The sequence below is a fragment of the Vanellus vanellus genome (genome assembly GCF_965231255.1).
Source record: "Vanellus vanellus genome assembly, chromosome: 18".
Taxonomy (NCBI): domain Eukaryota; kingdom Metazoa; phylum Chordata; class Aves; order Charadriiformes; family Charadriidae; genus Vanellus; species Vanellus vanellus.
This window is the reverse complement of record NC_138923.1, coordinates 7694249-7754787: the sequence shown is the minus strand read 5'-3', so window position 1 is coordinate 7754787 and position 60539 is coordinate 7694249. Positions and strand designations below refer to the sequence as shown.

The 60539-nt window shown below is 46.7% G+C and overlaps 1 protein-coding gene across 1 annotated transcript; it reads right to left on the bottom strand.

Annotated features, from left to right (window-relative positions):
• Nucleotides 1–2843: 2843 nt before the first annotated feature.
• PRRC2B (proline rich coiled-coil 2B) lies at nt 2844–47342 on the bottom strand. The gene is made up of 33 exons (XM_082492839.1): nt 47276–47342; nt 38671–38723; nt 35492–35659; nt 34340–34517; nt 34063–34165; nt 32972–33044; nt 30055–30198; nt 29155–29396; nt 28242–28357; nt 27644–27786; nt 26944–27034; nt 26334–26526; nt 25632–25947; nt 24797–24987; nt 22054–22261; nt 21084–21303; nt 18366–20429; nt 16624–16823; nt 15644–15789; nt 15015–15156; nt 14303–14385; nt 13414–13602; nt 13080–13274; nt 12558–12644; nt 11467–11571; nt 10649–10841; nt 9285–9382; nt 8507–8634; nt 7168–7408; nt 5527–5703; nt 4762–4853; nt 4058–4178; nt 2844–3606 (listed from the first exon to the last, which is right to left on the bottom strand). Exons 3-33 carry the CDS (start codon nt 35604–35606, stop codon nt 3466–3468), a joined length of 6735 nt encoding a protein of 2244 aa, XP_082348965.1. The 5' UTR covers nt 35607–35659; nt 38671–38723; nt 47276–47342; the 3' UTR covers nt 2844–3465.
• Between the last annotated feature and the right edge of the window lie 13197 nt (nt 47343–60539).

Sequence of the window (60539 nt, the reverse complement as noted above, 5' to 3'; positions counted from 1 at the left end):
AGCTAAAAGCAGGCTGAACTGGAAAGCAGCACTGAATGCAGCTGCTAGGCCATGAATCACTGTGTATAAGAACTGATTACACGTGTGCTTCAGACCTTCAGCTGAACAAAAAGCAGCAAAGTCAGCCTCTGAATATTTCTGCTTCACCCATTGTTGCTGAAAATATGGATTCCACCTCTCCCTCCCACTGCACCTTTCTTAGCAGAAGGAGCCTGCAATTTGGTACCTGATTTCCAGCCAAAGCAAAAGCAACTCGCAAAAGAATAAATCATTAAGACCCAACTGTTCAATAGTGGAGACGGCAAGCAGAATTATCCCCCTATAAACCATATCCACGTTCTATACATCTCCGTTCTCCTCTTCCCCAAGCTGAATTGGTATCAGCATATCAGCACCCCTGGCATTTCTGCACCTTGAGGATCAGAGAGATCATCTTTTGAGTCAAGAGCACCACAAACTGCACTAACCTTGTACCAGCTTTAAACAAACAAACAAAAATATATGCCAGAGAAGAACATTGCACCTAGGAAATTTGGGCTCTAAAACTGCTTTCCATCACACAAAACTCCTTTAAGTGAAAGAGAGCCTTGCCAACTACAGCTGACAGTCACGCAAAGGTGAGGAATGGAATGAAGCTCACATGCATTTCTTGGCCTTTCCTGCACAGAATAATTCAGACATAATATATAAATAGAGCAGTGAAACAATTACTTTTTCACCTAGACCTACAACATCAAATACGTATAAATAAATTCTAGTGTTTTATTCTGTTCGGGGAAGGAATGGAGGGGTTAAAAGAGAAAGAAGGGTGACCTTTTTCAACAGGAAGTATTGTAGTTCTGATGGCATTTACACCAGAGGGACTGCAATAACTTGTAGCTAGCAATAACCCAGTTTCTCCCAACACATTTGACCATTTTAAAGTCATATAGGTGGGAGGAAAGAGGTTAGTGTCTTTGTAAAGCTTAAGTAGTGTGTCTAGAGTAGGAAAGAGATGAGAAGGGGGGGGGGGGATCGGATAAGTCTCTTTAGCCATTACAGTTAGATTCTGGGCTGATACTAGCTAGGGCCAGCTGGGCAGAAGGATAATTTAAAAAAAGAAAAACCAGACAATTCTGTTGTTCATGATATTCCAAGGAAAAAAAAAAAACCAAAACAAAAAACAAAAAAAAAACCACAAAACAGAAAGGGGGGTGGGATGACTTACTGGTGGAGCATCTTTGGAAAATGCTGGGAGCAAGACTAGCAGATGAGGATGGAGGACTGGAAGATGTCTGAAGGCTGGGGAAGTATTTGTTGCTAAATCTCAAACCCTGTACTTTAAGGAGGACACTAGAGAGATGCTGGCACACTCTGCTCTGAAGTTAAAAATCCATAAAACATGAGGAAAAAAAGAGCTTTTATTTTTCTTAAAGTACCATCCTACCCCTTTCCCTTTGGGTTCTCTGCCATGGTCAATGGGGACACCTGTGGAGAGGGGACATTACTATGTCTAAGTTAGTTTAGGTTTCTAAGCTCTTTAAAGCTACTGTATAAAATTCTTATTTATACCTAGCTTAAAACTTCAAATGCATCCCTAGAAAGTTATGAAGGATCTTTCCTAGAAAAGGGGGGTGGGGGAAGCAAACGAAGAAACAGGAACACCTTTCAGATCCCTTCCCAAATACATTCTTTGTTCAAAATATCTTCTTTGGAACCACCAACAAATGACTTGCTGCCACCTAGCAGAGGCAGAGGGCACAGCCAGTTAGCAAGCTATCATCTCCTGCAGAAATGAAGTTTTCTTTCCCTCACTTCAGAGTGACCAGCCTACTTTACATTTTGAAAGAGCTAAACAACACAAACCAAGTTAGCTGAAAGCAGCTGAGTTTACTTTAGACTACTGTCAGCTGAAGGACTCCAAGCACTTTCAGGAACTTCTAAGTCCATCCTAAAATCTATACACACAGACACACGCACACACACATAAACCAAAACCAAACAACCAAAGAAATAAAAACCCAACCCCCTCCCACTGGGACCTTCCTTTCATAGATCAACAAATATTGGTAAGAAAGTGTAAGGTGATGACACTGTATACACACTATATGCAACTGCATCAAAAGTAAAGAACCCTTTGCTGTTCATCTGGGGAAGGAGAGTAAAAGGATGATTCCACACTGCCTCCGTAACCATGCGCTTCCAACACAAAAAAAGGAGGTTCCAAGTGTGTGAAAATGGCTGCTTTGCAAAGGGGCTCCCTTACTGATGCGTTTCTATGCAAATTTTACAAAAGGCCATGAGTTAGAGGAACAGAAAGCAAGATCTAGGGAAAAAGGAGAAGAGCAAAGCTTCGGAGTGCAATCCCAAGGGATGAACACAATATAGAACAAGTCTCAGGAGACACAAAGAATTAGAGCGGCCAAGGTAGGGAGCATAAGAGAGCATCACAACTACAAAAAGTAGTCCGTACAGACCCGTTGGCTCTAGCCAACTCTTCTGACCCATGCACAGTAAAGAGATTTTTTTTCTTAACAGATTTTACATGTTGTAAATCTATGATGTACATTTTGTTGTGTGTTTGGCAGTCACTAAAAAATCCCAAACCCACAAACAAAACCAAAACCTAGATCCAGATGAGCTTGCAACAGAAATTTGGTGGGTTTTTTTCCTTAAAACGAAAATGCCACATTTTGTTGTGCACAAGGCACCCCAAAGCTACAATTAAAAGTGGTGCAAGTTTCAAGATTAATGCACTGATCTACTATATACCTTTAGTACATATTTACTTCTAATGCAAGCACAGTTTCTAGCTTAAAACAAAACTGAAAAATTAATGAATGCCATAACTGTCCTGTTTTTTAAAATCAAATAATCTGTAAGGCTAAATCATCTGGAGAAAAATATACCCAAACTCACTCAATTTAGAAGTTATGATTCTCAACATAGCACAGAACCATATATAAAACTAAGCAGAGTTTTGTCAGAACATAATTTTAGCTGAAGGGAATTCTCTTCTGGAAGCAGAAAGAAGGGGGCATGAAATAAGAGAACATATAAAAGTTCTGCTATAAACAAAGATATAGCTTTTTTGTAAAAACCTCAGCTGCCTTTAAAATGAAAAACCTCAAACTAACCCCTCTCCCCTAGTTGCCACTCTGCTGAGACAGAAATAGGGAAGGAGAAGGATGGGCTTTGCCAAGTGAGCAATCACAGCTAACTGTGGATGGGGCATGGGGGGGGAAAAATAAAATGGCTCGAGCCACTTAAAAGTCACATGGTTGGTTTGTTTTAAAGCAAGCAGGTCAATGTCATATCCACTGTTTCAAGCTGCTTTGTTGGGAGAGGGGCTTGGATGATGTCACTGTAGTCAGTCAATATGGGGCAGGGAGTAGATCCGGCGAGATTTTCAGGAGATCCAGTGGGCTCCAGTCTAAGCTGCAGTGCCTCTCAGGCAGCAGGACCAGCTGGGCATCAAAGGTGCTCCTAGGCCTTGCTTTCCTCCACTTTGACTGCCTGAGGTTTGATCGCTCCTGTGCGCACTGGTTTCATCTGGTTTGTGGAGGCTGTTTCTTGCAGCTTTACTGCTCCCAGGTTGGCTTTATTTTCATCCACCCGCTGCTTTGCCTTTTGATATACAGAAACAAAGCATTAGCTAGCACAGAAACCTCAAGCTAGATACAAAAAACAAACTGTGACCTTCATTCATGCAAGACATCAAATTTGCTCCAAAACCCAGGTATTTCTTCTATTCTATCACCCTAAAACACCTCATGTGTAAGGATCTCAAATGATCTCACAAGTCCAGCAATGCAAATAACCCATAAAAACTCAACAACAAACAACATGGACACTACAAAACAGGTAATCCCCTAATTTTTCCTGACTTTCAAATCACACAGCATTACTCTTGGACTCAGTATAACACCCACCCACTCCCCCTGCAGGGAAAATAACAGCTCCCACATACAGATTCAGTACACAGCCTTTCTGTTACTCCTCTTAAGTCCAAGGCACAAGTGTGACAGTGTAGAAAAGCAGATACTGTTGGGTCAAACAAAGTACTGATCTACACTACCTGTTGTACATAGTGTCCTTGCACAGAGCCCATACTAACTGCTGGTCCAGCCGGCTTCCCGCTTGGGCTGGCAGAGCTAGGCCTGGAAATCGAAGAGTCGACAATATTCATGGAGTAAATTCTACAATGGAATGAGAACCTTATTCATGTGTGAAAGAAAAAAAAAAAAGACAGCAGAAAGCAGCAGTAGACACAGCACGAGTCTGCTGTGCAAATCAGTGAGCTCCCAAGCCCAGAAGACAACACATGGATTGGTTAGGAGAAAAAAAAAAAAAAAAAAGTAATTGCATGTCCCAAAAGGCTCAATGACCTGAAGGTTTGGTACATCTAGACATTAGCCCCTCTCATCTTGAGAGGACCATGCTGGAAACTAAAATGTTTATTCAGTGATCCTCAAATTTTCTACCTTAACAAGGAACACACAAAAGCACACACCAATTCCAATTTCTCTTTCAGACTCAGTAAATAACTTTATGCACTTCCCATAAGCACAAAGGGCCAAGTCAGGTACACGCTGGCCCACACCCAAAAATGAAAGGCATGATCATGGATTTTGATACAAGTATTTGACTACCGTAAGCACATTCTACATGTGAAAACCCAAGCGTATCTTGTACAGGGACGATGCATGCACCATGTCACTGCAAAAGGGAACATTACTTCCCCACTCTGACTACAGAGGCCAAGTTCTGTAAATGTTTTACCTGTACGTATGTGGTGCTGGTACAGACCCTCCAGAGGACATATTCTGTTTACCATCGGAGAAATGAAACCCTTTCATTTCCATTTGGGAGGACTACAGAGGAAGATGAGTGAGACAGAGTATCACCGTTGCATTCACAAACCACTCATTACTTCAAATAAACAATTAAGCCAAATCTTTGCCCTTCTACCCATTGTGCCCATTAAAAGAAGAAACATTTTTCAGGTGAAGGGAGGCTTGTAAGTGAAATAACCTGCTTATATTAAACCAACAAGCCAGCAGCACAAGCAAATACAGAACCTGGAAGCTAACTGCTGTGCTCTCTCCCCTATAATAGACAAATTTATGATACGAATCCATCAAACCAGACATGACATTAATATACCTACTCAAATGTACAAGCTTCACAACAGTGTGAAATATCTGGGCAGTATTCCAACTGTGTCTGGAGCTCACCACCCCTCAAGCATTCTGGGGAAACCTGTGTAAACATGTAATAAGACTGGAGACTCCAAACTGGATCAAGGCAGGATGTGGCTCCCTGGAAACAGAATGATGACCAGCAGCAAAACCTGAAAAACTGCTGGCCTGTGCTTTGGAGATGAGGGGAAAAGGGCTCCTTCAATTTAACACCAGTCCTTGGCTTTGGTATTTAAGGATCCCAAACAAGCCAGTCTCCCCTTTAACAAGCAAGATCAAGGGGTGAAACTTCAATGCAGTAGGGGTTAATAAATGCCAAGACAAGCATGCGGGAGTTAATCCTTACCTCCCTGCTGGTAGCAAGAACAGAAGGCTGGGATCCAGGAGGGAGGATTCTTCGGGGAGCTCCTACAGGCAGGTTTTGCCCCTGAGGGAGCTGGATGGACTGTGGTAGAATTAGGGGCTGCTGGCCAGAGCCGTAGCGGGGCAGAGGAAGCTGGGAGCCAGGCACAGGCATTGTTAGCTGTGTGATAAGGACATGTAGTTACTTAACGGCAGTAAGAGTCTTGTGTTTGACACACTGTCTCCTAATATGCTGAAAGCACAGCACTGCTAAAAGGAAGCTCACAAACAACACAGTCTGGCACAGAATAAATGCAAATCAGTGTAACAGAGGGACTTTCATACTGAAATGCATGTTCTGGTAGTGCTGCCAACACCCTATCAGCTGGGCTTTCCACATGGCATCAAATTAACATAACTGCACTCCGACATAGGCAAGGAGGAAAGCACTAGAACCTTCATCCAGTTCTCCAGTCTTCCTCATGGTCACTGCATGAGTGTGTTTTCTCTTGATATGATGGCAACGTCAGACAGCTCAATGTCAGGTGTTTAGTTTGCAGCTTTCATACCCAAACCAGAAAGTCTGCTACACATGCATGCCAAAGCATTCTGGGGGCTGGACCTCCACAGTAAGCGATGCTGACCTCAGCAATATGTTCTGCAGTGAGCTTCAAACTGATGATGGTAGCAATTAAGAGTAATTTAAAAAAAACGCAGCTCAGGACTCAAGAGCCTCCTGTTCCCCCCAATTCATCTAGCAGTTCTCACAATTGCTGTCTTTGGGAGGTTCTATGACACCACTTTGTAATAAATAAAAAAAAAATAAATCTAAGGCTGACACAAGAGACCAAGTTAATAGCTTATGATGGATAAAGCATTTCTTCAGATATTTCCTTTACCTCTCTATTTTCCTCAGCTAAGTTACTTTCAGGATTAACTATTTTTAAATCAGTCACAATGTAAAAATCCCACTTTAAACAAAAAACCAAAAACTTAACATGTTGCACAAAATAAATGTAAGATGAGTTTAATAAAAGTATCAAATTTCTCCAGAGAATCAGAACATGTGTCCACAAATACAGCTACGCTCACAGTAGGACTCAATGTCTTTATCTGAACCATGCTTTACAAAAACGTTTTCACACAATGGAATTCTTGTTAAGATGATCAGCAGAAGTTGCAAATAAGATCTGGATAATAAATGAATTGAGAAGACAGATGAGCTTTTAATAAAAGGTCCTAGTTACCCTGGAAGCTGAGTTCAATCTGGAAACAATTGTGATTCGGCTCTCAGAAGAGGTACTTTTAAGACAACTATTGCATCGTTGCCTCCTATGCATGAAGCATTGCAAGGTTTGATCTGCGTGAAACATCTATGTTGAGGGCAAGGACTTCCAAGTTACAAAGTGACATCTCAGCAGGGACAGACATGTAATTAGCAAGAATCTCATTAAATAAGGTGCTGCTTGTTTGAAACAATGGTTCACAGAACAGAGCCTCTTGGGGAATTCTTTTCCTCTTTACAGACAGCCTAGTTCACACAAACACATGACTTGGCACAAACACTAGTTTCAACCCAGTCTCAGAAACAAGTGGCTGTGAAAAAGCCTGGACAAGGGAGTGGCTTGCAAGCCCTGCTCCTAACCTGTGTAAGCTGAGAGTCCATCATCTGGGAAGCTCCCATACCAGCCGCCTGGTTTATCTGGCCTTCATAAACCAGCGTCTGACTTCCATTCATGGGCTGATAGGGGGACCCAGACTGGGTTTTCACCACCTCCAAGGGCTGCATGCCTGGGAAGGCAGAATATGGAGGCTTCAGAGCAGTGCCTCCTGTCAGGACCATGGTGCTGGGCTGAGACAGACTGGGGTGCATATACACCTGAGACCTGGAGAAGAAAAACAGACTCAAGTCATTATGCAGGAAACCTTTGGCAACTATACATGCGCACACACTCTGCCAAGCCATATCTGGCCTGCCATCAGCAAGCAGTTCTCTGACTCTACTAAATCGACAGCTTAGAAATAAGCTGTGATGCCACATTCCATTTTAGCTATAAGGGTTTTTACTTCCACTTTTCATCCCTTACAGCCATGTCTTTGCGTTGCAGGAATATTCAACAGAATGACATTGTGTCCTATCCAAAATTTATGTATCAATAACCTGCACAATAAGCTCTGGTTTAATAGTAAGGGAGGATTCAGGTTACCAGAACTCTGCAGTTTTGCAAACAGGAAAGAATCAGAAGTTACAGATTCAAATAGCTCTAGCAAAATAAGGGTTTTTTTTAAACCTCAATGTCTAGGTTTTTGTGGCCTTGAAGGACTATTCTGATCATTTGCTCTCATCTCATGCAGGAAAGGGGGAGTACAGAGTATGACTCCCACAGTCAGCCCAATTCTGAAATGGATGTCTCATTCCTTCGAGTCTAGTAAGCAGTTCCTGTAGCCAAGTACTGTTGCTGTTACACTTGCGTTTGATTTCCTAATTTGAATCTTAGATTTTTTTCTCCAAAGTGCAGGTATTTATTCTGTTCTTGTCTTCTGTTTTGTATCTAATAAAAAGCATTATTTAATTTGCTACGCAGATACTCAGCTCTGATCAAGCTCTCTCTTTGTCTTCTCCCCAGTAGTAAGCCAAATAGAGTAAGCTGTAAGCTCTGGGTTTCTCACTAAGGAGTTTGCTTGCCAGCCCACAAACCTCTTCTACAACAAGATTTACCTCACCATTTGAAAGGGTAGGTAGAACAACTGAATGTAATTTTCCAGGGATGGTCTTTGCCATTGTCCTACAAAGAAACATGCTACAGAGAGCCTTATGTGCCCGGTATCTGTGCTCTCCACCCTGGCAACGTTACTAGGGGAAGGAAGCAGGATGTCAGCAAAGGGGGAAGAGAAGACAAGTGTGGAGTATCTGATCAATGTACATGGCCTTCAGGAACAGAAGAGTTCAAACCACAAGGAAATTAAAAACTGGAAGCAGTTACCTGAAGGGCTGTATGGAGCTGTACATCTCCTGGGATTGGGAAACAGGCAGACCACCCCTCAGCCCAAGCTGAGCTTGGGCCTGTAAGGATGTGTGGAGGGAAATGGGAATCTGTTGAGCAGCAGCAGCCTGCAGAAGAAATTAAGATGACTGAGAGGTACAAGAAGAGCCAGAAACTCTCCCAGGCTGTTAAAAATCCATCAGCTTCCTCCATGAATCAATCTGCCATAATTACCTATACCACGCCTTTACCAAGCCCCTGCATCATTCCACAGAACAGCAACACACTGTCAGGGGAAGATACTGCATAGGCACCCAAGAGGGAAGACCAGTGCCTGCAAGAGGCATCTCAAGGACACATGAAGGGACCAACGTGCTACACACACAGAACAGGCACTGAAAATCCCAGCTCTCACTTGCCTGCACTCTTACCGTGAAAGGGCTCTCCCCAACCCTATTTTCTAAGGCTAGTGAGATTGCTCATTGGTATTGACTGGCTGCGGAATTTACTGAGTCACTTTACCTCACACAGATGCCTCAGCATCTGCTTCAGTTAAACCCAGTCCAAAGGCACTGATACAAAAGGGGAAAACCCCCTCAACTCCCTCCCTTCAATTTCACTAACCTGTGACACCCACTGGGAAGCAGCATTCAAGGAACCTAAAGGGAGCCACATCTAAGCTCCTTTGGGCTATCAGAGAGATAAATGACTCCTCACTTCCTAAATGCCAGCCTGAAGGGTCCTTGAGAAACCACTAGCTAATTGTATTTTCCCTTACCTGTTGGTAGCTTTGCTGCTGAGGTATTGTCTGAGGGACCAGGCGAGGCTGACTTGCAAACACATGACCATCCAGATACAGGGGTGGAATATGGTTACCTAAACATCAGAGAAGGCAGGCTGTAAATTCAAGCTACAGGAAGATACAGGCACAGTACACCGCAAAGACCTGCAGGTCAAGACTATTTCCTACCTCTCAGCAACCATTTCAGCAAGTCAACACATAGTACCCATTCAGAAGAGCCTGTAAAGCTCTTAAGTCCACATACCAAAGCCAGCAGCCCACTTACAGTAGCAGACTTGCAGAGAATTAATCGTACCTTTCTGTAAGAGGCTAAATGTAAACCTAGGTTTCCCACCTCCACAAAAAAAGTCAGAGACACTAACAGTTCAGGAATTGATGAGCTGCACTCTGAACTGTTCCTAAACGCCAGAAACCTGCTCTGCAATTATCTTGTCTTTGCAGCTAGGAGGGACAGAAAGAGCAAACATGGTGTTTGAGACCTTAACTCGAGATCTAAATGCTAAAGATCTAATTAGAAACTGCTGTGCCATTTTTGTGGTTCTGTGCAGATCTGAACCACAGGATTTACAAGCAAAATTAGGAGGGGCATGGGGAAGGGTATCACCTGACTTGGAACAACCTGTTTTCCAGGTGGAACCTAGTAAGAGTTACTACAGTGGCCAACTCACTATCACTTCTGCCCAACGTATTCCACTCCATCCTTGAATTGAAGAATGGGAAGGATAGTGCATGCATGAGAGGTCCTTTGGGATCCAGGAGTCAGAGAATCCAAGTACATTTCCTTCTTCCAGATGCTCTCTGTAATTATACATGCTATCTACCATGACTGAGCTTAAGCTTTCCCTCTAACTCAAACATAGTGACCCCCTCCCATCTCCTGGGGTTTTGCAAACTGTAAGCAAGTTGTTATGTACAAAGAGCAGAAGGTGCTTAGAACTTGTGACTTAAATAGCAAAATGAGCAGAGGAATGGCTGATATTGATATTGGGACTGTTGAAGTCTCTCAGCCATAGGTTTCTTCACTTCCCTTCTATTCTATTGAACACACAGTGAAGGGTAAACAGGATCTACTGAGATATCAGAGAGACTTGCTGCTACGCAGGGAAAGTAATTCTTGTGCTAAGTTTATACCAGTCACAGTCAAGTAGCATTCTCTAAAGTGAGGAGACGGTCCCTCTTTCTCTCTTGCCTCAGTTGTTGTTAAGAATTTGTTAAATACCAGCTAGACAGTTACTTTACATGGAAGCTCTTCTCACCATGCTCTTGTCTACTAGAACCTGAGGATGATTCCTAGATACCAACCAGACAATGCAAATACTGCTGCCACAGTTTGCAGGTACCTGGAATAGATGCAGAAGGTGCTACGGACGCCACAGGCATAGGAGGCATAGAAACTCCACCAAAAGAGCTGTAGCTGACACCGTTGGAAGCTCCAACACTGGAAGGAGGCTGGATGCCTGAGCCTGCGCCTCCTGGGGAGTTCTGTTCTGGTAAACTAGGAGAGTTTTCCCAAGCTTTACGAGCAGACTCCATCTATGGAAATGAAGGACAATAACTACAGACAGTTCAAATGGGGAGGAACATACTGAAGCCTAGAGTTGCTCATCTATGACCTATTGGTTCAAATTCCATCTAGTCTAGCCAAAGCAGGAAACTTGCAGGTCTCAGGTCAAGGGGTTTCACACCAATTTCCAATAGGCAAGCATCCTTCACTCAGTCCCCCTTGGTATTTGCTGAGCTTTTTGGGTTTGAGGTGGCAGTGTTTTTTGGTTTGGTTTATTTTGGATTTTTCTGTTGTTGTTTGTATATTTGGGTTTTTTTTGTTTGCTCTGGGGGTTTTTTGCCCCCTTTTCTTTTTCTTCTTTAAACCATCAGGCACCTAGGATCCCTGACCAGCCATCTTACTCAGCTACTGAAATAGTAGGAAAGCTCTGCTGCACTTGTTCTACAATTGGTGAGCACTTCAGCATCCAGGACTGTTGAAACACACACCTTCCACACATGATAAATAGATATATGCACAACTTTTACAGAAGCCAATTAAAGATTTAGCAGTACTTAACAAAACCCTCTGTGAAAGATCTCTCCATCCTCACTACTCTGGCCATGGAGACATGGCACCCACACCTAGGACAAACACACATGCCAGCTTGCTTACCTTAAGAGTAAGGTCTGCAGTGGGGAAGGACATTGGGTTCAGGCCAATGCACCGCTGGAGGTGATGATCTCTTCGTAGAATGGGAATGGACTGTGTTAACCCTGCCTGAGGGGAGATTTGTAAGTGGTGAATACTTTATAAACTCTTCTGAGAATGTCATGAGCTACCAAGGCTGACAGATCCTCAGCTGGCAGCTCTAGCAACTACACCCCAAAGGATTCAATCCTCGGTGGTACTGCAGGAGTTAAGGCCCACATTCAACAGTGATCCGTTCTGCTGTTGGAATAAATGATGCTTCAGTGATGTGCAATGACACCCTCTATATCAAGTTACACCAGCTTCCACTTAACCATCAATTTGACCCAGTAACTTCAATTTGCAGAAGAGTTCCCCCGCCTGTCCCATATTTGGAACTTACCTAAATTTCAGGCAAAACCTGTTTCCGAAAGAGCACTTCTGAAAAGAAACACCCTCTAACACAAAACACCAAAATCAAACAGCCTACAAGCTCAAAGACATTTCAAAAGCAGCTTTGTGAGTTTCTCACATAGCTGTCCATAGCTGAGCTACAAGCTGGGCTTTCAGTGTGCTCACTCTTTCACATATAATAATGAAATACCCAGATGGATGGAATAAACTATGAAACCTCCAAAAGGACCCAACTTATAAAAGTTACAGATCTCTGCCTTGCTGTGGCAGATGAGACCTTCCAAGGAAGCTGGCAGTCCAGGCCTAAGAACACCACTATCCGCATCATGCCCATTACCAGCACTCTTTTGTATCTCCTAGGAGGACAATGGTGATCTCAGATCTGCAATACCTCTTGCTATACGCAGGTCACTGAATGATAATGGAGTTGCTCCCTATGTCACTGCTGAGCTAGTGATGCTCATTTTATCAAGGTACCTTGAGGGCACAGATTTCCATTATGGATTTTAGTCACATGTGCTGCCTAAGCATTAAGTGTGAAGTCAACTGCAAAGAAATATGCTTGCTCCCTTTGGTAGTATCTGAGGTTTAACTAAGGGAACATTTCCAATGAATCAATGCCAAAAAAAAAAAAAAAAAAGAGAGAAAAAAAAAATACTTACATTACTGGCCAAAGCATCCTGCAACTTGGTGACAGGGTTAGCTGCAGTGCCAGAGGCAGAACCAGGTGGCAAGCTGAAGTCAGAGTCCTGAAAAATCAAAACATACAAAATTCAAATCCAAGTCCAAGGGCCACCCGTCTGCTTCTCATGGTTAATGACTTTAGCCTGATTCATGACACTAGAAACTAAAGACTGTCCTCCAGTAAGCCTTGCTGGAAGAGAACAAAAAGACACTTCTCATCACTCAGCAGCAGGCAACCCCCAGAGGCACACAAAGACGTAGATGACCATAATTTTGTCCCTCACCTCTGTTACCACCCCAGCTGGTCCTTGGGACAATATTTCCAAGAAGATATTATGTGTTTGCCAAAACATCTTAAGAACCTGGTTTGTGTCAGTAACGAAATCTGAGTCAAATCTACAGCTGGAAGCTTGCTCTAAATAATCCTTCTGCCTCAAACCACCTTTCATATCTCAACAAGCTCAAACCACCAAGAAGATAAAATTAAATTCAATCCTCACTTTAGGATTTACTCCAAATTCAATGGGTGGCACAGGAAGTACGGAATCCACGTGAATTTCCACCCCATTAACAGGGGGAATATTCCCTTCCAGCCGTTCCGTTCCCTCCGAACCCTTTCTGTTTTTCAGGGAGCGTTCGTTGCCGATTGGTCCAGGCTTGTGTTCCTTGTTCTGTCCTGAGCCTTGATCTGAATCCTTAACAGGAAAGCAGAGAGGCTGAGACACAAAGACTGAATAACTCAATCTCAAGCCTTAAAAATGCTATCAAGAACAACACAACCACTTCACAAGGTCTCTCACTATGTGCTCTGGCTTGGCTGCAAATCCAGATTACCTTTTTATCAGATTGCTTCTGCACTTGCTCCTTCTGGCAGTCAGGCTTTGGGTCCACCAGGCCAGCCCCATTCATCTCCTCTGGTTTGAGGGTGCCATATGGAGAACTGCGCTGAGAGGAGGTAGCGGAGGATTCCCGAGACTCCGCGCTCAAGTCAATGCCACTATCCCCCTGGCTGCCTTTAAAACCCTGCTATGCAAAGCACGAAATGTGTTAAAGCCCCGGACTCCGACCCAGCTCCACAAAGGAGGAAAAAAATCCCAGAAAACAGCAAGACCATGTCCCCTTTTCAAACCACATTCTTGGTTAACTGCAAAGGAGTTGGGCCTGACCTGCAGCATCCCTTGGCTGCTGCTTCAGCTCTACACAACCTTGAGACAGGTTAACCAATGCACCAACCAGACAATGGCTTTAGAATAAGGAAAGAGTGTCCCACACAGCAACTAGGCTGAGATTGCCAGCCTCATTTCACTTGCGACCCAAACCAGATTTGAACTCCGGTCTCCAGAGGTGAAGCATTCAGGAACCTTCTCTGCCCTCTCTGCATTAAGGCTATAGCTACACACTGCTCACAGGCATGAGGCACACAATCATGACCTATGGGATTCCGCCATCCTCAACCACACTCTACGTCCAGTTAGGAGCATAATCCTGGAATAGCTCTACCAGTTACTCCAGATTTATACCCACATGTAACACCAAGCAGCGCTTGGCTGTCTAGGCCAAGATTTGAGCAGCATCAAGCTAAAAATCAGAACTGCAAAGAGTTTAAAATTGCACAAGCAGAGCTGAGAGTTGCTAAGCACAGATGGAGCAATGAGAAGCATAAGCCACCTACGTTAATATTTTATACACACAATACCTGAATGGCACATTGGGTGCCACTTACCTCAGTAGTGCTAGATTCAGTACCATTAAAGGTATTTACAGGCTTGCTCCAAGAATCACTGCCAGGCGACTGAACAGAAAGAGCTGGAAGGGAACAGAGAGTAGGGTTCATCTGCTTGAAAAACAACTGTGAGCACACCTTGTACATCATGCACATTACACTACTAACTTTCCATTTCTAGACACAAGATAGGATATTTTCACTGCCTCAGAAAGCTAGTGTTGCCCAATCAGCTGAGATATGATACAGCACTGAGAATACAGGGTATGGAGAGCAAGGATAGAGAACAGGGAAGAAATTTCTTGGGGAACGCGAAAACAATAGGAGAAAGAAAGGGCAGAGATAGAAACAAGGGAGGCACTAGCTATTCAGTGCTAGAGGATGAGAAAACAGAGGAAGGCAAAATAAGAAAATGGTTGAAGTATATCTAGCCCAACAGGCTAGAAAATTCCATATAGTGGGATCTTGATATTATACAAAGACTCAAGAAATAGATTAGGAGACTGACATGGTCAACAACAGGAGGAGGACGGTTGAACAGTACAACTTTGAACAGATGCTACTCCAGATGTCTGCTAGCTCCCCTCCCACTTCCAGCATCAGACAAGAGAAGGTTGTTGTCTCTTAAGCACAGACGCCCTGTCCTTCCTGCACACACCAGAGGATTTCCTAGCTTTGTGAAACACGTTGGAAGAAACAGACCCCAACTTACCTGGGCTGTTGCTCTCCCAGATCTCTGTGCCCAGGCTGTTTCCAGACACTGTTACATCACTTTGCTCCAAGCACAAACTGTTCTGCTTCTTAGCAAATCGAGGAGGAATGCGAGACTGAAGGACACGGGCCTTAGCTGGCGCCTGAGAGAGAAAAGGCACAGGCTCTAAGACCTGTCACTACAATGGGCTTACACAGCCTGCTCCTGGCAAGTTCGAACCCTGGATTTCTAAACGCTGTAATGTAAAAAGTCCCTACTCATGCAACAGGAGCAGAGGTCCTCCTCCACTGCTCACTGCTGCCCAATATCCCACCAACTACAGTCAGCATTTGGCTTAGTGAGCCAAGTCGCTTTGGATGAGGATCACTTTAGAAAACCCGCCTTAACTCACCAGTAACAATTATGCTAGAAAACAAGAACAGTCAGAAATCTAACCATCCATCTTTTTCAGACCGATGGCCCCTGCCCATCAAAGCCAAAATATGTTTCCTGGGCTTAATACAGGATTTGTCCTACTTTGGCCAACTGCATGTTTTTCTGCTCATCCAAACACTTTTTGGGGCCCTGTTCCTCTGACTGCAGTCCAAACAGCTTATCACATTAAGCTTTTTCTGCCCCCTACTCCTCACCTGAGCAGCCTGCTCCTTCTTCCTGCGCTCCTCTTCCAGCAAACGACGCTGCTTTTTAGTAAGAACCTCAATGAAGCCTTCACCTGCCATAGAACCTACTTCATTCTCTTCTGCTGTGTTCGACACCCGATTATCAATGATGGTACCTGAACAAAGCATATATGGGGAAGAAATTGTGCACGTGTGAAAGCATATAACGCTTTATAATTGCACTAATTTAAAGAGTGCATTCCAAATAGGACCCAGGCTACAGGCAAACCAGTTCAGCCAGCAGCTCTGCAGCTATGCTTTGAAAACTAAGCCATGGTAGTCTGTTGACATCTACCAGTCACTTTATCCTGCAGGGCTTTGCTCTCTTCTGCCTCAAGATGAGCACACTTCAGCTGGGAGAGCTTGTGAATGTTAGCCGTGTGGTAACTTGGGTAACTTTAGGTGTAGTATCAGTTGAAACAAAGGTCACACCTTTCCAAATATAGCAAGGACAAAGCAGGCACAGGCACTTTTGAAAACACACATCACTTCTGGATGTAAAACCTCAGGTCTACGAATGGCAAAAAGCTGAGTCATGCCCTGATGCCAGTGGTTTCAGAGATACTCATTTCTTGCCTCCTTGCCATGAGCTCAGACTCAAATTCCCCGCTCTGTACGCTCTTTTAACTTCCTTCACAGTACATAAGGTATTTTGAGCTTGAAATTTAACACCTTAGAAATATGGAAAAGCCTCATTTCTCCCTAAAACCAAAGCTTCTATAGAAGAAACATTAGAGAGACTGTCAGATCTGGCTGAAAGTTTGGGTTTAAAATTTAAAACCATCTTTGTGTTCCATGTTTTCCCTATTTAGATACACTTTTGTTTGTGTAAATAAATGGAAAGTAATATAAGCTGATATTTAACATTACACTGGATTCAATCAGCCTGGCTTGAAGTCACCACAATGTATTATCCCTTTCAGGAAATAACTTAATTTTAAGCCACTCACTTCCATAACTCAGTTCAAACTGTGACAGGGCCTCTCCCTTCTCGCTTGCTCTTTGCACAGTGGATTTGGGCTCCTTCTCTGTCTTTTTACCTGGCCCCTCAGCACTCTCTGAGTTGGCATGGGAAGCCCTATCCAAGCTGTAAATGGAGTGGCTACTCCCACCACTGGTGTTGCCAAGACCCCCTCCTTCTTCTGGAGATCTACAAGGAAAGAAGGAACAGGAATTAGATTTGTCACTAGAAGATGAGTAAAAGTAGCAAGAAAAAAACATATGTGCTATATTTTCTTTGCCAGGTTTCTAATCACATCTCATCCTTCCCCAGCCTTTGCTCAACTGAAGCAGACATTAAATTCTGAGCACGCAGACCATTACAAGGGTGTTACTGGGGAAGTGGGATGGAAACAGAACAATACCTGTACTCATAAGTCATCCAACATGCTGCCTCTGCAACAACCTAATACCCCAGCTTGTCCCCACGGGAAGGGCTCTGTGCTTCTGTACAGTGTCTCCTACCCTCCTGAGACACTGCTCTAACAGCTCCCCTGGTGCTCTTTGCAATTAACACAAATTTCTTGGCAAGGACCAGGTGAGGGAAAGGGAGATGGGGAGAGGCTGACAACATTGAGAAAAAAAAAATAATAGTTTTTCCATTTTGCTTCCCCCCAGATGTATTCACCTCTTTGATCACCATCCACACATCATTCCCCAGCATTCAACTCACAAAAGAGACACATGGGGGAGGAAAGTTTCCCCTTTTGCTTACTTTCCCTTTCTACCTGCAAGCGTCTTTCCAGACAACCAGCTCTCCTCTTATTTCCATATAAACTAGTATTAGTTATTACATCCAGGAACTGGGGGACATGGGTCATAAGAGGACAGAAAAAAAAAGAACAAGTTGCCTATTTATCAGTGCTTTAAACCCAATACAATGTAGCTGCACAACACCCTTTTTCTCCTTTTCCTGTTAAAGGAAGAGAGTAACAAGCAAGTTGTCAAACTAGCCCAGGACCAAGGCCCACCTAACCCAGTGTTCTGTTGATCATCAGATTTTTCACAAGACCCTCGCAACGAAATACTTAATCCCTAGTGTCAGAGTTGTCTTAAAATACTCTCAGGAGGAACTCCTCCCACCAGGCTCGGAACACACAGTGCTGCTTGCCATTCATCACTGGTCTCCACTAAGGTCTAAGAAAATATTTGCTCAGGCAAAGCTAGAACTGGCAATGTCACACACTTGTGCTCGTGCCACAATCACACTACTGGGAATCCAGGTTAGCGATGCTCAAACTACACAGCTCACAGCAACTCATCCCAGGAAAACCCAACCCTCACTTCTGTGCTCTGCTACGCTTCACTGGGGACCCATGACATGAGGGAACAACGCAACAGGTTTGGTGTTAGGGACCAGTATCTCCTTCATTATCTTTCACGCCTCTACTGAGAGGCAGTCAAGAGTAGAGAGCTGTCTTAGCACGAAACTGAGGTAAAGAAGCACAGCACATGTCATGCTCACAGTGTCTCAGCAACTTGCATAAACCTGAATTCCCAGCACTGAAGCAAAGGCATCAATTGGTTATAAAACAGACAATCTTGAAACCCTTGGATGTCATGAAGTTCGATAAACGGTGCTGCACTAGATAAAAAAAACCACAGCGAACAGCTCCTCACCCACAGTCCAGCCCTTCTCCGATCCTCCAATATCTGCATATCAGATGAGATGTACATCAGAATGCAACTTTACCTTTTGCTTTTCATTAGTGTCCCATTCTGCTGGCTCTCATATCTGGAAGCTGTTCCTACACCACTTCTGACAGACTGCTCCACAAATCCTGCTGGCTCGGCTTTGCGGCTCTGCCTGTCAACGATGGGCCTTTGGCTTGAGAAGCTCCTCTTCGCTAGCTCCCTCTTCTCCCCCAGGCTTCCACTCCCGAGGCCACCCTCTAGCTGGCCTTCGCTCTCCGAAACTCCATCTCGCCTCTCCCGCCGCTCGCTGAAGTCGCTGCTTTCAGATGCTGTCTCCCATTCCTCATTGGCATGGTCCGATGAGTTCTGGTAGGACAGCTCAGGAGACCGTCTGCCTGAGATGGTGCTCTTCTCTGCAGTGGTCAGCTTGGGTCTTCCAGGCCACTGGCTGGGCAGCAGGTTGGGGCCTCCCTCCTCAGGATTCCACTGGCCGACTGATTCCCTCTCTTGCCTGAGGCGCCTGAATCTTGGCGGTTTGTCTTGGCGGGGGGGACGCCGTCTCCTGAACGGCCTGTTCTCTATGTTCTCCTGATCTGCTGAGTAATCTTCCTGGAAAAAGTGCCTTTTGTCATCCAGATGACTCTCGTCAAAAACCCGGCTAGAGAAGGAATCCACGTGTTTATAAGAGTCCTGAATGTAGTCCCTGTCAGACTGTTGCCTGCTACCAAAAGTGTCCGATGGAGAGGTGTGGCTGTACTCCTGCCACCCTGCTCCCCCACTCCTGCCTTGCCACTGGGTGGGCTCCTTACCCATGAAACCCCTTCGCCCATAGCCAGAGTTGCTCAGTCTTGGTGGCAGTGATCTGCCAAAAGCTCTTGGGGCCCTCATCTTAGGGTCCAGACTAGTGTGATCATCTGAATAGATTTTGTTGGACCTCCAAGACTCTTTGAAGTCTCCCTTTTTCAAATCACTGTCCTCCCTGTCCAGCACAGAGCCTTCATTGCTGTTCTCTGATCCCCTCTGCCGGCGACGCTTGGGGAGCTCCTCATATTCTGACCCTTCACTGTGCGTCTCACTTGCAATCCGGCGCCTCGGTTTGCCTCTGGGGAAGTCCTCTGGCTGGTTGAATTCCCGAAGCCCTCTCCCTCGGCTGCTCCGCTGGTTGTTATAGACTCCCCGGCTGCCCACAACAGTGCCTCGCCCCCTGAAAGTGAACTCTCTGAAGCCTCTCCCTCGCCCACGCCCTTGACCTCTCCCACCAAAGGCTTGTTCCTCATCAATGAAGATCCAGTTGTTTCTTTTTGTGGGAGGTAGATCACCAGACTCTCTGGATAGCTTGTTCTCCCAGGTTCTTTCTGGCTTCTCTTCCTCCTCCTCTTCCTCCTCTTCCTCTTGAGATTTCTCGGCCTCTCGGGCAAGGCTGGCTTGGGAAGAACCTTTATCATCCAGCAGATAACGTGTGGAATGCAGTAAGGCTGCAGAATCATCTGATGCATTTTCTGCTTTCTGAACAGCCACCTTCTCCTTCAGTGGGCGTGAGGTGTCCTCTCCCTCCAGTTTAACCTTCTCCATCTCCTTCTCTTTCTCTTCCACCTTGAGGGCTTTCAGGACTGGTTTTTTAATTGGGCCCGATCGCCGTGTCCTCCCCATTTGCTCCTGGTGCTGACCACTGGTGTTCCGGTTCTCAGGAGCCCACTCTGTTGTTTCTTCAGTGGACTGTTTGGTATTAGTTCCTTCTTTCTTCCAGGGGTCAGCACTGAATGACTGCTCATCCCTGGGCACTTCTTCTGCAACCTCCGCTGCAGTCTCGGCAGGTTTCTGATGGTGGCTGATATCCCAGCCATTATATTCAGGCTTCTTCTCTGCTTGGATAAAATCAGGCTCTAAGGGCGAACACCTCAAGTTTGCGTGGCGGTTGCCAGAAGGACAAGTTTCCTGCACAGTCTCCTGATGCTGAAACAAGAGATCTTGGCCTATCCTCTGAGAAGACAGGCAGCTGTCAAAGTCTGATTGGGCCTTCTTGTCAAAAGCATTCAAGTACTCCTCCCCTCGCTCCTCAAAGAGATCTCGCTGGGTGCTCAGACTCTCTGGCCTTCCAGAAGAAGCAGAGTAACTGTCATTTCTGAGAAGGATGGAAACAACAAACAAAAGAAAAATCAGCTAACACAGAGCACAGCATGTCTCCAAGGACCATAGCTGGGCATAAGAGGTGGAAACAAAAATACATTGGGGTTTGCTCTAAATCATGAGGCAATGAGCCAACAAATACCTGAGTGCTGGGCAGATCTGCTGTGGGTCCAGGCTGTACTGCCTGGTTTGTCAAATCAACAGATGATAAAGAAAGCACTTCCTATGACGGGCAGTAAACTTAAGAAACAAAAGGGAGATTCAGCCTCCAACATATGTGGAGATCTGAAAACAAGGAACTGGTTTCAGAAAGTCTCAAAGGATTAGGAGATAAACTAGAAAGTATTGGAATTTTTGACTCATTGTTTTCTGTACCTATCCATGTAGGTGACAAGTGGCTTTCTCCTATTGAACAGGCTCCAAGCTGGTCAGCCTTGACTGGTATCAGACAGAAAAACTCTAAATAGCTCAATCTGTAAGCACCTCCACAACATAAAGATTCAACAGTGTAAGGGTGCTACCAGATCAGTACTTCGCCTGTTCAGAGATATCTTTTGGGTCAACTCTACAACTGCTTTTCAGTAGGAGATGACTTATGGCAGCACCTCCCATCACAGCATGCATGAGGACAGGAGAGTTCTGCACTCACCTGGCATGCAGCCCCTCCATGGTCATGTTGTCAGCCTGTTTTTGATGTGACAAGGAGTACCCTTTGCTCTGCAGAGATGTGTAGCTCTCCTGGCCCCACACTGGCACAGGGTCCAAGGGAGCAGTTTTCCTTTCCGCCTGCCCTGCCTGACAGTTCTGATCTTCCGATCGACAGCTGCTCCCACTGATGGAGTCCTGCTGAATCACGGGCTTCATAATTCCTGATCACAACAGAGTTCATACCATTAACACTAGAATCTCACAGCCAAGAAGAATTAGCAATCCATTGCTAGCTTGACCCCGCCTTCCTTCCAGGGCAGCAGGTGACTGCAGCCATGGAAACCCATCTGGTAGAGGGGAGCCTGTGCTTGGGAAATACACAGCTGGGAAATACACCTGGAGCGATACAGAGGGTGACACAGCTTTCGGAGCTTAGCCTGCGCAGAATACTACACACCATCACTGGCTCAGAAGCAAGCAGGTGTGTGAAAACAAACCACAAACTCAAGGGAATGATTTATACACCCTGATGTTTACATTCACACCTCTGAAGATCAGCAACAAGGTAGGAAGGTGCTACAAGCACACAGCCCAGGAACTACAGAATTTTTCCATCACATTTCTTGGAGGGGGTCTATCAAGATTTCACATGATTACAGTAACTCCCAAACTAATCTTTTTCCTCCAAGGGGCAAGATCTGCTTTTACACCTGCTAAGGCTCCAAAGCTGTTAGGGAAGATCTCCCATTGCAGTGCAGGGGACAGACAGGCAGGTGTCCTCCCTCCCAACTGCCTCTGTTCCTTCACCAGCCTTCATTGCAACTGACTCCTCCTCATCCCTAGAGAAGGTCAATCACAGCCAGCCAGGATGCAAAGTCTGGACAGAGGTAAGACGGGTGAAGAACAGCAGCTTTCCAGATATGGACCAACTGAACAGCCAGGAAAAAAAGGAAACACTGAAAATATCTTACCTGAAGGGTGAAGGGCTGAAGGGTAAAAATCCACAGGGGTGCGACTCTGGGCCATGCGAGGGTCCATATAAGAGGGCATCATCATCCAGCGAGGATCAAAGCCAAGCATCTGGGGGTGCGGCGGGTAGAACGTCCGTTGGGGATGGGAATGGGATGGGGGAGGATAGACTTGCTGCTGCTGCCAGTGCTGCATCTTGTACAGCTGCTCCTGCAGGGAAAAGGGATGGGCCATTTGACATGAATGGTTGTGGTGCCAGGAATCACATTTGCAAACTGGACAAAGAAAAACACATTCTATGTTCTAGAGGCTCAAAACCAGATCAGATGGGAAGGTAAAGTGGATAAGGGCAATTCACTACCAACTGGGAACATGGCAGTTGTTATCTCTAAATACCCAGAACAGCCAGAATATATTGCAGCCAGAAGTGCAGCCAGAATCTCACACCACTATGGGTCACACTACATGGCCAAATGCAAGGGATCAGCTTCAAGACTGGAGTTTGCATGTTCTCAGTGCTTCTAAGGGATACAGGACAACTTCCTGTCACACACCATTTCCTAATTGGAACCAAATACTTTACAAGATACAAGACTTTGTTCTTTGGAGAAAAAGCAATTATGAGTTATTTAGTGTGCACATATATTAGTTCTACTCATGTTGGCTAAACAATTAGATAAGAACATCCAAAACTCAATTAAGAGAGCTATTAATATTTTATAGTATTTCCTGTGCATCATCCAGAGATGGACAGACACCCTCAGGTTGTCTCCCACCTCCCGCACGGCCAGTACACCTTCCTTTAGCTGAAGACTGTCATGATGTTCATCTCATTTGACATTTAACTTTTGCTAAAGGTCCAAGAAGAACCTACATTTGAAGGGAGCCTTGTGTACTGAAGAAAGCTTTCAAAAGGTAAACAGCTCCAATTAACATGAAATACATCTATTTACCTGTCAAACTTTCCACCGTCTTTTCTTACTAAGCTTACAGTGTCAGATACTGTAACTTTTCATTTAAAAAAAAGCCAGTCTCTTACTGCAGAGCAAGAGAGACACTCTTAAATCTGAACCTGACACATCATTACAGCAAAACAGAAACTCAGATAAATGCAGAAATTATGAGTTATCTAGTGATCCAGAACCTTGGAGAAAATATTTCATTAATGATACCAACACTATTTTTTATTTTGTTCATTTCATGGAACCAGGACATCAAAGCAGCAATACAATCCAGCCAAAATACAAACTGCCTCTTACATACTAACAACACAAAGGATAAAAGAAAATAAAATGAAAATTTCATGTTCTTCCAATAGCAATGACCTGTGGTATTATTAGCATGACAGCAAAGACATCCAATTCTTTTTAGTTTAAGAGCATCTCTTTTAAAGAGTAACATTAGCAGTGTTTGCTGCTGTACATTCAAATCCTGAAAATGTCAACTGCCCAGTAACAAGCACAGCCGAACATTCATAAAAGAGCAATTACTGAGCTTCCAAGCAAAAGCCAAATGTGAGCTCTTCACTAAGTTTTGCAGCAGAGTTGATTATATCACATGTCAACTGATTATTCTATGAAGAATGGCAATTAAATTTCCATTATCTGAAGCCTGAATATTCTTTCCTTTGGTTTGACTCTGCTGCCCTAAGGAGGCTCACTGCATCTGGAAGAAGAGCTGAAAAGTGTGTATGGCGTACAGCACTGTAAGGCTGGGCAAGATGCAAGACATTCAAAGCAGTGCAGGCTGGTCTCTCGAAGCCCCAGAGGAGAGTTTTCAATGAAACAAAAATGAAGCAGTTAAGACCAAGCACATTTATGGTGCAAAGAAAGTAATGATTTGGAAGAACCTCACAGAAAAAATGTTGGGTAGGTAGATGAGAGCAGATACAGAAGACCACTTCTCTGCAAAGGCAGGAGGTGGAATGAGAAGTGTGCCACTTTGCAGCCCTCATGTTCATTCCAGAAGCAGAGTCCAACCACCTGCCAACCTGGTTTGCTCCTGCAAGCAAATGGCTGCCCATACCTAACAGGGTAAGGGCACAGCAAGTGCAGAGTGAAATGGAAGCAGCTGATCCCCAAAGGGTCTCCTTTCCCTTGGCCCATATATTCAACTCCCTGCCACTGCAGGAGTGCTGAAGAACAGCAGCTCCCATCTTGCACCAGGGAACAAGAACAAATGTTCACCAGGTTCAGTGCCAGCCAACGGCATTAGAGACTTCACTGGATCTGACCTACAGCAAGTACAAAGGTAGCCACTACTGCTCTCCTGGCTTTGGACAGGGGAAGGGGAACAACTCCAGCTTCTCCTGCATACACACATTTGCGAACCAGAGCTCTGCTACAAACCACGTAGTCCTAAGATTTCATGTTGTCAGGAGACACCCAGACAACCATGCAAGACAAGTCAGCATTTCTGACAGCAGTGTTTGTTTTTCTCCCAGGCAAGTGACAAACCTGGCCTGCCCACACCTCTCCCCAGCCACAGAAAGCCCTAACCACAATAGCTCCACCATCACAGGGTGCACGTAAAATTCATGTAACCTACAGAGAGCCCTTTTACGCCCGTCAGACAGGATACATCTGTGATCAAAAGTACTGAAGAAGGCCAGGGTAAAACCCCCATTTATCACCAACCCGCCCAAAGACAGTTGGTTAGTTGGTGCTGATGGTGTTGAGAACCAAGCAAACACAATGGTTTGGGGGGGGTCCAAAGGAAGAGGGGTGGGAGTTTAACACCTATTACCTGCTGCTGTTGCTGCTGTTGCCTCTGGAATCGTGGGGGAAGAGACTTCTGGTATTTGTTGAATTCCTGTGCTGGGGAGGGAGCTTCCCTGAGCTCCTCCTCACTGCTGCTTTGGGTGGCTGCTGCTGGGGCAGGAGTATCCTCTTCCAGATAGCCAACAGAGACATCCTGTGTGTGAAACTCAGGGGTTGCTGCAGAGAAGAAAATAAGCCTTGATGAGCCCTGGTTACAACAGGGCTTGTGCGTGCACCACAACATACACAGGTGGGGGCATGTCCTGACTGCATTATGTGGTTCAACTTTATTATAATCATATATAGCACCTCACACAATCTGTCTGATTTGCCTTGACAGCTCTAGAGAGCTTTGTCCATCTTGTTTTAGTGATAAACTGAAGTCCCCCTCTGCCATCAGCATTCTGCTTAAGCACTGGGGAAAAAAAGTCCATTTCCCCTGTTACTCCTTAAACCTGCCAGGACTTATTGATAACCAATTTTCTGATCTGTGACCCATGAGCACTTTCTTAATATCATCATCCAATCATGAGAAGATCAAGAGACCCATTCCAACAAGGTCACTGCTAGCACAGCTGACTGAGCACAGATACACACAACTAAAGAAGTTTATATTTGTTTTTGTAGTATTTTTTTAAAAACGAACCTTCACACCAATCCAAAATACTCTGCAGAATACGCGAAGAAGCTGATCTCGCAAGTGCAACTGAAGTACCCTCTGAACACTCCCCTCCCAGGAACTCCCACACTTTTCCAGCAAGAGATAGGCACAATAGCAAAAAAGCAGTTTTTACAAGGTGAGGCAAGCAATGTTTCTGTACCTCTACGGAAAGCATGACCATTCTCTTGCACAGCATTTTTCTCTGTGCTTGGGGGTCGCAGGTCTTCATTCTCTGCGTGTTTCTGGGTCTCCACGCTCTTCTGAGCCAGTTTGCATTTCTGATCAAGTTGCTTCAGCTTTGCAGCGCAGGCTGCCAGACGCTCCTCCCTGGCTCGCCGCTCCTCCTCTTCCCGTCGCCTCCTGGCTCTCTCGACAGCCTCCGAGATCTCAGAATGCACAAATTTCTGTCTCAGTGGCACCTTTTCTTCTTTATCCTCGAGGGACTGCTGCCTGAGAATGCTTCCCAGTGTGGGCTTCTGCCAAAGTAAAAACATTCCTCAATAAACATGACCCAAGCATCTCCTGTATCTTGAGATTTGCGTCCCACACTGAGAAGATTCCCTCCTGACTCCATCCCCTCTATCCTCACGCACACAAATCCCCCTTTTGGTGCGGAGTTATTGCTATCTGGTTCAATAGCTCCATTTTCTCGCTGTCTGACAATCCCACTGCTCTGGACCAGCTTCATTTTCTTTGCTCTAGTGGGAGTACTATGCAGATGGATTTCTCTCCAGCTGGATATAAACAAAGAATTGAGATATTCATCAGCATCCCGTTTTCAACAAAATGTCAAACTGGCCTCTTAAGGACACCAATGCATCGCATCCAGCAGTGCAAGCCCACTCACATGAATTCAGCCTACCTGGTATTCAGATGCAGAGCTCCAGCCGTTCAGCTTCCTTGGAGGTTGCTGTGAATCCTGAACCTTCCGGACTGACCGGGACAAGCCCACTGAGTCACCCCAATTCTTTCCTTCCTCCACAGGGTGTTTGACATCTGCACTGTCTGCAGAGCTTAGGGACAACTGTCGCTGCCTTCTGGGATCCCAGCTGTTCCTGTCATGTAAACAGCTTTGCTACTACATTTGCTACTTGCCTCAAAAGGCACTTGCAGTCTTATGAAGTGGCAAAACCAACTGATTGTAAAAGAAAGGAAAGATCGAAAAACAAAGACACCAGAACAAGCAATGCGCTTTTTCTCCTAAGGTGCATAAGGATTAACACCACTATTGTGCAGCAGGATAAAGGTGAGACACAGAAAGGGGAGGAGGAAAAAGGCCTGGCATCCTGGCACTCAGCTTCAAGACCTACGCACACCCTTAAGGCCCACTCAAACAATGGCCAGTGGACTCAACAAAGTCACAGTATGAATCAGGGGGATCAAGCCTCAACATTTAGAACAAGTTTTAAAAGATCGTGGTACTGTTTACTTTTATTGAAACAACTGTAGGTGCAAGTACAGCCACTTCTTACCACTTCTGTCGTCCATCTTTAAGAGTTTCTTCCTCTTCCTCATCTTCACTAAACTTTAGTTTCTCAGAGTAATCCACTTCATCATGAATGCCTACAAAGGCAGGATTGGAGAAGCGATGTATGAGAAGAAAGAAACAGGTCCCTTGTCCTGACAAAGCTTATGCCTTCTCTGGCATTAAGCCAGAGAATGCACAGGCTTGCCATAAACTACTCGGAAAGCCCAATGTCCACCACAGGTACTGGAAATTATGTGAGTAGTGTGGAATCACACTGCTGAACAGCTGGGCTGGGCCCAGATAAGGAGCAGCAACCAGTCTGGGAATGGGGGCTGCAAATGAGGAGACAGCCACCAGGCTAGACTGTGTGTAACTGGATATGGAATGCCACGACTGAAGGGTAGGACTAACTCTTCTTCCCAGCAGCCATAATGCTATCCACCTGCTGTTTGGTGTTTTCAGCTTTTAGGAGTCTTCAGATCCGATTCCTTGAGTATAGTGTGATGGAAGGATCAGAAGGATCCATTGTGTCATCATTTACACCAACAGCAATTTCACAACTAGACAGACCGCTCTTTGCTGCTTCTCCTCCCTTTGAACAGAGCCACCAGAATATCCTGGCTATTTCATGCTCCAGGGAGAAGTAACTACTTTGCTTCACCTCCTAAGTTGTTGCCTGAAGCTAGGGAATGTAAGCACTTTACCTGCCCATCCATCATCTGCATCAGTGTCTAGTTCATCCAGCCCCTTTAGGTTCTCTGCATTGATAATGGTGGGCCGAGGCGCTCTCTCTACTTGCTGCCGAACTGGACGTGTTGGGCGAGACAGACTAAGCCTGTTCTCTTTTCTAAAGGGAAACACAAAGAAATGGTTGGAAACAGCAAACAGTAAAGAAAAGAATGTAGAGCTGGGTTTGTAACAGTGAAATCGGTCCTTTTCTACCATGCACTTATATAAAAGGGCTCCAAATTTCTCTCCCTGCTTAGCAAAGTTTCTTTCCCTTGTCTACCCAGTAGCCACTTCCTAGGGCTTACAGATCAAAGCTGCTTCCAGTCCAGGATCACGCACAACTACTTCTCGTGTTCACCTGGTCTTTAGGCAAACACTGCTTACAATCCTGCACCATTATGTTGCTGTGTTTGGAGCAAAGCATTGCTTCTTTGGGTAAAAATCAGGTTTCCTCTGCGGCTGCCTGCAGCTTCACCCATGCAACTGGATCCTCAGCCCAAATTCTTGCATAGTTGAAGGTTTATGTTACACCCTGAACCTGCCTCTCAATTGGGACAGTCACGGCAGCCTTACCCATCCTGGTCATTCATCTGGTATTGTCTGAAAGGTACCCGGGGCTCAAGCCGAGGAAGGGGGAAAGACCCTCGGTCCAGCGATCCAGGGTTCTCAGATGGCTGTTGTGGACACATCTGGAACAAGGCAAAGCAGAATAGTCTGTTTTTTCTCCTTATCACAGGAAGGCTTAGCCAGATAAGGTTACAATACGAGCATGGTAGCTGCATCCGTGCAAAGGGAAAACGAACATTTCACATCTGGCTGCCTAACAGGCCATGTGCTAACGGCTACCCTCTCCAGCTCTAGAGGGAAAGTATAGCAACTTCCTTGGGCTGAGCAAGGCTGTGCTACCCTATTCTATTCACGCTGAGAGAGTTGGGGTTGTTCAGCTTGGAGAAGAGAAGGCCCTGGGGAGACCTTATAGTGGCCTTCCAGTACCTAAAGGGGGCCTATAGGAAAGCTGGGGAGGGACTTTTTACATGGGCATGCAGTGATAGGACGAGGGGGAATGGCTTCAAATTGGAAGAAGGTAGATTTAGATTAGATATTAGGAAGAAATTTTTCACTCTGAGCATGGTGAGACCCTGGAACAGGTTGCCCAGAAAAGTTGTGGAAGCTCCATCCCTGGAGGTGTTCAAGGCCAGGCTGGACGGGGCTTTGAGCAACCTGGGGTGGTGGCAGGTGTCCCTGCCTATGGCAGGGGGGTTGGAACTAGATGATCTTCAAGGTCCCTTCCAACCTAAACCATTCTATGATTCTAGCATGAAAAGTTAAACACACAACAGCAGAAACTAAAAACAGACCAAGAGAAGGATCCCCGAGCAAGCCCTGGGAACCAACTCAGACTCCAGAAAACAGATCTCAGCTGACTTCTTCAACACACGCTATAAAAACCAAGGACTTACACAGCCGTGGGGAAAGAGCAACTTACAAAAGCAGGTAGCATGTCATGGTATGTAGGTGGTTGGTAGGCATTTCCCATGAACTGTGAAGCCCCTTTGCGGACAGGCTGAGCTGGGCGGAGAGACGGCTCCTTTGGATCGCTGGCACTCGCTGAGGAGGGGGCTCCGTCTCCCATGCTAGAGGTCTTGCTGCCCAGCTCAGCAGGGGAGGCGGTCAGAGATGTGGCAGAGGTTATGTTCCTCCCACCGCCCTCCCTCCAACTGGTGACATCTGGAAAGGAGGTAACAATTATGTTAACATTCGTAAATGCAGACAGTCACTCTGCCAAAAAGTCTCAAAACTCAAATACTCTGGTCAAGCCCTAATTACACTAAGCATGTAGAAAACCATCGGGGACCAAGGAAAATTTCCAAAAGCATTTATTTTCCTTAGAGACTAGCAGCATCAGCCATTACTAAGTAATTGTCGCACCAGTGGTGTCCTTATTTGTCAGTAAGCCTAAATTCCAACCAACTCTGCTCCCCATCTCCACAGTCCTCACCCTGCAGAACTAAGGCCAATTAGATCATGCACAGTCAAAGAGAAGCCACGTTACACCACCCACTCATTCCACTTGTGACTTTCCCTTAGCCCAGGGGGAAGGGGCCTGCTTTGCAACATCACACAGCAATTTTTATGAAACAATGAAGAAGATGACAGTCCATACTTGGCTGTCTGGACCACAGAACTCAGGCAGTGAACATCAGCACTACCTGCAAATCTGCGATCATTTGCTAAGCAGCTTGACACATGTGAGCTCATAAAAAGATAAAAGAGAATGTAGGGACGGACTATCTGATACTACCATGAACTGGCATTCCACTGCCCAACACAGCGTCTATGGGGTTATGAGCTGGGATAAGGTAGAAAGACACAATCATTCACTTACTCTGGGGGCGGAGGCTTGGTCCTGGCCCATACGACGGATCTAAGGCGCCCTTTTCTTTGCCAACCTTGTCCTGCTCGCCAGCTGCTTTCAGCGTCGGAAATTCCTCGGGAGAGAAGGATAACAGTCGGCTTGAGGCCCTTGAACCTGCCAGACAAATAAGTGTGGGACTCAGAGAAGATATTTCCACTCTTTCAATTCCCTTACAACATCAGCCTGGAAACAGGTTTCCTGAGAATCTGGGCCTCCAGCATATTTAAATCCAAATTACTATCATACCAGCACCTCAGCTCACATCCAAAACACTCTCAGACACTGTCACCAACACAACAACACATGTCCTCACCCAGTACTCCCACTCTCTTAACTTGGGATCTTCATTTAAATTCTCATGTTCAACGAAGTCAGAGTGAACTTTCTCAGCTTCCAATAATTTTTGTAAAGTACAAAATTCAGACTGAGGCAGAGATAAAAATTCTGCAAGACTGCTTATAGATGATACCCTGTTATCAAGTATTTGACATTTCTACCCAGACTTTCTGCTCAGATCTCACCCTACTGGGGAAGTCTACTGTTAAGATTTCTGGCAATATACTCAGTGAAAGACCACAGATAACAACCAAGTGCTATATGCTGTACCCCACTCTCTTCCCCGCTGCAGCATTTTTAAGATGCAGATCACTGGCCAGATCAGGCCGGGTTCATTTCTTGTCATTGGCAAATTGTCTTGCTGAGTCATCAGCCACCCTAGAAAGACAGCTTTCTGTCCATTCTAAAGATCTGCCAGTGACTGGAAAACAAAACACAGCAATTCTCCTAAACTCATTGGCAAGATAACACTGAGTTAGAGGAAATTGTCAGCATTATTGCACCACTAAACACTAAAAAAAATTGCTTTTTTGAGAACTGTTTCTTGGTGTTCCTTGGCTAATGCTCTTTTTAAAAAGGGCATTTCAGAATTACCATGCTAGAAGTATCAGCAATAAGTACTGAACACCTCTGACAAAAGAGTCCCATCTATCTTTATCCTTCCTTGCCCTAAAGAGTCAAGAAGGATTGGCTTTAAGTCATTTTCACTTTCTGGAACTTGCACACTGCACGAGACCTTCCAACTGAAGATTTCCAGGGAAGACACTGCAACTGCTGCATGTAACATCTTCAAATATTTTTGACAGATGAGAATACACAAGAAGGACATTTCTCAAATACACCACAAAATATCTGAGCTGTGCCCAGAGTTCTGATTTTTACTGCACTATTTTACTGAACTAGAATGGCAATGAGAATATTAACAACATGTAAGTGTCTTTCAGGGAGACTTCCACCCCCCAGGTAATGCTGCACAATGTAATGACTGTTAATGTGCAGGCATTAACAATTTGCACTCTAACCCCAGGCAGCATCACACTGATAAAAGTTCGATGCATTTTTTTTTCCTCCAAGTGCCCCTTACAAAGAAGACACAGGCATGGAGCAGTTCATAATTACTTTACTACACCACAATTCTTCAGGATACAGCCTCCAAAAAAAATTTTACAGCCATAATACCTAGAAGAGGGCAAAAAGCAAAAGACTTGCCTCTTCATCAATAATACTACAAACTGCTGTATTATCTTAGAAGAAAAGCAATTGTTCAATGTCACTGGAGAAGAGGTGCAAGGATGAGATCACCTAAGAAGTTCTTTCAGCCAGATTTCTGATGCTTCTGTGTTTCAATTACCTTCTAATTAAGCTGCTCTTAGCCACATATGCAACTCTTTTCTTGGGTTGAGAACTCTATATTGATAAGTGTGACCTAGAATAAGTTTTCAAAAAATCTTTTAAGAACATTGTTAGATGATCAGATTTCAAAACAGGAGGTCCACACACCAACAGTCTCAAAAAAGTACCAATTAACCAAACAAGACACAGTCTTTGCACTGGCCACCAACCTCAGGCAAGCACAAGTCTCTGCTTTGACATTTAGCCTTTGAGAAACACCCTCTCATCAAGGGACTCGTTTAATTTAGGATAAGCTTGCCCCCTCCATTTCTGCAATCTGCAGCTGTCTCAATTCTTCCAAGTCTCTCTGCAATTTCATTTGATAACTGAATGGTTCCAGGTCTGCTCACATTAAAACAGTAGAACTGAGCTGTTATTCTCACTACGGTTTAAATGGTAGCACTCAGTGCAGCTGGAAACCACCTCCTGTGTGGAAACGAATGCATCTGAAGACAAATAAACTCCCAATTTATGTTAACACTGCTTCAGGATCCTTAGCCAAGCAGAAGCCATTAGCAGCACAGTTACTCAGGGAGACTTAACAGAAATGCCCTCAGCCAAGATGTAAGCAAGTGCAACTTCCATCCACTGACACTGTAATACCCTTGGACCAAGGATGCTGTGTACAACCTCCCTGAGGCCTCACTTTTGACCACCTAATTAGGTGAAGCTTCCCATGCTGCTGGCCAGAGATGCCTACATGTCCGGTCTCTGATGTCTCCTCCTTTCTTCTTTTCTCCTAAACCAATCCCTCCCCTCTTCCACTCTGTTTTCTGCACACTGCTCTGGGCTGATGGAAGATGCTTATGAGGGGGCAAACTTTCCTCTTCTCCTTCAAAACCTTCAGCTCCCAGAACTCCCTGATGCTTCCCAAATGCATGAAACGTTGTGCTTCAAGATGGCAATGAGACACATTCTGTTCAAGCTGTGTCTTGCACTGGCAGACCTGAACAGATGCAGTTGCATCATTCCAGCCAACACACTACACAGATTGAAAACAAGACTCATATGGCCTCACTGCACTGCAACGGGGACAGCTGTATCCCATTCTGCACCAGTCTAGACAGGGAGGACAGGAAGAAATGGAGTCCACCCCATCTCATGGCTGTCTGGGAGAAGCAGGCACATACCCAGCTCCATTTCTGTTTATCATACTCACCACCTTCTTGTCCTACTGGCTTTCCATTCAGCTGTGCCCATGACTTTGGTCCACCTGGCACTGAATTTGTACTCTGAAAACAAAACAAAACACAAAAACAACCCCAACGCCCACAGATCAGTGAAGTCTCATGACTGTTTCTCATTTCTTGTCTGGCACCTGCTATAGTTCAGGCCTCTAGATCACCCACATCTCACTGGATACCACAGGTCTCCCCAGCTTCTTGTTGGGGCTAAAGTCAGCTGCTCCCTACTCCAGTGTACTACACTGCTATGGCAAAAATCCTCTTCTCTGCCCTGTCCCTCATCTCTCCTTTGCTCACCTTCATCAACTATTTCCTCAAGCCATTCCTCTTGCTTTCTTCCCTCTAATCAAGCTTTCCCTTTGTTCTATTGCATTTTCCCAAATGGTCCCTCTTAATCTTCTAGGTTTGTTCCATGCTACACCTCAGCTTAAAGGCTACCTTACTTTCTCATGCATTAACCACTCTTCTCCACTTCAAAACATACCTCCTGTCCTAATTTCCTTGAACCTCAAGGGCTGGGATTATTTTTTTTTTTTTTTTTTTTTTTTTTTTTAACTGCAGCACAGAGGGGCCAGGTCCCTCCACTCTCTGGGGAAGCTTTCTTACTTGCCAGTAGCTTTTTCAGGTCCTGACACTGGCTACTTCTCCCACATGACCAGATCTCTTCTTATCAAGTCTCATCAGGCTGGGAGCAAGAGCTGGATCTGTTGTCACCAAGCAACATTTGAATTAGATCCAAAGTAAAATAGTTTAGAAGTGCTAACCAGCCATCCCACATTCCAGCCATTCTTTCTAGATTGAAGCTAGACTTTCTGCACACACTTGAAAGGTACAGATGTAACGTGCACAGAATTATACTCTAACTGCAGCACAGCATTCCCAGGGCACAGTAACTTGGAGCCAAGATAGTCAATTCCACAAGAATTGATTATACCGGAACTGTTCTGTGACTTACAGTCTGCTGATTCTTACTTGTGCAAGGCAACACAGACAATTAAAGAAAACCCTCAAGCTGTCTGGGGACAGGGGAAGCAGGATGGCAGTCACAAAGACCGCTTGCACTTACCTCCTGACTGATTGACTGTGTCGGCTTCTGTAAATTGGAGACAGATTTCTGCAAACCCTGCTGCGGCAGCGACTCCTGCAGCTGTGCAGCCGTCACACTGGAACTGAAAAGAGACAGCAGAGGTGATATAAAAGGGGAAGGAAGGCAAAAAGACAGACAAACAACTCTAGCAATATAGCAGTTGCTAAAAGATCAAGCTAACGTTGGCTCTACACTGGCATGGACAATAGAGAACTGATCACTGTCAGGTCCAACACATAGCAGTAGTTCTACCTACCTCTTTTGGTCTGACTGATCCTGCTTGTTTGCCCATCCTGTACCGTCCTTAGGTACTATAATGATGTTGGGGTCGTTTCCTTTGTTCTCAGACTTCAAGCTAGGCAAGTTTGCAGGAGGTGGCATGCGCCGGGCAGCAGCAACTTTCCCAAGACTCTGTAAGCCATGTCTAGGAATAACTAGTGAGAAAGGAACAACGGCAGGTCATAGAGGGCTATATCCTGCTAGATAAGTAACCTGAATTAGCATACTGTGGCTGGGTGCATTCCCAACAGAACTGTAAGACAAGCAGCACCACTGCTGCTAGGTCAACATACAAGTCACTTCCCACAGGACCACGGTGAAGCAGCTGTCTGTCGTAGCAGCTAACAGGCAGCCTCCTACCACAATCAGGAGGGAGAAAGTAATAATTCTCCCTAACAGAAAATGCCCACAGAGTCTTTTAGCTACCTGTGCAGATATCCCTCTTTCATCCCACCAAGGAGAAGCAGCATCGCCATTTCACAGCTTGGGGAAATGGCCATCTACGTGCACCTCTTAGCAGACAGACTGGTAATCTAACCCAGGAGTCCTGAGGTCTAGATTTTCCAGCTCTACCCACCAAATCACATTTATTAAGCTGGTATTTTCTTTGGTTTTCTACTCCAAAACCAAATCCAGAGCCAGTCCAGGCAATGTTTCATTTTTTTTGACCCCACCACCTATTTTTGGTCACATCTCCACTGCAACTGAGGTTCTATCCGAGAGGCCTTCAGTCCTTGACTCTCACCTCACACAAGGTCTGACCAACTTAAGGTGCTTCAGTCAGCTTAAACGCCTCATCTTGGTATCGCCTAAGGCCCCAGTAAGGCTTTCACTCAAGCTTGCAATTTGACCACTTTTCAGCAAGGACGCAGGCTAGATGAAAGGGCCAACAGTCCCCTACCTGGTTTGCCTTAATTCCTCCATGTGTCTATAATAACAGAAGCACAAAGAACCACAGACGTTTTCCTTGAAGTCCTAATGGAACACAGGCTTAGACACCAGCACAAACAGCTCTGCATTCCAGCTGCTTCCCACTGGGCATCCTACCCACAGGGCCAACAACCTGAATTAGCTCTGCAACAACACTCTTAGAACACCCCAAAAGAAGATTTCTGAAGGCGTTCCTTACCTGTAGTTCTGATAGCTTCTATTGACTTTCCTTTATACTTATCAAACAGGCTGAGAGTCGAGTACTTGCTTTTCCCATCCTTTCCCTTGGTTATTTGCCCCAAACGATCGGACATTGCGATGAAATGTCATCTAGTAAGGAAATTTCTCTGCGCCGCTCCCGATCTGCCTTTTAATGAAAGAGAACCAGGGAAATGCCATCAAACAGATTATTCAGCCACAGACAAGTAAGAAGTAAAACACGCACAACTGCTAGAACTGCAGACATTCAATGAGCAGACACAGTAAGTTACAAGGTTTTAAACCCCTCCTGTTTACTCGCAAGAAGCTTCTGGGATTTAAGATTCATAAACTAAATAAAAAAACCTGCAGGAACACACTTGTCACAGCATCATTTTTTTCTGCCACTCCAGTGCTGAAAGAGGTGAGCTTCTTTAATTGTGCGGTCAACATAGTCCTTGCTTTAAAAAAGTAAGTCTAACAATAAGCAGCTACGCACAAAAATTCCTAAATGTAAGTGACATAAAAGCACCATATCTTATTCCACAATGGAATTTACTATTGGGTTTCCCACTGAAGCACCGGTAGCAGGTTTGTAATGTTTAGGATTATGGTTCCACACTGGCCACAGTTAATGACTCGTAGCAGCAATTAATGCTTTGAAAGTATCACCTGAAGACAGAGTTTCTTCAAATTCCCTTTTCCCATTTGCTGGCCATGAAAGAGAGTTAAGGAGTCCAAAAACCATTGTTCAAATGAAACAGGTTCAGACCCTTGAACCTGTGGGTTCAGCAGTTCTACTATGAATCCTGAAAACACTTCATAAAAAAAAGATTACATTTCTCTGTTGCTGGCACCTTCAACGCCTTTTTTTAGCTACAAATATACTTTTCACAATGGATGTGGTTTGTTAATTTTTCACTCATCTTTGCTGGCGCAACATGCTATGATTAACACCCTTCATGCATGCATTCTCTTTACTTTCACTTTTTGGCTCTTGGAGCTTAAGACAAAGCTGAAACATGGGGAATGTACACACTGCAGAGGTCAACTTTTATGTCAGAAAAGAAACTTTGCTTACTTTCAATGGATCTTTCTTTCATTTTTTTCATGCATAATTCTCTGTTCTGAATTTTCTCAAATCTAGGCGCTTAATCTAACCTTTTCACACATATTTTAGATTTCCAGATTTCTTGTTGTAAAGCCTCCACTTCAAGCCTAAAACTGCTGGCAGCTTTATTACACCATCTGCTAGGTCCCATCTTAGGGCTGCAACTCTGTGTTGGAGTAACAAAACACTATACATATCAGACCTTCCCACCCTTCGCCCTTTCTGAAACTCATCCAGCTGAAAGCACTTTCAAGTGCAATCAGAAATCACTCTTTCTGAAAGAAACTGTATCTGACCAGAGGCTACATCCTCCCCCAGCAACACCGTATCAAACACGATTTCCAGGTAAGAGGATTACTCCATCACGCATTATGTACAAAATAAAGCACGGACCACAAACAAGTGGGATACAGCCAGTTTGAGAATGCACTGCCATCTGCAACTAGCTGAGTGAAGCCCAGGGGGCAAGTTTCTGACCAATCAACCTGGCACCACGCAGAGTTCATTCTTGCATTGAAGGATATAAATCAGGCCTGGCAGGAGCAAGAAGCTGCGTGCTAGGCAGCAAGCAGCACAGCCAGGGATAGAGGAAGAAAAGTATTTTCTGCCACTCAGTAACAGCACCCACAGGATGCTCAGGAAAAACACCAGGCTCCACAAGAAGCCCCTCACAGCCACCTTTGCTGGACCACCACACGGGGCTACAGCACAAAGGCTTGTGGAGGCAACAGGGCTGGCCAGCATTCTTGAAGCACCTTTTCCTGCAGAGCAACAAAGAGATCTTTGGCTCCAGTCTGGTTCAATCTTTGCTCAGATGGTCACCACGTGCCAAAGAAAACAATAGCTCCTCCCTTATTTGTCCATTTCCACCATATTTTATTAGTAGGACAGACATAAAAGAGAAAGGGAGAAAAAAAACACTGATTAGCACAGACTTGGCAGGAATGTAGAAGCTGGACTGAGAACAATGACCTGTTTGAATCGGCAGAGTGGTGGGGAGCCCTGGCCCAGGGCGAATAGCAGAGGGTGCTGCACACCAGCCCTCAGCTGTGCTGGCAAGAACACAGCCACCTGCTTTTACAGGTACGTTGAGCGTTGCGGAGTGAGCCTGGCTCAGCGTCTATCCACACCATGTCAACCCTGTACCAACCTCACAATCTCAAGCACTATGAGGTTTAGAAAACTCAAACCAGACAAAATCAGTAGGCATTAGGGAAAAAAAAAAAAAACAAAAAACCAACCACCAAACAAAAGCTACCGCATCAGGTTCGGGAGTTAGCTGGTTAACAGAATATCCCCAAGTTCCTGAAAGTCAGCATGCAAACAGCACCGGTAACGCTGCCAAAGAGAAACCCTGACAACCAGTTATGTAACTGGGTCTCAGCTGCCTCTTGATTACATCTTATATCATTAAAAGGATGCAAGAGGAATAAACAACCACTTCAGAGCAGAGGAGCTGGGGACATGCCGGGATAAAGCCCTGTGTCAAACTTTCTGGGACAGCCACAACTGCTGTCTGGATAAGTGAAATTGACTTTGAACTCCTTCAACACTTTGAAGCTGAAAATGTGAAACACAGCTTTGTTTGTGTGCTATGTGTGTGCTCCAAAGGGGAAAACAAGTCCACGGAGACATGAGGCACCTTCCATACAGTCACAGTGCAAAGAGGCTGCAGAGGCGCTAAGCTCACTCGAAGCCATCCCACAGGCAGGACCTTACTGCCTGTCCCTCCTGACAGCAGCCAGCTGCAGATCAGAGCTAGTCCATGGGTGCACTGGACAGGGGCATCACTCGACATCCAGGTCACCCACAGTACTCCAGAGAGGCCACGGAGCATTCCAAGGCTGTTACAACACTGGACTATTCTCCCATCGCACAGCAAAGCAGGGAATCCAGGCACGGATCACCAAGGTCTTCCAGTCTTGCAGAGCAAAGCCATTCCTGGTAAAAATCAAGCTCATTAAGAATTGAACTGCCTGCCTGCATGCTTATTATTAGGAGAGCTAGAAGCAGAAGGCACATGCCGATGCTGACAACTGAAAACCGACAGCTACGGCAAAGCCTCTGACCTGTGCTCAGGGTCCCCGTGTCCAATAGCTGACCCTGAAGAAAGCATTATCTCCTGTTACAGAGAAATAAATATATATGCATAATAATAATAAAAAAAATTCAATCACCAGCATTTCTGCAAAGTTTCTTAAGGTCTTTGAGGGAAGGTTTGCTGTCAGTTTTAGCACGGAGCTCAGCTCTTCCCATTCTCAGCACTAGCAATGTCTCCTGCAATATCCAGGGACAGCACCAGAGTGCAAAATACCAAGTATCTCGGAGGAATCAGAAAATACTACAGCACAACCACTTTCATTAGAGGCCCCAGGGTACAAATAACTGCACCAGGATCGCTCCTTGGGCAGAAAGCTCCGCTACCCGGGATTCTTCATGTTCAGATCACATCACCCTCGATTTGATATGTGGGCCTTGACCCCATCTAACTGCCTTTTAAAGGGGTATGTTCTAATCCAGAGAGCAACAATGACCTTTTAAGTGCCAGAGTATGCAAGTCTTGGAGATACAACACGAATCTACCAAGCATGGGAAGTCTGTCCTGTAAAAAGAAAACCTTGAGTTACTGGCACTGGTAACAACTGGAAACTCCTGAGCTGAAAATACAGCCAAAAGGGAAAGACTCCTGACAAACAGGATTGTCTGCAAAGCTCTTTGTAAATCTATGTATGAAGGAGGCTGGGTTGCTGGTGTTTTATTCACAAGACTTCAATGGAGCTTGAATACCTGGAAGTTAGCCAGCCTTAATTGAGCAGGGCAAACAGATTTATGAAAGGTAACACACACACAGTAGAAAGAATCACTGCAGCTACTCGCACACCACTGAGCTCTACACTGAACACAATCACTCGGGCAAAGGCCCGGAGACCACTGCAGACCCTCACTCCTTGCTCACTTCACAGCAGCACTCACAAACACAAACCAAAGCAACAGGATGGAGATTAACAGTGAAAAGGCTTTCCTCCAGAAGCAGGAAGATTTTTGACTTGAAATTTTAAGAAAATTGTGCAGAAACTCACAGGTTGCAAAAGCAAAACAACCGAGAAGTAAAGAAGTGTTTGGAGTTAATGTTAAACTGAATTCTATCCTGGTTTCTAATGTTACTGGTAACACAAAACCCTTCAAAAAACGTAGTATAGTTTTTCAGAAGATCAGTGATGTTCACTCTTCTTTAAATACACACGGTCAATTTTGTCGGTAAGTCTTGTAGCTGAACGTTTATCTGTCAACAGGGAGACACCACTGCTTCTCCTGGAACATGTCTCACCAAGAATCTCCTATTTGTGAAACGGTCCTCACTTGCCTCAGCGACGAAAGATACCACTGGCTGCCCTTGGAAGAGCTTTGGTGAAACAGTGTGACCAGCTGCCCTAGGGGCTTGGTGCCAGATGCACTTACATCCTGTAGAAGCCCTGCTTGGGCCAAGCAGGGATCATCAGCCTAGTGAGCAAGGGACCAGATGAGCAATGAGCATTCAGTTCCTAGCAGAGACTGCTTAGCAAGGAAGGGAGCAACATGAGAATATCAGCATCAAAGTACAAAGTTAATAGGATCAACGAAGAGCTGTGTGTGGCAAGTCTAGGCCACAAGAAGCTGCTTGCTGTCATTCTGTTGCACTGTTTCTAAAGGGAGCTGCTGAGATTTGTTGGTACACCTGAAAAAGGGCCTGCCAAGATCCCAAATGTGCCATCAAGTCCTGCCAGACAGGGAGAAGCAAGTCAGCAGTCTGCAGTGCAGAGAAAAGATAGACACCCCATAGCAAAGCTCCTCATACACAAGGGGGTGCCCTCCTTGTTTAGCTGAACGGGTATATTTGGTACTACCAATTCTTTTAATTCTGTACAATTCCAGCTTCTCTCTGCATCTCCAATGAATCCTGTCTCCTTGTAAAAACAGGGAATGGGAGATCAGGATCACATCTCCCATGATTTATTGCAGAGGTATGCTGCTAGCTGAGTAATACTGTTGGGAGGCTGTCTGCCAGAAGACTGGCCCGCTGGCCAGCCCCGTCATCAGGCATCTCTAAGCCAAGACACTCTGGATTTGAGACATGCAGCAGGACCGTGAAGAGGCGAGGCAGAGTCTTCTGGACAGCGTATCTGTCATTAACTCTGCGGCGTGGAGCTGTACAGGCAGAGATAAAACATGACAACAGGGGGGACAGAAAGGGCACATGCTGTAAGATGACTTGACCTCATATTCTCAGCTCTGTCTTCACCAAGCTCACCTGCTGCCCCCTCTTACAAATGTACCAACAGCTTGGGAATCACAACTACTGTTACTGAACCACTACACTGCTAGAGAAAACTAATCTCCATAATCTCAGGTTTGGCCTGTGAAATACAGAAGCCTCACCTCTCTGCTAAACAGCTTTCCCAGTGCTGGGGAGGCAGACAGCACAGAAAGGCAGCCAGAAAGGGTGGATTTGTAACCTACTGCAAAACAGATAAAGCAGACTGGAGTCTGGAGAAGAGCTCAATTGTATTTACACAAAAACATTAAGGAGTTCTTTGGTCCTTTCTGTAAGGGCTGGACAGACAATGCCACACCCTGAAAAGGAACCCTGACCTCCAGTAATTGAGGATGCAGACAAAGATAAGAAATACTTCATCTTGAGAGTGCAAGACTATGGCACGAAGCAAAAAAAAAAAAAAACCAAACAAACAAAAAAAAACCAAACCAGAAAATCCAGCCAGAAAGCTTGTAGACAGCCCACAGAAAGTACTTCAGAGATCCTGTGCTCATGCAACTCCCCCTCCTTTTCAAGCAGCAGCAAACCCAAGGTGTGCAGTAAATTCTTTTCTTGAAAGGCACGTCTGTCTACAGCAGCCCTCCAGAGAGAAACAGCCTGTTTTCTGCCCATCTGCCCCATCATGCTGTAAAGAAGGAACGGACCCCTCAGTGCCAGCTTGTTAGGAAGGAATAGCTGTCTCTAACCCAAGAGGAAGCACTGCAGGACTTTCATACCCCTTAGAATCATGAATTGATTACTGCAGGGAAGCAGCAAGGTATCTTGTGAAGCACCAACTACCAACATCACACTCGTTGCCCTCTCATCCAGGCCATAAAGGTGTTAAATGAGACAAGCCCCAGCACAAACTGACTCCAATGCCTCTATCTATAAACCTCACCAGCTCAGAAGCAATGACTTCCTCTATTTCTATTGTGTCTTGCTGCAGAAGTGCCTAAAGGAGCATATTTCTTCGCCGTTTCACATTTCAGAGGCAAAACCCACAGAAGACAGAGCAGCTCAGTTCAGCAAGAACCACCTGTGGCTTCAATAAAACCAGACCCCAACCGCCCTAGTACAAGAGGAAAGGGAAGTGACCTAGTGATCTCCATGGGCTGCCTGCAGAAGGAGGGCTCATATTCAAATGCAAATCTTTACCCTTAAAAGTTGTACTTCCGTTCTGGCTCCACCACAACGAAAGCCCAGAGCTGAAGCATGCTAGCTACAGCCTCCAAAGTGATTCTGCCTTCCACTTTTCCCTGTTCAGGTTCCTCCTAGAGCTGAATGCCTGGGGAGAATACACAGATACAACATCCTGTTCCCCCAACACCAAAGCAAGGAGGTTGACCACGAGCAAGCAATTTAAATCCAAACACAAAAGAAATCCCCAGCATTATGCTCTGTCGGCAAAACCTGTTCAGAAAGCTCCTGGCAACATTCAGCTGAACTGTAAGGTAAACTGGGCATTTAGGTATCTGAGCAACAACAGACTGCAAATAGCTGGTAGGGATCTCCTGATGGGTAACAGGGTGTGCACTATCAGTCCTGTTCTACAGACACAGAAACCAGCTTGCTCAAATAACAGGGACAGAGGTCCCAGAGCTCAGGTTTCTGCCCCAAGCCACACAAACCTGCACTGCAAAGTACCTCAAAGAAAATACAGTTCTTGATCACAAAGAAGCAAAGTAGTAGAGAAGAGTCAAATGAGGAGGGAACGCACTGCAGCAGCATCTGCCACATCTGGAACCATCTCTTCCAGCAGAAGAGACTGTCCACTGGCACAGAAAGTGGACCCAATCCTGCCCACTGCTTCAGAGAAGCCCATGAGGGCAGGAGGCACCAACACAGCCTGAACTGTTCTCATGCCCTTGCACCAGGTCTTCGGAGCAAAAGCTCAAGCCAAAGATGCTTCCATCACTAACAACTAAACTGAACACCACTGCAAGCCTCCAAATCATTAGGCATCGCTCACCTTGAAGAGCCCTACATAGCCAGGGCATGGAACAGTGGAAGGACTAGGATCGACTGCTGCCAGAGAAAAGATGCATTCTGAGGAGTGACCATAGAAATTCTTCCAGTGAAGTCAAACATTTCACAAACCCTTCACCTGGTCCCAAGCTCAGCAACTTTACCCAGTCTCTGAGCATTGAACATAGGTTTTATAGCAAACAGGCAGAGAGGAAATCAGAGATGTCACAGCTCCAAGAGACAAAATCAGAGCAAAGCTGGCAGTATTTAGGGTTAACAACTCTTTTTTTCAGGAACAGATACAGCTCTTTCCATACAAATGCCATCAGCTGTTGACTAAGCAGCTCTGTTTTCCCTGCAGTCTCAGGAAGGATCACACTGGAATGGGGAGGTGGGTGTTTACCTTGTGCCAATGAGCCTCACTCTACCAGATCTGGGCTTTGGTAACACCTCTCCGCACTCTCAGGCTGCCTGCTGACTTCAGGACCTCAGCTCCCACTCAGGTTATGCACAAAAGGTTATCTTTATAAAGAAAAAGACTAGAGAGAAAACCCAACGCTATTAATCAGCAGGCAGTAAATGCCAATCCCTCACTGCACACACAAGGGAGAGATTCCTGTACCCCTCTGCTGAGCAGATCCCTCAAATTCTGTTCCTCCCCAAGGCGCTGATGGGAGCTCCTCCAGCAGGTACCCTTCCTGCCAGTCAGGCCAGCACCAACACACGCACACACCGCAGGGTACAAAGCTGCCCTGGCAAGAGCTGAATAGATCTTCCTCTATCAGATTTCTCCAATTTCCCACAGCCATCAAGACTGATGCAGCCAGTTCAAACCATTAAAAAGATTACAAGCAGTGCAGACAGATTCATAAACACTGCAGATGCTGAAGCTTCCAAGGAAGTATTCCTCCAGGTTTCCCAATTTTAACAACACTAGAGCAATGCAGCATTCCACAGCAACCTTTCATAGAGGAGGCTTATTCATAGGAGCCATTTGCACTACAAATGAATGCCAAGGATGCTAACAGGAATCTGATGGGTAAAGGACACAGGTACAAAGTGGTAAGAAACTGCAATATTACATGCAGTGTGGTTCAGTACTCTGGAAAAAAAAAAAAAAGAAGGTTTAGGTAGCTTTAGCTTTTCTGGAGAGTGAAGCAATTCAGACTATGCACGAGACATCTGGACTGCGCCAAGCCGGACAGGAAGTGAAAATGAAAACAGATGCTTTAATTTACATAGATATTTGCAGTGCATAACTGACAAGGTGTGTAAGCATCATCTCTTCTATTTTCCAGATAGGAAAATGATACTGCAGAACTCTGCAGCTATGCTGAGCGGCAGAGCAAGCAACAGACCCTTTATCTCCTACTTTCTGGGGCTGGAAATCACCCTCTGAATCACAGTACCTTCCTAATGCTGTGGGGCCAGGAGCAACATGAAGCCCTGCTCCAGACGAGCTCTGGAGGAACAGGCCAACAGGCCTGCATGCTGTGATGAGGAACGCTGCAAACACCTCCTAAATGAACCAACCTATACACTGCTTTCACTGCAACAGGATCACAGGCATCACTAAAGGCAACATTTCGCTCAGATGCAGAACACTAACACTGTAACAACATTCATACCTCCTGAATCTGCCCCTAAATGATGGTTCATGAAATTTCAGTTGCTAGGTGGGAGCTTGATTCCTTGGTTATTTCAGAAAAAGATAAACCCATACTTCATACTATTCCAGCCATGAAGAAGCATTTCTTGAGCATGTCCCTACTCCCCTGCCTGCTTCACAGCCCACTCCAAATTCTGAACAAGAGCACTCAAGGCTTTTGTACAGGCTCTCAACCCACATACAGGTAGGAAGAGTTGAAGAACCTACCCCACAGCAGAACCTTTAAAAAAAAAATATCACTATATTCCCACACAAGAAGTGCCAGTGGGAGGCAATCCCAGTGCAAGTTCTTCAAACCTGTCTCTATTCACTCCTTGCATTACCATCACTAGAATTCCTGTCCAAAATGTCTCAACGGCTACCGAGGAAGGATTTCTCCACCAAGCCTCTTCCAACAGGGTGCAAACTCTGCAAATACTATACAGTTTACTCCTCTTAAGTGCTACTCACCTGAAATTCAAAGGCTGTTGAGGATGGTCCCAACAGCTCATGGAAGCCCTGTGGACATTCGAAGTACTACAGTCCAACAGAGCAATCCTCTTGGCTAGATTCTAGGGTGCTGTTAGCAAGTCTTTGCTTTCTTCCTGGTATTTCTCCTGTATTTCTTTGCACTTAAGCCTGGCTCAGCTTCACCTCCTCTTTCACTTCTGCTTGTTTCAAATCTGGCCATTACCTCTTCCCTTTCACTCAAGGTATGGTTGTTTTCAGCAGTTCTTCACGAACTAATACCCATAGTCTCCTAAAGATGTAACAGTGAGCTCTCTTGCCCCTTCCAGTTTATCAGCCAATTTAAGTGCTCAGAACCAAAATACAGACACTGTATTTTGGCTGTAAGTACAATGACCTCCTGCAGAACTGCACGTATACCTTTTAACACCTCAGAACCACCTTCTGTCCTCACAGACCCCACAGCACTACAAGTCAAGCAGCTACACAACCAACCAACACCACAGGTAGATAAGAACAATCCAGGGCTACTACACCAGCCTCCAGTCCACTTCAATTATGGATCCAATGCTCCCAGAGGCAGGGGGTAGAGGGGAAAGACATCAGGACTTACAGCTATACACATCCGAACAAGTTTGCACCAAAATAAACGGCTCAAGCTCAAACTTCTCAGTTACTTCTGTGCAGAAAGCACATACATCCTAAGAGAGAACATCCTGAGTACCAGCGTAAGTTGCTAACTAAAAATGAGCCCAGGCTACATTTCAGTGAGGCTTAACATTTAACATGTTGTTTGTTTAGTGGCCAGCCCAGCCTAACCCACGACAACATTTAATGCCATCTCCTGCTTCAGCCCCATTTCTTCCTCCTGTGGGAAAGAACAACTCTTCAACCAAATCAGATAGGTTTTGCACGTATCTGCAAAACCCCCTTCAGAAGGTGCTTTCACTGTCATAACTTTCATAACAAATTCACATAATTTCAGCAGTCAGAAAAACGTTCTGCAATGGAGAGCTACACCTCCCCAGCCTTTACCTGTTCACTGTGCTTTCACCTCATTGTCTGATACCTGACAGATGCACAGTTTTATTTCTTCTGTTACAAATGACAAACTAGTGATAAGGAGCTGTGAAATTATCGACCTATTAGGAGAATGAGTCAGTGCCACATGAAAAACAAAACCCACTTACAATGCATGATTAGCTGAAGAGGAAGGCCTGATACTGAGGCAACACGTTCATTCCCAAGTTGCAGAATGAATGAGGAATCTAGTAAAGAAGAACAGAGACCACCAAAGAGGTCCAGCCCTTGGAGTAAACCCTCTCCCTCCCTCCCCTACAGTTACCATTCTGTAAGTTTTTCCTTTTCATATCACTTCTACTCCCACAACAAGAAAATACACAATTGCAAGTGGAAATGCCACTATAGCAAAATCTCTTTGTACAGACTATCCTCATAGAAGAAAAAGCAAAATGGCTTACTATTATTTTCAATGCAGCACCACTTAAAGTCAGCCCAGCTCACCCTTAAATACTTTCAATTATTTGGGTAAGTACAATGAAGGCCTTGAGCAACCAACACTTTCGAATCTTAAATAGGCAGGTAATTCTGTAATGGAGATTCTAACAGGCTCTGTATTGTACAGCTCAGGCAAACTGGAAGCAATACCAGACATGCCAAAACCACCATCCTGATTTTTCCTAGTTGCACCTCAGATGCGATACCCTACAGGATAAGGAGGATGCGGTACGGGAATAGAGTGCTATGCAAAAGCATCAGTGCTGCACACATGAAGACTGAGGGTTGTTTGTCTTTATACCATCACTCAGCCCAACACCATGGCACGCTGCATCAGGCACAAGGCACATACAGACTCTAATGCCACCCCTACTTTTAGAAGGAGGTTGTTCAACTAAATTAGCCTTTGAAGTTAGGTTTCACACAAAGCTTTAATAAAAGGCTTTATTAAAATATAACAATAAAGTTAAAGAATTTTTATTAAAATTATTTAAGTACCTTACTCATATTTATTAAAACTAAAATACTTTTAAACCTGCATCTCCTTTCCAGCATTTGTATGGACTATTTACTTACTTTTCAGGCTTCAGCCAGTTGGCTGAGTTTCACTTTTAAGCTCTCATGCACACACAGAAAAAGAAAAAAAAAAAAGCCTACAGTTCATCAAAAAATGCACTGTAAGACCAAATAAAAATTCTCAGAATTTAGAAAAACAAGGCACCAAGGCACTATATAATGACAACTTTGGAAACCTATATAAAACTTGTGGTTTACTACTTACTGTTTTTTGGGTTTTTTTTAAGGCAAGGTATCTGCTCATGTCATGTAGAAATATATTTTCTTATCAGTGAAGACTGCTGAAAGCATCCTAAAATGTGTGACATCTAGTCTACTCAATCCCTGCAGAAAAGTAGACCACACCAACAAGTGAAAAAAAAAATAAAAGGAATCAACTTATATTCAATGTACATATCAAATTAAGCACAAAACCAAAATACAGCTAACAGCAGATGTACTCATACTGGCTTGAGGAAACATGTAATTTAAAAAAAAAAAAAACAAACAAACCAGCAATCTCAAACAGTATTTGTGATTTGTCTCAGTTTGATTTTTAATCTGAATTTTTAAACTGTAACAAGAAAAATATTTGACTATTTCAAAGAGGTCATATAGGAGAGGTCTTGATATCACACCCCAAAAATAGACTGCTAACTAGGAAGAACCTCTTTGGCCTGAAATAAGTAGCATGGCCCATGATGAACCCACGAAGATCTCAGGGACCCCAGATGCATTCCTGATAAACCCAGGCCCATTAACAATACTTCATTTTGAGTGAAAAATACAGGTAGCCATTTCAACTTTTCAGACAGAAATAATCCCCAAACCATCACTTTCCATCCTCTCTTTACATTCGTCTTTCAGAATAAGGTCTCAGCCTTCCTCCTCCCTGCCTCTTCCAGGTGACTTTACTCCCCAGTCCCTGGCCCAGAGCACTAGCTTTTAGGACACTGGGGTTTAACCACCCAAGTAACAACCGAATGTGGAAAAGGCAGACCCACAAGTAACACGCTTGCCAGTTCATATCTGAGAAATCTGCTCATCAGGAGCTGATTCTCCAAAATTGGGTTCTCCAAGGCAGGGACCAGGTATTTATACACGATGAAAGGGCCCATTCCAGTGGAGGCCCTATGTGCAACACAAGGCTTAACACAAACAAAACTTCCACTATAAACCTCGATTCAGCCCTGGAAGGGGCGGGATGCCTTCCTCCTGAGCAGACTACAGCAGACGATGTAGCCACCGCAATGTGCTTATAGTTAATACAGTTCCTAGAAAGAAACAAAATTACTAAAGTCCTAAACATTTATGTTTATTGTATGTTATCACCCCAAAGATCAGTAATGTCAACATACAAATATTCGATGAGTTGATACTCAAGAAAGTATCTCACCCTTTGCACCTTCAGAAGACAGAAACAAAACAAAACAACTTTCCTAACAAAACCCACAACCCCCAGCTCATTCAACCCCCTTTCACCAGCTCTGACTTTGGGGATCAGGGACTTTTTCATAACCACTTCAAGGGAACAACCCCTGCTAGTTCACAACCAACACGACTAGACAAACCACCATCCCCCCGGCGAAGATGCACAGCACATGTGTCCCAGGACCCGCATTAGGCTGTCCCCAGCTTGCAGCCCATCTGCTCCCACCCAGAGATGAAAAACTCCTTCCTTTTATATATATATTTTTTAATGTTATTTTTATAAACAAAATGTTTTCAAACCTACCTAACGAGCTCTCCCAGCACCCAAGCGCACAAACTCCATCCCTGCTCCCCCAGGCTCGGCCGCTGCCCCGCACACCCCCGCTAAAAACCGCATTTCAGCCTCACCGCCCCTTTTGTAGGCTCCCGCACAATAACAAACCGACCGAGCCTTCTGGATGCCACCCCCCCCTTCCCCTCCCCACCCCCCACCCCCCCTTGTTTTGCTGAGACACACACACACACGGCGCGACAAAAATATCTTTGTGTCACACTCCAGACGATGAAGAAAAACAACCTGCCTTTGCGGCGGGGAGACACCCCCCCCCCCCAACCCCGCTTTCCCTCAGCCCCAGCCCGGGGAACGGGGCGCGGCGGGGGGGCTGCAGCCCCACCGCACACAGGGACACCCGCCCACAGGCCCACCCCCCACCGGCACCAGCCCGGCGAACGGGCCCCAAGCACAGGCGGCCCCCGCCAGGCCCCCGCCGCGGCCCGGAACGGGGATGGGGATGGGGCCGGGGTGGGCCCGGCCAGGCCCCGCGGCTGCTGCTGGCGCCCCCATCGCCGCCGGGGGGCGGAAGAAGAAAAGGGGGGTGGTGGTGTGTCTGCACAATAAATACAGGCGGCTACGAAAGCCCGAGATGGCGGGGTCTCCCCCACAGCCGACCCGGCCCCCCACCGCCAGGCCCCGCACCGGGCTGGGAAGCCGCGGGGTGCCGCAGCCGCTGCCTCCGGCTCCATTTTAGGGCTGCCTCGTCCCACCTTCCCTCTCCCTCCCCTTCCTCCTCCCCCCTTCCCCCCCGGGCCCCACTCACCGCCCCAAATATCCGCGGCCGCCGCCGCCGCCGGCCCCCGTTACCCACCTGTGGTGGTGGCGGGGAGCCGGGAGTGCCTGGGGAGCCGGGTGCGGAGGGGCGATGGGCGCGGGACGCGGCGGATGTCGGCGGATTGCGCGGCGGCGGCGGCGGCGGCTGCGGGGCGATACGGGTTCTCGCTGCCGCTCCCTCCTCCTCCTCCTCCTCCCCCTCCTCCCCCGGCCCGACCTGTCAATCCCGCGCGCGAGGGCGCCGCGCCGCCGCCCTCCGCACAGCGCCCCCTGCAGGGCCCCGCCGGCGCCGCAGGGGCGGCCCAAGATGGAGGGGGGAGAAGGGGGGGGTGTGCTGAGGCGGGGGGCGGGGAGCTGCGGCGGCCATGGCGGCCGTCTAGGGCACAGACCCATCTCTCCACCCGGCACGTCGTGAGGGAGCTCTTCCCACAGAGCCACCAGGGCGGGCTGAGGCGGAGGGAGCTGGGCCTGGCGGGGTGGGCGGCGAAGCCCCAAAACGCACCCCCGGCTCCTGTCAGCCCGTGAGGCGCCGCGCGCCCGCCCCACGGTGCTGAGGGAGAGCCCGAGCTCCGGGCTGTAGGGTTCATCCCCCGACAGCCACGCCAGGGAGGCCGCCTCCAAGGGGGTAACAGGAGGCTTTTCCCTCAGGTTTTTCACCTCTTGCTGTGGTGACCCCGGTTGGGGCAGCGGGGATCCCTGTCCAGCAGGAGAAGGCAGCGAAGGCTGCCTGGTGCTCCTCCCTGGTCCCATGGGCAGCAGGTTCAAAGGCAGCCCAGAGGAACAGCCCCTTGGAAGGACTTCAGTCCAGAAATCCCTTTAAATTTGTTCTCTCATTAACGATGATGGAAAAGAATGCAGTAGAGCAAGGCAGGCACTCCTATCCCAAAAAGCTCTACCCAGCCATAAAACATGAGTAGCCTCACGAGGCAAATGCAGTCCCTGCTTGGGCTGAAAAGAGCTTGAGGTCAACACAATGCGAGCAGCGTTCCTGGCCAGAAATTGGCACTAAAGAGGTTGGCACTACAGAAGTTGCAGTGCAGTTCCTCTGCCCGGGGGATCTTCTAATAAGGAGTTGTGGTCTCCTCACACACGAGGATGGACCATTTTCCCTTTAACTGTCCTTCCCGGTCCTGTAACAAACTCACGGGGGTGTCTATCAGTGTGGCATTTTGCAATGAAAGGCCAGACTGGGGGCAAACATGCATTTATTTCTTAGGGACTGTCCATCAGTTTGCAAAAACAGCACACGCACATAAATATATATACGAGAGTGTGTATGTGTGTACAATATATACATGGGACAAGCACCTGGGCATTTGCTGACCTCTTGCAAGGACACTCTAGCTTATTCATGGGTTACCAGTCATGCGCTGTCACCCTGCATGTCCTTGCCCATGAAGGGAAAGTGGCTTTAGAGGGATTTTGCAGCATATTTCCCTGGTGCAGGCAATGCCTCAGGAAGAACAGTACCCACCTCTCCCCAGGTGACAGGAACAGCGTAAGGCCTGGCACCCGGATGGCTGCTCGCAAGAGATGTGTCTGATCTCAAACAGCCATCGAGAGTAATGCAGAGAGAGGAAATGCACCAACAGCTTTCTGGACCGTGTGTGATGTTCCTACAGTTGATCTGCACTGCTATCAAAGTTGCCAGGCACTGAGCTACCAAGACATGCACCAGCACTGCTGAAAACCATCATCTGGTTGTCAGATTCCCTCCTTTCCTGGATATCAAAGTATTACACTCGGCTCCTGACCCTTTGGTGTCTCATCTCATCTTTCCTGCAGTGTGTTTTTTCTGTCTAGAGACAGCAGGCCGATGCCCTCCACTTCTCTCCTCATAGCCTCTCGCATGGAAGAGCCCACGCTCCTTCCTGACATTAGCAAACTCCCACTCACACCGACTCACCGGGCAGCCGGGGCACTAGTCTGGTGTGTTTGGTTTTTCTTTCTTCGTCAATCAGACAAGTACACGCGTGCACACACAAATACGAATAGCTCTTCTAACTTGCTTCCCACCCACACAAACCTCAACGTCCTCCATGAAAGAAGCTACAGGTCAGCCAGATTGCCAAAGAGTACCTCTGATTTGGACTTTTCACATTCAGCACTACTCTGCAGCACCATGCTGCTTCACACCCCACGTCAGGTGAGGAGGAAGCAGAGAGCAAACCAGCTTGACTATATGCTGTTGATGTGCAATAACAACAAGCACCCAAAGGCATTAATGTTGCCCTTCAGGAGACTGGGCAGTGTGGGATCCCCTCACTTTCAATGACTCATGCAGCCACCTACCACCCCAGCCATCAGCAGGTGACTCATGCAGGCTTGTCCAGGTCAGCATTATGCACATCTGCTGCTGTAATAAGCAGTTCTCTGAAGGTCTCTCGTGCATCTCCAAGGCAACAATCCAAGGCCAAGGGAGTAGATGCACCAATTAAAGAAAAAAATAATGCAACCTGTTGTGGAGATCAAAGGGCCAAAGTAAACAAATGAAAGACAGTTCTTCATTCATTACCAGGTGTGTACACTGCAGCCCTCACAAACTCGTGGGTTTTCCACCTGTGCCCAGCAGTGTGCTGAGGCCAATTCTATGGAGCTTTGCAAGTCTCATGGCTCAGGACTGCCCTGGGGCTGGGCTTCTCTGCTGTGTTCAGAACTGGGCACGAACTGAATAGTGAAAGGACATAGTCTGTCCCTTATTGCCAAAGGGAAGAGTGTGGCTCCACTAAATCCTGGTCCATGGGGACACCATCAGACCTTGGCATAAGGTGATGAATTCCTGTGCTGCTCTTCACGAGAGCTGCACCATCTTTCACCTGCCTGTATATAAACCGGAACAACTGGTGTTAGATGAGAGCTGGTGGGATTAGACCCGCAACAGACTGTGAGGGAGGAGTGGCCACAGCACGGAGAGATTTGGGCAGAGACTGATGAACAGGTTTCACTTGGATGAAGTTCAATGCACAGCTCTACACGGGATCCGTTCTGGGAGGACTGCTCACCCACTCTGATTTTCGACCTGTTCCAGAGCGCTGAGCAAATTATCCCCTGGACAAGAGAGTCAAACTTTCTCGCAGCAGGAAGAGTCCTGCTTCCTCTTCCCAAGATTAATTACAAGTGAGAGAAGAAAACCTGCTGTATGTTTCATCCTTCCACTAATGAAGAAACCCATCATATAGAAAATAACCACTGCAGAGGGCTTACAGCCCTACTATAGAATTGGCATCTACAGAAATGTCTTGTGGTCTAAGGCTTCCTAGAAATAATGTAATTACTATTATATTCTACAGCTTGCACAAAAATTTGCCCTGAATCTATGAATTCCTGACCATTGGCTTGCATTGTGCAGGGTGATTTACAGCAGAGCAAACTGAAGGCTAAATGCTCTTGCGCCGTTTTGGTATCGCTTTGCTCAGCTGTATATGGCAGCCTGCGGCCCAAGGCAGGGCTTTACTGCCCTCGCGGTCATTCACAAAACTCCACAATCCCTTTGGAAAAAGCAAAATGATCCTGTTCCCCATCCGGAGGCCATTCAGCACACACAAATTATGCATCTACCTTGCCGGGTCAGGTCACGGTCCTTCTAGTTTTCTATCTCAGACAGCAGCCAACATCAGCTGCTACAGAAGAAACATGCAGTGGACAGCTGTGGAGTAACCTGTCCATGGGAGAATATTCTTTCTAATCCCATGAGGTTGGAGCTGGTTTATGCCCTGAAGCATGAAAATCCATTTCAAATTCAGTTGTGTCTAAATCAGGAACGCCTCATACCTGCACTGACTTCATTACCTCATCTGAGACAGCTACAGGGAAATTCAAGCCTGCAACTAAGCGAACAGGGCCTTAGGACCCAAAACCCAGTCAGCAAGAACATCAATAAAGTTGAGCTGTCATGTATGAGAGGTGGGAAGGAAGACATGAGTAGCTCTGGCAGTTCTTTGTAATCCCACGTATGATGCTGTGTTATCCAAATATAAGGAAATGCTTTGAAAGCTAGACCTCAAACAGAACAAAGGGACATTTGGTTTCAAATGTAAAAGGTTTATTTTTTTCTCCTCTTATTTAAGACCTACTATCAATAGAGTGGTTTTCATAAAATTGTTTTTGAGAAGAATAAAGAGGTGTTCTTCTGAGAGAGGAAGCTGAAGCCTCTCACCTCTCTGAGCTGAAAATAAGAGTATGAAGTACTGGGAATGGGGAAAAAAAGTATGAAAACCCAGGAATCTTGGCCTTTACTCCAAACTAGGTTAAATGTGGTCAGGGAAAGCAAAGACAGCAACACTACGCTCACTACTCACACTCACTCATGGCATGGTCCCCTCTGTGCATCTCCTTTAAGCATCTGGTGTCTTGCAATGCAGTTACGATAGCTCTGCTTGCAGAGTCAGTTTATAGTCTCTTAGTTTTTTTCCCCTGGCATTTGTCAAATAGCTGCCCAGTTCACAGGGTACCGAATTCATCTCTGGCCTCGAGATTGCTGAACTTCTACATGTATGAAGTTTTACTTTACAGGCACGTGTGAAAAAACATAGAATCGAAGAATCATAGAATGGTTTAGGTTGGAAGGGACCTTGAAGATCATCTAGTTCCACCCCCCCTGCCCTGGGCAGGGACACCTGCCACCACCCCAGGTTGCTCCAAGCCCTGTCCAGCCTGGCCTTGAACACCTCCAGGGATGGGGCAGCCACAGCTTCTCTGGGCAACCCGTTCCAGGGTCTCACTACGCTCAGAGTGGAAAATTTCTTCCTAATATCTAATCTAAATCTACCTTCTTCCAATTAGAAGCCACTCCCCCTCGTCCTATCACTACATACCCATGCAAAAAGTCCTTCCCCAGCTTTCCTATAGGCCCCGTTTAGGTACTGGAAGGCCACTATAAGGTCTCCCCAGAGCCTTCTTTTCTCCAGGCTGAACAACCCCAACACTCATCCCATTCTCACTCGTCACCAAATCTCACCATCGAGGCAGGACAAAGCCACCGACTGCAGTTCCTTCCTACTGCAAAGGAGACTGGGTGCTCCCAGCTGCGGTCTTATTTACTATTTCCTCCCTTCACCCCCTTTTTTTTTCTCCCCTAATTTCCCAGATTAAAGCAGATTCAAGTAGTTAGTTATTGCTCCTTGTAGCTGCTGGATCAGGTAGAGGCTGTTCCTTTTCTTTATTCCTTTGTGGCCAGTGGGAGGCACAGCCTCTGTATAAAAGCAGGATGCCATTGAAGCGTTTCTGTTTGCCAGACTATTGTTTGTCCTTTTAAAGTCTGCAGACCCACACCATTCTTCATGAGCAAATGCTGGCTGCCTGAAGGACAAACCAAAATGACTGTTTAAGGCACTAAAAAAGGAAATCATTTAAAACAGAGCTGATTAAAAGGAAGAAACTATTCTTCCAATGAGAAGTGAATTGCTTTCAGCTGGCTTTAGCACTGAGCTTTGCCTGCAATGAGAACCAAATACCAGTTGCCTGATACTGCAAGTATTTTGGAGGCGCTTCATCAGCCATGACTTCAGTTTTTCCTTGTGTGTGACTGCAAAACAAGACTACTGCTTCTGCTCATCCTGGTTTGGTGATTTTTCCTTTGGCTCTGCTGTTCAGAAGCTAGCAAGGCTGTTCTTAGGGCAGCTTTTAAAGCCCAAACTCTTTCTTACTACATCCACGTGGAAGCCCTCGCACAGCCTTGGTTGCCTAAATAACAAGAAGCTCAAGAAAAATTCAAGGAGCGCCACACATCTTTCTCACAACATGAATTTGTGTTCTTGAAAAGACTCCGAAGGTTATTGGTGACATGCTGATTTTTCAGCACGCTCAGAAAGGAGGAGAAAACAGGGGAGATGGAGGTGCAAGTGCTGAAGTTTTGCCAGGCAAAGACCTGGTTTTTTCAATGCAACACTCGCTTCCAGAACACGCAGAAAAACACTGCTAGGAGCATCTGCTTTTCTAGTTAGCACCTTTGCTTGCTCTGTCAAAGCCCCCTTTTTCAAAGAGGTTAGGAAAAAAAGAAATCAAGACAAATAAATGAATCCAGTTATCTGATGTAGTGTCCTAGAAGGCATATCTCCAAACACAAGGAATATCTCTGAGGAAGCCAACACGTGCCTGTGTTAGATCAGCCTGCCTGACTTTTATGACGATTCATAGGCAGATCACTGGATCACACAAATACTTATCAGTCTTATTTCACTCTAAATCTGAAAATTGGCAATTATCCCAAACAACACTAGAGCCAAGCCTCTGCAGAGCTGATCTGGATATTTTAGCAACAAATGAAAATTTTGAAAATGCCATTTCATTCACTGTAGTATGTCCACTCATGAAAACTGCAGCCTACTTCAGAGACAAACTCAGCCAAATATTTGAGGCTGGAGTTAGCCACAGGACCTGCACTGGCAAAGAGGGGGAAACATCTCCATGATGGAAAACAAGGATAAGCAAATCCGTACTTCATCCAAATTTATTGAAGGATTTTTTTGCTAATTTAAAGTAATTGGGTTTGCAATGCCTAATATTTTGTCCAGATTTAAACTAACACATAATTCTCTTTCCTACCTTGAAACCCTCATAATGACTACAGATGTGGCAGAAATGTAAGTTCACGGACATGTTTGGGTTCATGGTTCCAACCTTCAATCACAACCATCTGATCCCTCTGCTCCATGCGTTCGTTGCGAGACAGCTGTTGTTTCACAGTTCAAAAATATCTCGCTTCTCCCCGCCAAAGGGAACCATCAGCTGCTCTGAGTGGGCTGAAGCTGATGAGAATAAGTGATTTTGGTAGAACTGCAACCCCTGCTGTAAGCAAGCAGACTCTGGCTGTCCCTGACAAGCACGGCTTTGATCTGCGATGGGATGATCACAGCCCGGCCAGCGTGTGAATCCTGCAAACGTGCAGAGACAGAAATGGTAACTTGTAATTAATAGGGGCTGCAGGATTCACTTCCAGAGCCCCCAAGCAAAGGGCATTGTTTGGAACATCTCCAGAGTTGTAGCATTGCCTTTTTCTTGGAAAATTTATTAAATAATGCTACGCTTTTGCAAGAGGTTTTTCTCACGACCAGATTTGTCCATTCTGTCTCATGAGATAACACAAAGTCCCTTTAGAGTTCAGTCTCTTCTTTAATTATTAACACAATTTCTAAATATTTCAGTGGGCGCTAACTATCCCTGCTCAGGAAAACGCAGCCTCTGCCCAGAAAAGATCAACCCACCAACAGCCCCTCGTTCCCGGTGCCCTGCTGGGGAGTCCCATGGGAATAGCTGCGAGGCACGGCGTGTCGCTTCCCACGGGGGGGACCACCGCCCAGGGCACAGCTCCCCACGGGAGCGACACGGGCACAGGCTGTCCCACGGCCCGGGGCATTGCTGTCCGAGGAGCTCCCGGGGGCTGCTCCGGGCCGCTCTCCCGGGGCCCGGGATCCCGGGGAGCGGCGACATCCTCCCGTGTCCCCACTAGAGGGAGCGACAAATCCAGCCCTGGGAGCCGGCGGCGGGCGAGCTCCGGCCCGAGTCTCCCCGGCCCCGGGGACGGTGTGTCCCCCGCCCCGGTGCCCCGGGAGCTGCATCCCACGGGCGGGGGCCCGGCAGCAGCCAGCCCCGTCCCCTGCATCTCTCCCCGGGAGCAAAGGGGCCGTGCTGGGGGGAACAGCCCAGCTTACCTGCTGTGCGGTGGTTCCACACATACCGCCGGTACTCGGAGGGGAGGCCAAGGCGTCGAGTAGCTTCTCCGCTTCGTGAGAGTGGGTTTTTGCCTGGTGCTGTGCTCTGAAACCCTTCACCCGCTGCAGGGCCAAATCGGGGGGGACACAGGAAGAGAGGATGTAGTGGGGCAAGGAGGTTGGAGGGGATGGTGGAAAGAAGGGGGAGAGCCCTGGGAGGGAAATGAGGAAGGAGAAGGGGATGAAAACCACAGGGAGAGAAGGGAAGGGGCCACACCTATGAAATAAATCCACGTTGCAGAAAAGTTCCCTTTTCTGTCCACATGGCCTCACAACGGGGCACAGCAGGATGGAAACAGCCACGTGGGGAGTGACAGGGAGCCCAAGTGCCCTGTCCTGGGACATGAAGCAGAGTCAAGGTGCTGGGGCAGCCCATGGTATAGGTAGGGAAGTCAGTGCTGTCCCCTTCCCTGGGTGCAGTCCCTGTCCCCAGCTCTGATCCCTGCCAAGAGCAGGGACAAGTCTGTGTGTTGGGCTCAACAGGAGAACAAGAAAGAAGGGCCAGGGATGGGGGAAAGGGAGGAGGCTGGGAAGGGAATTAACCATGGATGGAGCCAGCAGGGCTCTGGGAGCTTCCTGTGAGCTGCAAGGCTGGAGAGAACACGGTCTTCTTGAGGGGAGATGGGGAGATCAGGGGAGTTTGGGGCACTGCTCCTAGTGCCGGGAGATTTACAGTGGTGAGAGCAAAGCCTCAACCTCCCCACCTGGGTGTTGCAGAGTAGGCTCGCAGCAGGAACAGATGCAGCATGTGAGGGTCTGTGAGCAGAGAAGGAAGAATCAGAGGGAAGGAAGAGAAGGAGAAGAAATCAGTGCTATAGTCAGAGCTGCCCCAGGCCTAGAGGGCAGCTCCCACTTTGCTGTTTAAAACCTGCCTGGGGAGTGCTAATGAACCTGGCTAACGAGCACCACCCCTGGTAAACACAGCCTGGCTCGTCCTCACATCAACTCACGTTCCAGCTTTGCTGAGCCCCCTGGGGCCGGGGTTGTTTGTATAACGTGTTGGGGACGTGTGTGTGCTACAGCCCACCCTGGGCAGGAGGAGACTTGAGCACCTCTGGTCTGTGTGCCCTAGGGCTGGCAGTGACCCCAGTGCTCCAGACCCCCAGAAGGATGCCTGCAGCCTGTGTGTGCCCCATGGGACAGCCCAAATCCTAACTGCATCATTGCCAGAGTTTTGCTGAATGTGCCATTCTTTCCTCCCAGGTTTCACAAGTACCTGGAGGGTCTGAGGGACCTGACTCCTCTGCTTCACCCTCGCAATCCTGGGAAGAAGCGCGAGCAGAAGCAAAGGCTGTGACCAAAGAAGAGGTTCAGCAGCGACAGATGGAAACCCAGAGGCTGGCAGACCCCATTCTGTCCCAATGGATGTGGGGGCCAGGTGCCACCGGGGTCTGCAGCAGCCTGGGGACACCCGCTGTGTCCCAGCCCGGGGAAGGGGCAGGTGGCAGTATTGATGCCATGGTCCAGGAAGCCCAACTCACCTGCCACGCAGCTTTGGACCAGGGCTGATTTTAGGTACAAGAAAACAGAGGGCCTGGGACAAGGGTGTGATGAGGCTAACTTTAGGAGCACCAGGAGCCTCTCCTGTGCTGGCAGGAGGTACAAGGGCCTTGGGGTATCTCCAGGCCCCTCCACAACCCTCGCACCACTTCTGCCCAGCCCCGTGGGTGGTGATGGGGTGCAGGGGCCAACGGGAAGGAGCCCCTGACCTTGCCCGGGGTGTGTGTCTCACCTCGGAGGAGAGACGCGATGCCAGGGCTGGCAGGCGCGGTGGCGGGAGCACAGCCAGGGGGTTATTAATAACCTGCTGAGTCAGGGGGTGCTCTTGGGTTTCAGGATCACAAGACACAGACGCCGAGTGGCTCAGATGGATCCCCCCCGTTCCTACTTTTTACATTGACAGGGACAACTGCTAAGCTCGGGTGGGGGCTGCAGCCGGAGCCGGGTGCCTTTGGGCCTCACAGGGCAGCCTGGCCCCATCCTGAGGGTCACTGCGCCCAGCAGGGACACAGGGCAAGGACTGGAGCTGTGAGGTGCCCAAAATATGAGAACTGCCCTAAGGGAACTAAGCAAGGAGGGCTGGGGCAGAGACACACAGCATTGATCAGCTATGTCAGGATGTAGCAGCTATACCAGCCCTGTTCCCTGTCAGCATAATCAAATCACATCATGGGGAGAAAAATGAGTACCATGGGCTTCACTGTCAGTCCTGCTTCCATGCAGGATCCTCTCTGCAACCCCAAAATGCTATGAGTGGGGCTCGTGTCCTGCTGCTACCCAAAGGCATGGAGCCAAGGACCTTGTAAGATGCAGAGAATTTGGAGGATCTTGCAGACACACACATCACAGTGTTTCACTGAAAGAGTTTTGCAAGGGATGAAAAGCCTCGGGGATGGGTCAGCTCTAGCTAGCACAGACTGGATCAGACCTCCCAGAAAATGTGTTGTCCCATCCTGCCTGCCACAGGGTCACCTGTGTTTCTGCTGAGGCACTCGGCATCGTCACAGAGACAGGCTGAGGTCTGCTCTGGGATGGCGATTCCTTATGCATCACTATGGAAAAGTAGTCGGTGATGTGGAACAGATTAACTTTCAGATGCAGCAGCCCGTGGTAGCAGCGTGCATTGCCAATGTACAGTTTCTCTAGCAACTACCGTGCAAGAGCGGCAGGAGTGGCAAGAGCCATCCCCAAGTCTGAGCCCAGCCCTCAGTGGTGCTGTCAGAGCAGGGGAGGTGCAGGGACCCCTCGCACACAGGTGAGCATCCGTCGCTCCCTCGTCTGTGTGCTGGGATCTGGACACTCACACCTAGAGCTCTTTAGGGCAACACAACCCACCGGCATGGGGTTGCTCCCCTGTGGTTGTGCCTGGCCCCGCTCCCCTTTCCCCCATCCTACCCGCCGGGTGTGCTGGGGCGCAGCTGCGTGTTGGGAGGGAGAGCACCCCTGCTTTCTCTGGCAGCGTGCTCTCTCCAGGCTGGCACCCGGCACCGCCGTCTATTTTTCCACCCAGGACAGTACCAAAATAAGTCTGTCTCACCCCTCCTCAGCAGCTGTTACGGACATCACCCCGGCCACACTGGTTTTCGCTGGCCCCTCTGCTGTCACAGCGCTCAAACCCCGGCGTCTGCTATTGCTATTGCTGTAGCTGCCACTTGCAGTGGCTGAATAAGTGAAGTGCTGAAGCTTTGCTCGACTTCTGTGTCCCCGGAGAGGTCTCATTTCGTTGTATCAGGCTGTCTGAG

Excerpts from the sequence above, each read along its gene's own strand:
- PRRC2B (XM_082492839.1), bottom strand. The coding sequence starts at position 35,606 with ATGTCCGATCGTTTGGGGCAAATAACCAAGGGAAAGGATGGGAAAAGC. Across the intron at positions 34,166-34,339 it reads GATCAGTCAGACCAAAAGAG|TTCCAGTGTGACGGCTGCAC; the intron begins GTAGGTAGAACT and ends GTCTCTTTTCAG. Across the intron at positions 30,199-32,971 it reads GCCAGTAGGACAAGAAGGTG|GTTCAAGGGCCTCAAGCCGA; the intron begins GTGAGTATGATA and ends TTTGTCTGGCAG.